Source organism: Pinus tabuliformis, chromosome 9, assembly GCF_031772625.1.
Source record: "Pinus tabuliformis cultivar Carrire ecotype Pingquan chromosome 9, CPIR1, whole genome shotgun sequence".
Lineage (NCBI taxonomy): Eukaryota > Viridiplantae > Streptophyta > Pinopsida > Pinales > Pinaceae > Pinus > Pinus tabuliformis.
The window spans coordinates 599,772,647-599,844,735 of record NC_142307.1 but is presented as its reverse complement, the minus strand read 5'-3'; positions in this window follow the sequence as shown (position 1 = coordinate 599,844,735).

Genomic DNA, 72,089 nt, shown 5'->3' with positions numbered 1-72,089 from the left:
TCGAGGGGTCACATTTCTATCATACTGAGCTTTCATTCGCTTCGCATGAGTCTCGATTGCCAATGCAGCATCACGTCGAGTCTCATCTAATTTAGCTAAGTATAATAAATGCTTCTCCTCTTCGGAAGTAGCTGGAAGTAATTCGACAACCATTTGAAGAGATGGGATTTCGCATTCAATGGGTAACAAGGCTTCCAAACCATAAACTAGCTGGAAAGGAGTGAACCCTGTAGAAGTTTTCATTGAAGTTCGATATGCCCATAGCGCTGAAAATAACATGTTGTGCCAATTTGACCGATGAATGCCAATGATTCGTCGGATCATGATAACGAGAACTTTGTTGATAGACTCAACCAAACCATTGGCTTTTGGATAATAAGGAGTAGAGCTATCGTGGCGCAAACCAAGCTGGCTTGTAAGCTCAGTCATCATGATGTTTCGAAAATGGCTCCCATGGTCAGTGATAATCGCTTGCGGGACACCGAACCTAGTTATAATGTGATTGAATACGAAAACTGCAGCTGTTTTGCCGCTTGCGTCGAATGTAGGCATCGCCTCGGCCCATTTAGTAAAATAATCAACCGCGAGGATGATATATGCATGCCCCCCGGCCGAGTGAGGGTTAAAAGTTATAAAATCGATACCCCATTTGGCGAAACGACCAACGGCAATTATAGGGTGGAGAGGAGCAGGTGGTGCGCGCATCTTGCGATCAAACACTTGACAGTTGTGGCATTTTCGGACCGCAATGATGCAATCTTTAAACATGGACGGCCAGAAATAGCCAGTGCGCAACACCTTCTGAGCTGTGGCATACCCAGACATATGACCGCCACATGCTCCAGAGTGACAATCATTCAAAACTCTCTCAGCCTCTTCGTGAGTTAAACAACATCGAAAAACCAAGTCTGCCCCCCGGCGATAAAGTGTATCTCCAATAATTTTGTATTGCTGGGATTGAAACTGAATTTTTCGTCGTTCCGACTTTGAAGCTTCAGGCCGAAAGGTTTGGGTTTGGAGATAGATGATTATATCCCCGTACCACGGATCTAAAGTACTGATAAGAAACAAATATTCGTCCGCAATGGACTCCTCTGCCACAGTTTCCGTGTCAGCATGCGGGAAATCACACATCAATTCCGCAAAAACTAAGGATTTCTTAGACTTGGACTTTTCAAACTCCAAATCGAACTCTTTCAGGATAACGATCCATTTAGAGTACTTGCCCCCTAGCAGTTGTTTAGTCAAAATATAAATCATAGGGTTGCAATCCGAAATAACTATAGTTTTATGGAGAAGAATGTAGTGACGAAAATGCTAGACAGCTTGAATGGTTGCCAGGGCCAATTTCTCCACATGCGAATATTTTAGCTCAGTGGGGTTTAATGTCCTACTAAGATAATATATCACATGTTCCGCTCCGAATTCATCTTCTTGAACTAACACCATTCCAATGGTGGAATGCGAAGCTGCGAGGTATAAGAAGTAGTGCTGGTTGTAGTTGGGAGGATGCAGCAACGGTGCATGGGTCAACGCGTGCTTAAGTGCATCAACAGATTGTTGGGCAATCTCGTCCCAAAAGAATTGAGCATTTTGTTTCAACAACCGTGTAAAACCCTTAGTGACCTCGGCGTAGTTTGGAATGAATCGGCGTAAAAAGTTTGCTTTCCCTTGCAAACTTTGGAGTCGGCGCAAGCTCGAAGGAGGAGGCAATTTGATGATAGCTTCGACCTTCGAGGGATCAACGCGAATTCCGGCTTTTGAAACAACAAATCCCAGCAATCGACCCGCCTCTATACAAAATACACACTTGTGCGGATTCAACCGAATACGATAATGCCTACACCTCATGAAGATTGCTCGTAAGTGGACAAGGTGATCAGCTCGATGTAAAGAATGAGCAGGCAAGTCATCGAGGTACGGTTGCACAATGTGTTTGATGTCATGAAATGCATAAGACATCGCTCGTTGAAAAGAGGCTCCGGCATTCTTAAGCCCAAAAGGTAATTTGCAATAAGAAAATGTTCCCCATGGACAAATGAATGTCGTTTTTGGTTGATCGGCAGGTAGAATATTGATTTGATTATAGCCCGAAAAACCATCCATAAAGGAAAACATTTCACTTCCGGCACAATCATCAATTATTTGATCGATATAGGGCGTAGGATAGTTGTCTTTTGGACAAGCTCGATTTATATCCCTATAGTCGATACAGATTCTTATTGTTCCTTGTTTCTTGTTAACCGGAACAATATTCGATACCCAATCCGTTAACGGGATCGGATAAATGAAACCTGCTTTCAACAGCTTTTCGACTTCTACTTTAATGGCAGCTGCTTTTCGAGGGTGAATCTGACGCAACCGTTGCCGAACGGGTTTAGCGTCCGGGTAGGTCTTGATTTCATGGACAACAATAGCGGGATCGATTCCTGGCAATTCCTCTTAGGACCAGGCAAGCACGTCGCGGAATTCTTGGAATAGGGCCTTGTAACTTTGAATTTCCTCATCTGTACACGAGGCACCTATATGAATGTTCTCCTCAATTCCGGGTTTCACTGAAATATCTATGGGAATAGTGCGAGAAATATTCCCTAAATTCAACTCTGAATCAGAATGTTTCGTTGGATTTTGAGCGTCTTTGACATATTCAGCGGTAAAGATAGATGAAAAATCATTTTCAAAAACATCATCCTTAGGTAAAAACGAAGATCTATGATGAATATCTTCCCATGGTAGATCGTCTACACTTAGGATTTCGCGAAGTTGCTCGTCAGATGACACGACTTCGGGAAACGCTATCCGTACTAAGGTTGATGTGAAAAGTGATTCTTCACTGACCACATCCATTTGGTCGATTTCGGTTGAACGTGAGTCGGTAAAAGACATGACAGCTTCATAAGCAATTTCATATGGACTCAAAGGCATAGCATCACCGAATGAGTCTATCTCAGATTCAGATGGGACAATCCAAGGATCGTCATAAATAATGTTGTCTGATGTAATCATATGAATTGATGCAAATGAAGGGTCTGCGTTGATTGAAGGAAAAGGAAAAGTTCCCAGTAAATCGGAATCTTTAACTAAACCTACGCCAACGTCCCTATAAGGGATTGTCGTTTTACCGACATGCTGGATACTCTCTGAAGAGGCTGGGTCGGATGAAAAGTATGTCACCTGATCAATTGTCACGATCTTGCCGTTATGTGGAAACTTGATTACTCTGAAGATAGATGACATGACCGCTGTCATAGCATATGACCAACTTCGACCCAAAAGAAGGTTGTAGTCTAGAGGGGCATCAACCACCTCCACATCTAGACTAACGGTTTTACCTTCTACCCCTATAGGCAATTCCTGTAGAATACCAAACGGACGGAACCCACGGCCATCAAAGGCCTTAAGGATGGTCGCGGATTGGTTCAGTGAAGGAGAACCAAGCGATCTCCAACACTGAATTGACATAATACACATAGAAGCTCCTTCATCAATCACAGTCCGATGAATAGGCCTGTTTTTGACTATCACTGGAATCTGGAAAGCCATCTGATGAGGGAGACGCGGTGTACTATTTTCTAGATCGAAGATTATCAGGTTCGGGTCCTGAATATCAACAGCTCCTATAGCCGACAAAAGTAATTTTCGTTGTGGTGTGCATGATTGCAGCACTTCTAAAGCCGACATTGCTGAGGGTGAAACAGCTAAGTCCTCAACAATGTTGTAATTCTGGGCTGCTCTCGCATGTGGATTGAAAGCAGACCTCCGAAGTACACCCTTGGCGGGCGGTTTGATTACTAAGTACGGGTTAGGTTTTTCGATTTGTAGTGGATCTGAACCAGGAGCTGAGGTTGTTGGATTAGAATGAGAAGATTCTGCTTCTTTACCATCAACAGGATTCTTACTACCATAATCTTGCGACCGAGTCGCAATCCTCACATGAGACACCATCAAAATGGGTTCTTCACTGGCAGTCGAGGAAGAACCTATCATCTTACTCTCCTGCTTCGGAAAAGGATCTTTCAACACAGCAGGAGTGGAAGAACCTTTGACTATTTTCGCAACCTCGGCCCGATGCGGGAAATCTCTTGTAAAATGATCTTCTTCACAAATAAGACAAGGATATCGAGGTTTGCGCTTTTCGTCATTGGTTTCCAACTTTTCTGTTTTCTCCTTTGGAGCCTTGTCAGCTTTAGCCTTCTTCTTTCCTTTCTTCTTTCCACCGTTTTTTGATTTGGCCGTAGATGACTCCACAGCATGAATATCGGCGGAAAGTTCAGGAGAAGACTCTCCTGTCGGGGAATTAGGCAAGGTGATTATAGGAGTAGTAGAATTCTTGGAAGACTTCTTCTTGCTCTTTTTGTTCACCGTACCAATCATACCATCAGCAGCATGAGATCCCGAAGGAGCAACAGCGATTTGATTTGATTTTGGAAGATCTGGAATCTTCTCGTGTAACGTACCCGACTGAGTATAAACTAAGTCAAGGTACTAGGCTTGAGAAATGACTTGATCCTCAGTAACTACTCCGGCCTTAGCTACATCTTCAGTAATCTTCGGTAATAATGATTTAACAAACCATTCAGCTAAGATTTGGTCCGGAATAAAAACTTTCACTAACCTTCTTCGACGCCTCCACTCATGAATGTGATCAGAAATATAGGTGGACGTCGATTGTTTTAGTGAAGTTAATAACTCCGTGCCGTTATCGTATCTGACTGGCAACTAAAAGTGAGTTAAGAACGAGGTAGCTAACTGGCTGAAATTGTAAAAAGAGGCCCGTGGTAACTCAATGTACCACTTGGCCGCGAGACCAATGAGCGTATGCTGGAAAAGACGTAAGCGGATTGAATCATCCGAGATATAATTTGAAGCACACCAGAGGTGGTAAGTCATCACGTGATTTGATGGATCCTCTCCAGACTTACCTTCGAACTTGGGTATATCGCTGGGCAACTTATTTGGCATTGGCGGCCAGAACGAAAGATAATTTATTGGATCATTCGTTAGGCGCGTCAAGTCGGATAAATCCAAAGTTGCAATAAACGGCAATTGCCGGTTAGGATCTCTAAAACTCTGGGTCACAAGACCAGCTCCAGGAGGAGGATATCGAGGATAACTTGGAACAGGAATCGCATTCGGGATATTATACCCTCCAGGAAAACCAGGATTAACCGGACCGTACTGGGGTTGCTGAGGTTGTTGATAAGTATACCCAGGATATGGTTGATACTGGTAAACCAGTTGTTGGACAGCAAGCCCGTATTGGTACTATCCCTGGTGCTGTTGATACGTATATTGTGGTTGAGTTGTTACAACAGTACTTAAACCAGGTTGCCCTATAGGCATCTGGACCGTGGTTTGAATCGTGGATCCAGACAACGGTACAGATGTCTGAGGGGTGGTTGCAGAGACAGTAGAAACCGGAGCTGTCGATACTCCAGAAGTAAGTGTGGTAGATGTTGCGGTAGTTGCAGCAGCCGTTTGAGATGGAGTACTAGGTGCGATTGGCGGCTGAGTAACTACCGAAGTTACAGAATTTTGAACACTTGACTGGACAGGTTGCGGTTGCTGGGGTGGACCAGAAACTACAGGTTGTCTAGTTTGAGGTAACGACTGTATACTTGGCTGCAACACCTGTTGACCTTGTGAGGAATTCCACACTATCATTCCAGGGTATTGACCCGTAACAGGTTGAGGATACTGAGATCCATAACCGGATTGAGGATAGGATTGATAATTGAAAGGTGCAGTTCCCATACCTTGAACATATGACTGACCTTGAGGCGGTTGATAACCTTGACTCGAGTATTGACCTTGAGGTTGATAACCTTGAGGTAAATACTGATACTGGGGTTGACCTTGACCTTGAGGTTGATACCCTTGAGGTTGATACCCTTGGGGTTGATACCCTTGAGGTAAATATTGATACTGAGGTTGACCCTGGGGTACATATTGAGGCTGGGGTTGGCCTTGAGGCATGTATTGCACCATAGGTACATACTGACCTTGAGGTTGCCCCCTAGACACAATTTGTGTACCATGAGGATGCCCCCCAGGCGTTAATTGAGGTTGCCCCCCAGGCGGAAATTGACCACCTGGAGGTTGGGAAACGGGAACTGAACCTGACATCATGTAAATGTCTCCTACACCCAATGGTATATTACCATTGTTTCCAGCTAATAACCCATGATCAACGGGTTGAGGAGATGCTCCCGCAAAGGTACCAGAAAGTGATTGATACCCAGTAGGAACAGAAGGACCACCATACAAGAAAGTTTCAGGAGATGGAGTAGACACGGACGACGAACTAGACATATTTACAGGAGTATAAATACCTCCGGGTGGATAAGGAGTACGAGGTGGAGAAAAACTTATCCCTGAGTTGTCAGGATAATTAGTTAACGAAAGATACCAAGTAGTACTCCTAGGTGGACTGTAAAAGATAGATTCACGCTCTCTTAAGTCAAGAGTAGGTTGATCTTCAAGAACAGGGCCTACTGCTTCTTCTGGAGTAAGTTCTTCAATAGCTATCAAACCAGAAGGAAGATTCTCGGTTATGACTCTTTCAATCCTAGGTGAATCAGGAACACTAGAAGTTGGAGTAACAGGCTCAGATATTTCAGGTTCTTTGCCTATATCACTGGTAGACGAAAAACTACCAACAAGCTCAGAAACTGCAACAGCTTCGGGATTGTAACCTGTCTCTAAACCTTGGTAATCTGGATGGACTACCAACGAAGACTCTCCTTCTTCAGGTGAACCTCCTCTACTGCCACTAGGAGGAGTTACAAGGACTTTCAAACCTTCTAAATTACTGGGGTCGTCTCGAGGAGGTTCACCCCGAAGTCTACGGGATCTTCTCAACAATTCGGCCACAGAAACAACTTCAGGAGACTGGCCCCGAAGTCTACGGGACTGTCTCGGTAATTCCGCCACAGCTAAAAACTTTTAACTACTACACATGAAAACAAAGTAAAATCTCAAATCAAACCACCTAAAGTCTCTAAAGAACCAAACAAATTTGAATCACACGCCTAAAGAATCTAGGGCGTCAAACCAAGCACAAACAGTAGCCTTCCAGACCGAAAATGCTAGTTGGAGATGAAACCCAACATCGCCGGATTCAGTACAGAAGTGGCGGGTGGAACAGTTACCCCAGAAACCTGCTTAATGAATAGATCGGCACAAGTTCCTCCACTTTAACCGTCTCGAGTGAAGTGAACCCCCCGGAAAATCCAAGTGAGTCTAGCCGACATCTGCTCCAGGTACAATGGGATCTTCCCTCCACCGTCACCTCGGTAGAATCCTAAAGATAATGGTCACTAAGGTTACCAACCGCAACAAATGCACCTGGGGGAACAGTCTACACTCCGACAGCACGCAAGGGCAGAGTATCAAGCTCAATCCCCTTGTCGGTTCTTTGACAACAATCCAAGGTTTACCGACAAGTGACCCCTGGCTCCTCGACAATGGTTAATCCGAGGTTTACCGTTTGTAATACGTGCGTGTCTGGCGTCGTTCCCAACGAGGGAGGATTGATCCCCTCACTGGTTCGGACACGAGCTCGTGCTTCTCCTTTAAGAGGAGCTTTCCCATAGTACAAATGAGACGATTGGATTTATTCTATCACAAGATAAGCTACTTGTTTGGTTTTGTTGTCTTGGAGAGTTAATTACTCTCCTACTCCAAGACACTAGCCTGATCTAAATTGGTGTTTCAGAGCCCTAGTAAATAAGAGTTACTACGTTGATTTTACTTTAAGCGTTAATTTTATGGTTTCCTTAAGACAAAAGGTAGCGGAAATGAAACCAATGGTGTGTAGACACGACTCAACCACTACAAAGATGCACTTAGGATGATTTAGACTATTTTTTCCTTTCGATGAAACTCCTAACTAAGAGAGTTGGAAAATGCAAATTTTATAGAAAACAACTTTCTTAGTAAAGACAATCAAAGAAACAATTCTCTTTATCTTTTCGAGCATACAAACATGACCACTCCTTACGTGCACGAAAAACTCTTTTTCTTTCAAAATCCCTCAAAGCTACTTGAAACAAAACTTTTCAAAGGAGATGTTTTTGTATTTTCTCTTATTTAATAAAGCATATAAATCTATTTTAAGGAAAATTAATCTCAAAAGTTATAAAATCTATGAAAACTTGACTCACAAGCAAATCAAAAAGAAATTTACTCTAAGCAAACCTAACGAGGCAAAAGCCTACAAAGATGATTCTAGGTTGTTTTACTTGACCACAATCAAGTCAAGGACCAGCTAATGCAGAATCAAAAGACCAGTCAAAACAAAACTCAAATCTTTTTGTTCTTTTTGTAAAATGGAATTCAATACTTAATCAACAAGCACTTCGAAATTTGCCAAAGAGACCACTCAAAGGTAAGTTTCTCTCACAGGTAGACTTTATGACAGGTCCGACTTCTAAGAAGGCTGACAAAACCGGAGAGATCTAAGGCTTGACAACTTCTACCACCAAAGTCACTACAAGACCTACTCAAAAATCAAACCCTAGGGCTTAAACTTCTATGAAATCCACTAAAACACTCAATGCTATCGAAACAAGTTCAGGTGAAGATCTTTGACAAGAGACTAATGGATATGGGCAGTAAAAACTAAGAAAAAGCAAAATCTAAGACAAAAAATGCAAAAGATGGAAATTTCTTAATTTTTAGCAGGGGACGCAGGCAACCTGTTAAGCCAGGTGCGGGACCGCTCTGTGCACACAGAAACAGTGCGTACAAGTACGCACTGTGCAATACTCAGAGGGTGCGTCCTACTGAAAAAACCAAGAAAAACTAAATTCAATCTAACCCTAAGCTAACCCACCCAAAAACAAAGTCACAGAGCCAAAAACCAGAAAATAAATGACTTTTCTTAGATCAAAGTTGCATACAAAGGAAAAGACTTTCACATCAATGGATTCCCCAGTGGAGTCGCCATTTTGTCAGGCGGAAAGAGTCAATAGTGCGGACACAAATCAACCTCCCTAGGAGCCTAAGACTCTCTAGTGACAAACAAGACAAACAAGAGCAATCCTTCTCTAAACATGCATTTACTATACAAGAAATCAAGTGTTTAGATCCTACCTGTAGTCCAACGCTGTTGTGGTAGTCCAGCCTCGCCGATCCGGATGAGCTCCTCCTTCACTTCGAAACCAGCATCCACTAATAATCAAACGATTAAATAGCACTTGATAATCTCATAAGATAAAACACATTTAACATATAGACCAAGGAGTATATGAAACAACTCATAAACAACAAGTTATTGAGAAGAATGGACTCATTTGCATTAATAGGATACAAAAGGAGCAATTACAACCTGAGCCTTGGTGTTGTGCAAGTCCCTCCCAGGGTCCATCAAGAGTTCTCCTTTACTTTGACAAAGCTCACCCACTTCCAAATAGAACAAGTAAAGATGGCAATCTCTCCTCACAAGCTTCTAAATGGGAGTCCTAATTCCTGCAGCATCTACCCTTAGAAATGTTTAGCTTTCAACCTCCCCTCCTTCTGGCCCAATGCCTGTATTTATAGTGTTCGAGAGGAAGTTAATCAGGTCCACCATCAATGGGATAATCCCCTCTTTGGATGGGATAGCTCCTCTCTTGATGGGATAAGTTCCTCTTTGGTAGGGATACATGAACCATCTGGAGACGCTCAAAACTCATCAAACAACCTTCTAGAATGCTCTAGAAATGACCACAAGTAACTTTTTAAAGATGAAACTTGCGCATTTTAACCTTTACAGGGGGACGCAACTGCCCCTTTATATACAGAGCATCCAAGCACGCGGTTATTGTGAACATTGGGTGCGTACCCGCAGGTAAGGTTGAGAGAACCTGCGTACCCAGAGATAAATACATTTTTAAAGACTTTCTCTCTCTTTTGGAGTTTGACATGGAGAGCAGAGGCTTAAGACTTGCCCAGGAAGATAGCATGACTGTTGATAGAGCCATAGTAACTGTACATAGCCATGGTGACATTTTTTAGTGTAATAGATTGCCCCCTAAAGTGCAAAGCCTGTAGTAGATTAGGGTTTTGTAAATCTAGGAAGGGTGAAGCACTTTATCATTTCAAGAATTATCTCGTGGAGAGCCTGGTCAGAACCTGCCATTTTCAACACAAAATACATGTATAAGATTATATCATCACTGAGGTAGGCATTCCCATACTCAGATCAAAACTTTAACTAACAGACTAACTACTCTGATATAGGAATGATCTTGCAGTACATCATAATCATAGACTTTTGTAGACACAGTATGGGCGCAGCCATCTATTTATGATTAGTCTACTTAGATAATGAATACAAAACTCCTCGCAGCCTGGATGGTGGAAACTAGATCCAGGGTCTTCATTTCTGCTTCCCGAATTGGTACGATTCTAGCCATGCGAATAAATGAGTTGATGTCGAACATGGTAGAAACCACTTGATTACCAGTCGATGATGTAAACTGTTAACAAGTGTGAGAGAGACCACCAGTAATGTCAATGGTTCTCAAAGTACCCAGTACAATCCATGAGATGTGAATGAATGAGTTGATGTCGAACATTTCACGGAATCCTTCGATCGAAAGTCAATGATGTAAACTGTCGTCAAAGGCGAAAAACCTGCCATTGATGCATGCAGACTTCAAGGTATTGATGATTTCTAAGTCATCTCTCTAGATAATGTGTTGATGTCAATAGAAAGCGACCCGTTGTAGGCAAGCCCACAACACGAAATCATAGTTTAAGTTGAAGAAATATTGTTGTAAGGACTGACTCAGGGATGGTCAAAATGGATGACAAGTATTTTGCAGATGAAAGTTTTGCTTGCAGACCTCTTGAACACATAACGACACAACAGATGGCTTGGTGATAAACGACTCAAAGTTAATCCCCGGAACCTGGCTGAAGACTTTCAAAGTGGTTTGATCAACTGTGAGGTAAAGGATTTCCCAACCCAGGTGAATGAAAAGTGTCGTGTCCAAGAGTGGTAATAAAGTTTCTTTTGGGACAAAGGATAACAAATAGGCTCATTCTTCTCTCTTTTACCCCACCATTTCTGGCAAGTACCTCTTTATTTTTAACAAGCTTGAGGAGGATAACATATGCTTGATTATAAGCTCATCCTTCGGATGAGTCCAACCTAGTTTTGATTCGAACCCTAGGAAGGAGTGGTTCGTTCCTGTTTGTAATTGAACAGGTCCTTCACTGTGAAATTTTAACGAGCCCAATATAGGAGAAACTCGGCGTTTTTCATTTTTAGAGAGTCTGAAAAACATAAGAAGACTCCAGGTTGAACTTTTTCGTAAATTTGTGTCCCTCAAGCCCGAAAAAGTATAAAATAATACCTGGGGGAACCGCTTGATCTTGCGACCAAGGAGTACTTTCATGATTAGTGTCACTGACCTGAAAAGTAAAAAGCGATCAAGGACACGTCGTATTATTTCCAGTATCGAGTTTGAAATGACAAAAACCCGGCAACCTTTTCCTGTTTTTACGGTCAGAAAAGGGCTATAAGGGGACCATCTTTAAATTCCGTTTTAACGAGTGTAAAAGAAACGCTCGGCAATCTTTTCATGTTTTCGGAGTCAGAAAAGAGCTTAAAAGATGACTCTCGCGTGAAAAATGATAATTTTCCCTCTAAATCCCTTTGTCCTGCACAAAACGACACATTACTCATACCTGTTTAAGATAGGCAAAAATACATTGAAAAATATCCTTCCATGGTGAAAAATAAACAAACCTAGCATTCATTCATCCAAAAAACCTATAAAAAGACTTTTTACCATGTCATTTTTACCATTTTACTGTTGAGGTTGAGAAAAGTGCTTTTGGCAAGAAACTTCTCGTGGTCGTTGCGGAGAATCCGACCGTCAGAATCGAACGCCGTCTCTTCCAGGTATTTCACAACATCCTTCTCTTCAATTTCATCCGATTAAAATTTTGTTTTAGGTTTTAGTTTTGGTTTTTGGGGGGTTTTAGGTTTTAAAAACCGCTCTGCAGGGTACGCAGGTGCCCCAAGGGTGACCTGCATCCCCCGACCTTTTCCTACACAGGAAAAAGGTCGGGGTACGCAGCCCACCTTCAGGCCAGCTGCGTCCCGACACTCTGTGTCCTAAACGCGGGGTGCGTCCCCCGCGAAGGGCGGAATTTGAAACCCCAAACCCCAAAAATAACCATTTGAATTTTCCCAAATTAATTCTAATCTTCATTTCTTGGTGTGTAGGGCACTCACCATGTTGGATTGGAGAGAAAGAGAGCACGAGGACGTTGATTTAGCCGCAATCAATCATCAACCTTCCATTGATGCCCTAAAAGCATGCAGACTATATAAATATTGGGCCATACCTGGCATGAGGGCTCAGGTGAGATTCTTGGAGTGGCTGGTTGAGAGATGGAACATTCATGAGCAATGTTTTTACATCGGAGGGCACCAGCTCGAGATAGAGCCCTCTGACATATACTTTCTCACTGGCTTGCCAAATAGGGGCGAGCAACTCAATCTAGCCGGGACTAGGCCGGGTGGCCAATCCCTTGCTAGTCTCCGGGCAGATTGGTGCATACCCAATCAAAACCATGCGAAAGGTGTAGAAATCAAATACATCTCTCGGTGTGAACTCAAGGTTATAGCTTTCACGGTTACCAGAATTTGCGGTGCAGCCGCTCTACATATTGCCACCGGGTCCCAAATGCGGATGGCGATTGACTGTTTCCGAGGCACCATCTTCAACTGGTGCGATGTTGTGTCGGCCAACATGAAGGCCCAACTGACTAGGGCAAAGAACGGAAAACTGAAAACCTTTGGATATGGGCCTCTAGTTGTGAGCTTTGCCTTAGAGAGAGTTCTGATGCTGATCCCTCAGCATCTCACTGTTGATATCTTGGGTCCTCGGGAGCCAAAGCTGATACGATGGGTTACGGTGATGGCCCGGCATCCTGACGAGGGCGCGGCAGTTGTTCGATTCCCTGCTGGTTATTTTCACTGGTTAGAGGACTAGGTCTTTGCTATTCAGGACTTTCCTTATGCCGGAGTGGATTTTCAGAATGATCCGGACATGGTTCTTCCACAGGGAGAACAATGGGACGACAGAGGTACTTTATTTTTCACAAGTTTTAAGTTATCTATTTTTTTTGTTTTTTATATATATCGCCTCAAACTGACAGTACAAATTTTCAAAATGCAGATGTAGGTCCACGGCGTCCAGCCAACCTCCGGGCTTTTGAGAGGAGAGCACCAGCTGTACCAGCACCAGCCCCACAGGATGCGGCCGCAGAGGCCTTAGTCGAGCTGGAACGGGATCTAGAGCGTTTGACGGCGGATATACCAGAGACCACCATAGATGACATTCCTATTCGACTTCAGCGCTATGTGGTTGCAGTCCCAGGACCTATCAGAGGGTTCCTGTGTAGGGTAGCGCGGGCAGTGGTCTCGTATAGAGAGCACCACCAGTGATTGGCTAGAAACTTTGTAGACACATATGTCATTTTTGGCTTTTTGTACTTATCATTTTGCCGATCATAAGGTGTTTTTCAACCTATGATCGAAGACGATGTATATTTTTTGACACACTCCTACTTATATATATATATATCATTATTACCGGCTTATCTTGTTTAACATATGTGATGAAATGTTTTTAAATTTACTTGTATGATTATCGCAAATGTCTGTCCAACATTCGAGAAGCAATTGCATCTGCTAATGTATTTAAAGACCTTGGAATATGCTGATATTCAATGTAATCAAATTCACGTTCCAAGAGACGCACTCTCAAAAACAACCTTAATAACACAGGATTTCTAATGGCATATACTCTATTAAGCTGTAATACAATGAGTTCAGAATCTAACCTCACTATCAAACGTTGAATTTCGAATGAAATAGATTCAGACAATAATTCAACCACTGCACTGTATTCTGAAATGTTGTTCGTTGTTTGACCGAGGCTCACCCCGTGCATAGAAACTAACTCGTCAGAGGGCGAATAGATAACCGAAGCTGCAGAAGAGATATTCCGTGTACTACGACAAGCACCATCAGCAAATCCAATGTATGTTTGGAGAGACGTCGACATCTGCAATATCAAGAGTAAAACCAAGATAAGCTAGAATAACGACAAAAACACACTGTCTAAGCTAAGCACACCATCTAAACTAACAAACATACTAGTTAGAAAGAAAACCTAACCTAACTAAAAATTCTCCATACCCACCATTTAAGCATAATACCTCTTTAGGTAAAGTCCATTTCTGGGTTTACCCAAAGAGTCCCCATCGAAATCTACTAGCTCATAGGCCCCTTTTGCTAGCTTTCGCTTTACAATGTAGGGTCCATGCCACATAAGAACGAATTTTCCAGCACCTAGCTTATCGTTAGCTTGATCATATAATAACACTAGGTCTCCCTCCGAAAAACTTCGAGGGGTCACATTTCTATCATACTGAGCTTTCATTCGCTTCGCGTGAATCTCGATTGCCAATGCAGCATCACGTCGAGTCTCATCTAATTTAGCTAAGTATAATAAACGCTTCTCCTCTTTGGAAGTAGCTGGAAGTAATTTGACAGCCATTTGAAGTGATGGGATTTCGCATTCAATGGGTAACACGGCTTCCAAACCATAAACTAGCTGGAAAGGAGTGAACCCTGTAGAAGTTTTCACTGAAGTTGGATATGCCCATAGCGCTGAAAATAACAGGTTGTGCCAATTCGACCGATGAATGCCAATGATTCGTCGGATCATGATAACGAGAACTTTGTTGATAGACTCAACCAAACCGTTGGCTTGTGGATACTAAGGAGTAGAGCTATCGTGGCGCAAACCAAGCTGGCTTGTAAGCTCAGTCATCATGATGTTTCGAAAATGGCTCCCATGGTCAGTGATAATCGCTTGCGGGACACCGAACCTAGTTATAATGTGATTGAATACGAAAACTGCAGCTGTTTTGCCGCTTGCGTCGAATGTAGGCATCGCCTCGGCCCATTTAGTAAAATAATCAACCGCGAGGATGATATACGCATGCCCCCGGGCCGAGTGAGGGTTACAAGTTATAAAATCGATACCCCATTCGGCGAAAGGACCAACGGCAATTATAGGGTGGAGAGGAGCAGGTGGTGCGCGCATCTTGCGATCAAACACTTGACAGTTGTGGCATTTTCGGACTGCAATGATGCAATGTTTAAACATGGACGGCCAGAAATAGCCAGCGCGCAACACCTTCTGAGCTGTGGCATACCCAGACATATGACCGCCACATGCTCCAGAGTGACAATCATTCAAAACTCTCTCAGCCTCTTCGTGAGTTAAACAACGTCGAAAAACCAAGTCTGCCCCCCGGCAATAAAGTGTATCTCCAATAATTTTGTATTGCTGGGATTGAAACCGAATTTTTCGTCGTTCCGACTTTGAAGCTTCAGGCCGAAAGGTTTGGGTTTGGAGATAGATGATTATATCCCCGTACCACGGATCTAAAGTACTGATAAGAAACAAAGATTCGTCCGCAATGGACTCCTCTGCCACAGTTTCCGTGTCAGCATGCGGGAAATCACACATCAATTCCGCAAAAACTAAGGATTTCTTAGACTTGGACTTTTCAAACTCCAAATCGAACTCTTGCAGAATAACGATCCATTTAGAGTACTTGCCCCCTAGCAGTGGTTTAGTCAAAATATAAATCATAGGGTTGCAATCCGAAATAACTATAGTTTTACGGAGAAGAATGTAGTGACGAAAACGCTGGACAGCTTGAACGGCTGCCAGGGCCAATTTCTCCACATGCGAATATTTTAGCTCAGTGGGGTTTAATGTCCTACTAAGATAATATATCACATGTTCCGCTCCGAATTCATCTTCTTGAACTAACACCATTCCAATGGTGGAATGCGAAGCTGCGAGGTATAAGAAGTAGTCCTGGTTGTAGTTGGGAGGATGCAGCAACGGTGCATGGGTCAACGCGTGCTTAAGTGCATCAAAAGATTGTTGGGCAATCTCGTCCCAAAAGAATTGAGAATTTTGTTTCAACAACCGTGTAAAACCCTTAGTGACCTCGGCGTAGTTTGGAATGAATCGGCGTAAAAAGTTTGCTTTCCCTTGCAAACTTTGGAGTTGGCGCAAGCTCGAAGGAGGAGGCAATTTGATGATAGCTTCGACCTTCGAGGGATCAACGCGAATGCCAGCTTTTGAAACAACAAATCCCAGCAATCGACCCGCCTCTATACAAAATACACACTTGTGCAGATTCAACCGAATACGATAATGCCTACACCTCATGAAGATTGCTCGTAAGTGGACAAGGTGATCAGCTCGATGTAAAGAATGAGTAGGCAAGTCATCGAGGTACGGTTGCACAATGTGTTTGATGTCATGAAATGCATAACACATCGCCCGTTGAAAAGTGGCTCCGGCATTCTTAAGCCCAAAAGGTAATTTGCAATAAGCAAATGTTCCCCATGGACAAATGAATGCCGTTTTTGGTTGATCGGCAGGTAGAATATTGATTTGATTATAGCCCGAAAAACCATCCATAAAGGAAAACATTTCACTTCCGGCACAATCATCAATTATTTGATCGATATAGGGTGTAGGATAGTTGTCTTTTGGACAAGCTCGATTTATATCCCTATAGTCGATACAGATTCTTATTGTTCCTTGTTTCTTGTTAACCGGAACAATATTCGATACCCAATCCGTTAACGGGATCAGATAAATGAAACCTGCTTTCAATAGCTTTTCGACTTCTGCTTTAATGACAGCTGCTTTTCGAGGGTGAATCTGACGCAACTGTTGCCGAACGGGTTTAGCGTCCAGGTAGGTCTTGATTTCATGGACAACAATAGCGGGATCGATTCCTGGCATTTCCTCGTAGGACCAGGCAAACACGTCGCGGAATTCTTGGAATAGGGCCTTGTAACTTTGAATTTCCTCATCTGTACACGAGGCACCTATATGAATGTTCTCCTCAATTCTGGGTTTCACTGAAATATCAATGGGAATAGTGCGAGAAATATTCCTTAAATTCAACTCTGAATCAGAATGTTTCGTTGGATTCTGAGCGTCTTTGACATATTCAGCAGTAAAGATAGATGAAAAATCATTTTCAAAAACATCATCCTTAGGTAAAAACGAAGATCTATGATGAAGATCTTCCCATGGTAGATCGTCTACACTTAGGATTTCGCGAAGTTGCTCGTCAGATGACACGACTTCAGGAAACGCTATCCGTACTAAGGTTGATGTGAAAAGTGATTCTTCACTAACCACATCCATTTGGTCGATTTCGGTTGAACGTGAGTCGGTAAAAGACATGACAGCTTCATAAGCAATTTCATATGGACTCAAAGGCATAGCATCACCGAATGAGTCTATCTCAGATTCAGATGGGACAATCCAAGGATCGTCATAAATAATGTTGTCTGATGTAATCATATGAATTGATGCAAATGAAGGGTCTGCGTTGATTGAAGGAAAAGGAAAAGTTCCCAGTAAACCGGAATCTTTAACTAAACCTACGCCAACGTCCCTATAAGGGATTGTCGTTTTACCGACATGCTGGATACTCTCTGAAGAGGCTGGGTCGGATGAAAAGTATGTCAGCTGATCAATTGTCACGATCTTGCCGTTATGTGGAAACTTGATTACTCTGAAGACCGATGACACGATCGCTGTCATAGCATATGACCAACTTCGACCCAAAAGAAGGTTGTAGTCTAGAGGGGCATCAACCACCTCCACATCTACACTAACGGTTTTACCTTCTACCCCTATAGGCAATTCCTGTAGAATACCAAACAGACGGAACCCACGGCCATCAAATGCCTTAAGGATGGTCGGGGATTGGTTCAGTGAAGGAGAACCAAGCGATCTCCAACACTGAATTGACATAATACACGTAGAAGCTCCTTCATCAATCACAGTCTGATGAATAGGCCTGTTTTTGACTATCACTGGAATCTGGAAAGCCATCTGATGAGGGAGACGCGGTGTACTATTTTCTAGATCGAAGATTATCAGGTTCGGGTCCTGAATATCAACAGCTCCTATAGCCGACAAAAGTAATTTTTGTTGTGCTGGGCATGATTGCACCACTTCTAAAGCCGACATTGCTGAGGGTGAAACAGCTAAGTCCTCAACAATGTTGTAATTCTGGGCTGCTCTCGCATGTGGATTGAAAGCAGACCTCCGAAGTACACCCTTGGCGGGTGGTTTGATTACTAAGTCCGGGTTAGGTTTTTCGATCTGTAGTGGATCTGAACCAGGAGCTGAGGTTGATGGATTAGAATGAGAAGATTCTGCTTCTTTACCATCAACAGGATTCTTACTACCATAATCTTGCGACCGAGTCGCAATCCTCACATGAGACACCATAAAAATGGGTTCTTCACTGGCAGTCGAGGAAGAACCTATCATCTTACTCTCCTGCTTCGGAAAAGGATCTTTCAACATAGCAGGAGTGGAAGAACCTTTGACTATTTTCGCAACCTCGGCCCGATGCGGGCAATCTCTTGTAAAATGATCTTCTTCACAAATAAGACAAGGATATCGAGGTTTGCGCTTTTCGTCATTGGTTTCCAACTTTTCTGTTTTATCCTTTGGAGCCTTGTCAGCTTTAGCCTTCTTCTTTCCTTTCTTCTTTCCACCATTTTTTGATTTGGCCGTAGTTGACTCCACAGCATGAATATCGGCGGAAAGTTCAGGAGAAGACTCTCCTGTCGGGGAATCAGGCAAGGTGATTATAGGAGTAGTAGAATTCTTGGAAGACTTCTTCTTGCTCTTTGTGTTCACCGTACCAATCATACCATCCGCAGCATGAGATCCCGAAGGAGAAGCAACGATTTGATTTGATTTTGGAAGATCTAGAATCTTCTCGTGTAATGTACCCGACTGAGTATAAACTAAGTCAAGGTACTGGGCTTGAGCAATGACTTGCTCTTCAGTAACTACTCTGGCCTTAGCTACATCTTCAATAATCTTCGGTAATAATGATTTAACAAACCATTCAGCTAAGATTTGGTCCGGAATAAAAACTTTCAGTAACCTTCTTCGACGCCTCCACTCATGAATGTGATCAGAAATATAGGTGGATGTCGATTGTTTTAGTGAAGTTAATAACTCCGTGCCGTTATCGTATCTGACCGACAACTGAAAGTGAGTTAAGAACGAGGTAGCTAACTGGCTGAAATTGTAAAAAGAGGCCCGTGGTAACTCAATGTACCACTTGGCCGCGAGACCAATGAGCGTACGCTGGAAAAGACGTAAGCGGATTGAATCATCCGAGATAGAATTTGAAGCACACCAAAGGTGGTAAGTCATCACGTGATTTGATGGATCCTCTCCAGACTTACCTTCAAACTTGGGTATATCGCTGGGCAACTTATTTGGCATTGGCGGCCAGAACGAAAGATAATTTATTGGATCATTCATTAGGCGTGTCAAGTCGGATAAATCCAAAGTTGCAATAAACGGCAATTGCCGATTAGGATCTCTAAAACTCTGGGTCACAAGACCAGCTCCAGGAGGAGGATATCGAGGATAACTTGGAACAGGAATCGCATTCGGGATATTATACCCTCCTGGAAAACCAGGATTAACCAGACCGTACTGGGGTTGCTGAGGTTGTTGATAAGTATACCCAGGATACGGTTGATACTGGTAAACCGGTTGTTGGATAGCAGGCCCGTATTGGTACTGTCCCTGGTGCTGTTGATACGTATATTGTGGTTGAGTTGTTACAACAGTACTTAAACCAGGTTGCCCTACAGGCATCTGGACCATGGTTTGTATCGTGGATCCAGACAACGGTACAGATGTCTGAGGGGTGGTTGCAGAGACAGTAGAAACCGGAGCTGTCGATACTCCAGAAGTAAGTGTGGTAGATGTTGCGGTAGTTGCAGCAACCGTTTGAGATGGAGTACTAGGTACGATTGGCGGCTGAGTAACTACCGAAGTTACAGAAGTTTGAACACTTGACTGGACATGTTGCGGTTGCTGGGGTGGACCAGAAACTACAGGTTGTCCAGTTTGAGGTAACGACTGTATACTTGGCTGCAACACCTGTTGACCTTGTGAGGAATTCCACACTATCATTCCAGGGTAGTGACCCGTAACAGGTTGAGGATACTGAGATCCATAACCGGATTGAGGATAGGATTGATAATTGAAAGGTGCAGTTCCCATACCTTAAACAGATGACTGACCTTGAGGCGGTTGATAACCTTGACTCGAGTATTGACCTTGAGGTTGATAACCTTGAGGTAAATACTGATACTGGGGTTGACCTTGACCTTGAGGTTGATACCCTTGAGGTTGATACCCTTGGGGTTGATACCCTTGAGGTAAATATTGATACTGAGGTTGAACCTAGGGTACATATTGAGGCTGGGGTTGGCCTTGAGGCATGTATTGCACCATAGGTACATACTGACCTTGAGGTTGCCCCCCAGACACAATTTGTGTACCTTGAGGTTGCCCCCCAGGCGTTAATTGAGGCTGCCCCCCAGGCGGAAATTGACCACCTTGAGGTTGGGAAACGGGAACTGAACCTGACATCATGTAAATGTCTCCTACACCCAATGGTATATTACCATTGTTTCCAGCTAATAACCCATGATCAATGGGTTGAGGAGATGCTCCCGCAAAGGTACCAGAAAGTGATTGATACCCAGTAGGAACAGAAGGACCACCATACAAGAAAGTTTCAGGAGATGGAGTAGACACGGACGACGAACTAGACATATTTACAGGAGTATAAATACCTCCGGGTGGATAAGGAGTACGAGGTGGAGAAAAACTTATCCCTGAGTTGTCAAGATAATTAGTTAACGAAAGATACCAAGTAGTACTCCTAGGTGGACTGTAAAAGATAGATTCACGCTCTCTTAAGTCAAGAGTAGGTTGATCTTCAAGAACAGGGCCTACTTCTTCTTCTGGAGTAAGTTCTTCAATAGCTATCAAACCAGAAGGAAGATTCTCGGTTATGACTCTTTCAATCCTAGGTGAATCAGGAACACTAGAAGTTGGAGTAACAGGCTCAGATATTTCAGGTTCTTCGCCTATATCACTGGTAGACGAAAAACTACCAACAAGCTCAGAAACTGCAACAGCTTCGGGATTGTAACCTGTCTCTAAACCTTGGTAATCTGGATGGACTACCAATGAAGACTCTCCTTCTTCAGGTGAACCTACTCTACTGCCACTAGGAGGAGTTACAAGGACTTTCAAACCTTCTAAATTACTGGGGTCGTCTCGAGGAGGTTCACCCCGAAGTCTACGGGATCTTCTCAACAATTCGGCCACAGAAACAACTTCAGGAGACTGGCCCCGAAGTCTACGGGACTGTCTCAGTAATTTCGCCACAGCTAAAAACTTTTAACTACTACACACGAAAACAATGTAAAATCTCAAATCAAACCACCTAAAGTCTCTAAAGAACCAAACAAATTTGAATCACACGCCTAAAGAATCTAGGGCATCAAACCAAGCACAAACAGTAGCCTTCCAGACCGAAAACACTAGTTGGAGATGAAACCCAACATCGCCGGATTCAGTACAGAAGTGGCGGGTGGAACAGTTACCCCGGAAACCTGCTTAATGAATAGACCGGCACAAGTTCCTCCACTTTAACCGTCTCGAGTGAAGTGAACCCCCCGGAAAATCCAAGTGAGTCTAGCCGACGTCTGCTCCAGGTACAGTGGGATCTTCCCTCCACCGTCGCCTCGGTAGAATCCTAAAGATAATGGTCACTAAGGTTACCAACCGCAACAAATGCACCTGGGGGAACAGTCTACACTCCGACAGCACGCAAGGGTAGAGTATCAAGCTCAATCCCCTTGCCAGTTCCTTGACAACAATCCAAGGTTTACCGACAAGTGACCCCTGGCTCCTCGACAATGGTTAATCCGAGGTTTACCGTTTGTAATACGTGTGTGTCTGGCGTCGTTCCCAACGAGGGAGGATTGATCCCCTCACTGGTTCAGACACGAGCTCGTGCTTCTCCTTTAAGAGGAGCTTTCCCAGAGTACAAATGAGACAATTGGATTTATTCTATCACAAGATAAGCTACTTGTTTGGTTTTGTTGTCTTGGAGAGTTAATTACTCTCCTACTCCAAGACACTAGCCTGATCTAAATTGGTGTTTCAGAGCCCTAGTAAATAAGAGTTACTACGTTGATTTTACTTTAAGCGTTAATTTTATGGTTTCCTTAAGACAAAAGGTAGCGGAAATGAAACCAATGGTGTGTAGACTCGACTCAACGACTACAAAGATGCACTTAGGATGATTTACACTATTTTTTCCTTTCGATGAAACTCCTAACTAAGAGAGTTGGAAAATGCAAATTTTATAGAAAACAACTTTCTTAGTAAAGACAATCAAAGAAACAATTCTCTTTATCTTTTCGAGCATACAAACATGACCACTCCTTACGTGCACGAAAAACTCTTTTTCTTTCAAAATCCCTCAAAGCTACTTGAAACAAAACTTTTCAAAGGAGATGTTTTTGTATTTTCTCTTATTTAATAAAGCATATAAATCTATTTTAACGAAAATTAATCTCAAAAGTTATAAAATCTATGAAAACTTCACTCACAAGCAAATCAAAAAGAAATTTACTCTAAGCAAACCTAACGAGGAAAAAGCCTACAAAGATGATTCTAGGTTGTTTTACTTGACCACAATCAAGTCAAGGACCAGCTAATGCAGAATCAAAAGACCAGTCAAAACAAAACTCAAATCTTTTTGTTCTTTTTGTAAAATGGAATTCAATACTTAATCAACAAGCACTTCGAAATTTGCCAAAGAGACCACTCAAAGGTAAGTTTCTCTCACAGGTAGACTTTATGATAGGTTCGACTTCTAAGAAGGCTGACAAAACCAGAGAGATCTAAGGCTTGACAACTTCTACCGCTAAAGTCACTACAAGACCTACTCAAAAATCAAACCCTAGGGCTTAAACTTCTATGAAATCCACTAAAACACTCAATGCTATCGAAACAAGTTCAGGTGAAGATCTTTGACAAGAGACTAATGGATCTGGGCAGTAAAAACTAAGAAAAAGCAAAATCTAAGAGAAAAAATGCAAAAGATGGAAATTTCTTAATTTTTAGCAGGGGACGCAGGCAACCTGTTAAGCCAGGTGTCGGCCTGCTCTGTGCACACAGAAACAGTGCGTACAAGTACGCACTGTGCAATACTCAGAGGGTGCGTCCTACTGAAAAAACCAAGAAAAACTAAATTCAATCTAACCCTAAGCTAACCCACCCAAAAACAAAGTCACAGAGCCAAAAACCAGAAAATAAATGACTTTTCTTAGATCAAAGTTGCATACAAAGGAAAAGACTTTCACATCAATGGATTCCCCAGTGGAGTCGCCATTTTGTCAGGCGGAAAGAGTCGATAGTGCGGACACAAATCAACCTCCCTAGGAGCCTAAGACTCTCTAGTGACAAACAAGACAAACAAGAGCAATCCTTCTCTAAACATGCATTTACTATACAAGAAATCAAGTGTTTAGATCCTACCTGTAGTCCAACGCTGTTGTGGTAGTCCAGCCTCGCCGATCCGAATGAGCTCCTCCTTCACTTCGAAACCTACATCCACTAACAATCAAACGATTAAATAGCACTTGCTAATCTCATAAGATAAAACACATTTAACATATAGACCAAGGAGTATATGAAACAACTCATAAACGACAAGTTATTGAGAAGAATGGACTCATTTGCATTAATAGGAAACAAAAGGAACAATTACAACCTGAGCCTTGGTGTTGTGAAAGTCCCTCCCAGGGTCCATCAAGAGTTCTCCTTTACTTTGACAAAGCTCACTCACTTCCAAATAGAACAAGTAAAGATGGCAATCTCTCCTCACAAGCTTCTAAATGGGAGTCCTAATTCCTGCAACATCTACCCTTAGAAATGTTTAGCTTTCAACCTCCCCTCCTTCTGGCCCAATGCCTGTATTTATAGTGTTCAAGAGGAAGTTAATCAGGTCCACCATCAATGGGATAATCCCCTCTTTGGATGGGATAGCTCCTCTCTTGATGGGATAAGTTCCTCTTTGGTAGGGATACATGAACCATCTGGAGGCGCTCAATACTCATCAAACAACCTTCTAGAATGCTCTAGAAATGACCACAAGTAACTTTTTAAAGATGAAACTTGCGCATTTTAAGCTTTACAGGGGGACGCACCTGCCCCTTTACATACAGAGCGTCCAAGCACGTGGTTATTGTGAACATTGGGTGCGTACCCGCAGGTAAGGTTGAGAGAACCTGCGTACCCAGAGATAAATACATTTTTAAAGACTTTCTCTCTCTTTTGGAGTTTGACATGGAGAGCAGAGGCTTAAGACTTGCCCAGGAGGATAGCATGACTGTTGATAGAGCCATACTAACTGTACATAGCCATGGTGACATTTTTTAGTGTAACAATACATTGAGTTGTTCTTTTAACTTCCCAATCTCCTTGTCACATTCCTCTTGACTCATTCTCTTTCCATTTACCTTGGCATCCTCCTTCTTCACTTTTCTTCTACTATGGTCTTGCTCAAAACCTCTATTATCTATGTTATGACTATTAGTAGTCATCTTCTTCTCTATCTTGATGAGTTCCTCACTCACATACTATGAGCTACATTAAAGCCTCTTCAACAGCAAGTCCTCCTTGCTACCACTTACCTCCCCAAGCTTTCCTCTATACTTGGTCTTTTGGCAAGCACTTGGTTCTCTATTCTCTAGAACCTCTTTGAGCACTTCTCTCCACTCCTTATAGGCTTCAACTCATCTGCACCTTTTAAGAACACAACTGTCCTCTTGTACTTCAATCACAAATGAAATACTAGGTTCTGAATACCTCTTCTTTCACTCAGAAACTCTTACCAGCTTTCTTCATCCCTTAGCAATTGTACCCACATCCTTTGTGGAATTTCCTTTGTGAGTTGCAACAATACGTCTGCAGTAACGAGTCTCCTTCTTGCTACATATGCCTCACTAAGCATCTCTCGTCTGAGCTTAGTCTTTTAGCATTTCTCTGGTTCTTTCCTCTGGAACCAATTGAGCACTCCTTACTCTAGGTTCCTGCAATCTTCTCACCTTCCTTTGTTGTCACCTGTGTATCAATATAAAGACCACAAACTCTCCAAACTTCAAATCAAATTAAAATAAAACATATCATCTCACCTTCAAGACCTCTGCATGATCTTGTTCTACCATTCACCTGCACTTTGAGTGGATTTTCCTCTGTTCCCTTGCATCTGCAATTCTCCTAATATTCTGCTATACTTTATCTCTGTGTGCTTACAATTTGTCATATTAGAATATGATCTCCTCTCTCCTGCTTTTATCACCATTTTCCTATATGCCCACCTTCAAAGCATAACCCTATTCTAAATTCTTTTCAAATAATTTTTCACACAGAATTTCTTTGTGTTACTTTAATATCAAATGTCTCAGCCACAATTCTGCTCTGATACCACTTTGACATAGGAAAAACCTGCAATACCGATAGGATGCATATAAAATGCATACTCTCCTCTATCCAAGGAATTTCATTGACCTACCTAGTCAAACCATCATAGATTAAGGTTTAAGGCCCCTTAATTAAACCTCATGCGGAATGATTCAATAGCTAACCCCAGTCTAATCCTTAGGTAATCCTTTAGTGCAGAAACTTATATCTCAACCCTTCGGCCTCATAACAAATCTGGTTAATTTTATAACCACACATGTTAAATAAGCCTTGCTCTACATGCGAGCTCGTCCTTTATTGTAATCACAGAGTTCAAAGGTCTCAATAAAATGTGTATTTTGAACTCCCGTCTTGCGATATGTGATTACCCTTTTCACCATTGATTTCGCCCACTAGATCAATGACTGTCGCAATACACATCACACCAACATGTGACTTCATCGCCTCTCGCATGTGATATGCGATAACACAACTGGACTTCAAATAGAATGAAACTGTGCCTATAACCTTTTCAGGTCCACTCTACCCAAGCCTTATCACTCAATCTCCACTGTTGATCTTACCTTCAATCCGACGATTGATGTCTTCCCCCGATCAACAAACTTGTTCGATGATCCTGTGCCATAGATCAAAACCCATTTGATCTGACATTCCATAATGATATCGCACAGACCACTTGCATGATGTTTAATTGCCTTACCAAGCTGATAATGATTATACAACCTTAATCTATAAATTTTCGCATCCACCCTTGAGGTTAAAGTTCGATCTCTTTACGACCCGATATTTGTTTGATGACAAAGGCCATCAAATCCTACGGTCTGTGGCCCTTCAACTAGCATGCGGGTTATCAACCAACGTAACCCCAAAGTTGACCCTAACATAAGCATTGACTATGCGATCAACGGTTAGAATTTACTACAGGACTTCAACCATGGTCAAGGGAATTTTTTCTCTCCTACCCCCGCTGCTCTTTTCTTTGGGTTTATGCAATTTCTTCAATATCTTTCTGTGGTTTTGGCTTCCTTCAGGATTCTGGTCCTTCGTTGTTCTACCACAACTCTCTCCTTAACTTAACTCCACTCACACCTTTATGCTCTTCCACCTTCACTGTAACACTAAAGGCTTCCTCCTGTACTATCGATGTGTACAAAGCTGTAACACCTCTCTGTTACTCTTCTCTATATTTCACATCTGATTCTGCACATGCAACTTCTGTTACATAGAACTTACTCTAGTTCACGCATCAATTATAACTAAATTACTCCATACACACACACTAAGAATTGAGTTGTTTTTATTAATAAACAAATATTTACACAGTGAATTCCTTCTCATCCTGATCTTCTATGTTAGTGGCCTTTATTCTCCTACCCGTAGGCTTACAATCTGACTGACTAACTACCTGACTCACTAACTACTCCTCTAACTACTGACTCTCTATGCCTTTTAGGCTTATATTTATACAAAAGGTTCTATTGAACTAATTCTGGTTAAGATCCTTAATCTACTGAGCTAAATCTTCATTATCCTCTAAGTCTACTTTTAACTCCACTTAATCCCTGAGAATCCTCTCGAGTTCCTTGAATCATGAGACCAATAAGAGTTACAATTGATTTCTAACTCTCTCAATTCCCACTAATCACTCATGTTCTCCTACATTCGAGACCATTTACAAATATCCTCACAATATCTAATTAATTCATATTCTAATCACTCAAAACATTAATGATTACATACATAGGAATCCAACTTCCTTGAAAACACAAGACCCCCTAAGTCAACTAAAACATAATGAAATTGCTGAGCTGTATGCTCCTACATCATTATTATATTTTACTCAGATGATAAAAAGGAATTTTTGAGCAAGTGTTTTTTTAGAACTATTACAATCATTTGAAACCCCATAACATGACCATGGTCTTGAAAATAACATAAGTGAGATGGATCAAGTATATAGTTAAATAATTCTTTAGAATTGCTAATTAGCTTTTAAATTTAATTTGGTTTGAGAGTGATATATATATATATATATATATATATATATATATATATATATATATATATATATATATATATATATATATATATATATATATATATATATATATATATATATATACACGATCTTCTATCTATAATAAAGAATATGCATCTCGTCAACTCCTCAAATCCATCCACATAAGTGATGCAACCAAAGCCACATTGTTCGCAACCATTAGATGTTCACCTAGTCTTCAAGGGCATTTAGGAGAGGTAAGTTGTATACCCTATACCATAGCTCATAATACATTGACATATAATTTATTATACATTATAATTGCATAGATTTTCAATGCATTGTGTCTTCTTCCATTTTGCATGGTGCTCTTCTATTCATCATTTCCATACTATTTTGCAGTTTTTTAACCCATTTTTTTATTATGTTGATATTAATATGCATATTATTGATTATGTTCTCAGTTTTGCAAAAGAAAAAAAGGCAAATTATCTTGGGATGGTGAAAAGAACGAAAATTACACCAAAAGACTTGAAATCGTGTTGGTTCAAGTCTAAAAAAAATACATAGAGCATAGATGCTCAACTAGTATTTCGCTTACTAAACTCACTAGGCTTAGCACTTTGAGAACTAAAACAACTCATCATGTTTAGGTAACTTTAACACATTTAGGGCTTTAATTGGTGTTTTGTATAAAAATAAGTTTATCCTTTTGTAGTGAATATTATATTTTTAAATGATAGAGTAACCTTTCTCTCGGTATAGAATGGTATATTAGAGAAGTGCCTTTCACATTTGAAATTCTATGTGCACTTTGTCTTATATGAATGTGTTGTACCCTACAACAACCCCCCATTCCATATCATTTTTATTCACAAATTATTAACATATGAAATGGGTCCCTTTTAAAATTTTATTGGCATTAATGCTTTGGTTAGACAAAGGCATGATAAACAAACGAATGTGTCAGTTGAAGCCTTTTAGAATAATTATTTCCCAATACTTAAACAATTTTCGGTTATTGCGATAAGCTCATCGCAGGATCGCATTTCGCAATGGCAAGAGGACCTAATTTAAGGGATACCTTGGTTTTTGCCGACGCGATATCGCTATCGGCAATCGGCGATATCCAATGTACATTCAAAAGAACGCATATCTTCCACCCCGATGCGACGCGATATCGGCCATCGGCTATCGGAGCTGCCCCTATGAAAGAGCGTTTCAACGTAAAAGCCCCGACCCGATGCGATATCGCTATCGGTCATCGGCGAAACCACATACACTCTCATAAGGCTCTCAGGTTTTTCCCGATGCGATATCGCAATCGGCGTTCGCTGTGATCGTTTTCAAACGGTAATATCATCCATGTTCCGATGCGATGCGACATCATTCTAAGATGATTAAGCACTTTAAAAAGGTGATTGATGTAAGTTTCGAAGTCATATTTAAATCAGATTGGTAAAAGCACAGATTTCGAAATGCCATTAAATGCGGGGATAAGGTAATGCATGCGCAATTAATATCTTTGCCCCTTCGATCAACGAATAATTGTGACCAAAATATTTTATAATCTGTTGCATGCGTTAGACGGCCATTCAACTGTTTAAACAGTGTTTAGATCATTTAATGAGTACCCGGCTTTTAAACACCATTAATGTATGTACGATCCCCTACCTGTGATCAAATCCGCAGCCACCTTTGAAAATTAATTTCACCATGCTTCAATTGATTTATATCTTTTCCATTTACGCTTCATTTTCATTATCTTGTGTGTTACGAATTCTCTGGCATTTGTGTAGAGTTCGTTTGCTGGTAAAGGCTTGAACATGATGGGGAAGAGACATAAGAAAAATACTGGTTCTACTGCAGCACCGGTTGCAGGCCAAGCTATTACAGCTTCTAAGAAGGGCCTAATCTCAGATACTACATGCGCTGGTCTTCCTCGGACTACATGGCAAGGTACATATAATCTCTTGGAGGCCGAGCGACCAACGAAGACAGTAACAGTAGTTACTGTCGATGTACAGAAGAAGACTGATTGTACTCTGAAAGAATTGGCCGACTCCTTCCTACACAGAATAGCGGCCAGAGAACAAGTCCTTCCTTATACAGATGTGGTGCGCTGGGCAATCGAAGAAATCCCCATCATTGACAGAACGTTTCATACAAGGGATGGAAGGATTTTTGGATCTTTCAAGCCGGACGACTTGAGGCAAATGTACCATTTGCCTGAACCAGAACTAGCCTATAACAAAGCCTTTGTGGAGAAATTCGCCAAGGAAAATGAATTGCCATCCGAACCCCTCCGAGATTGGAGGCAGAATCCAGCCAAACACAAGCATGAGAGTTCGGGTAAGTACTCCAACGCTTCTCTAGCTTCTCCCTATTGCTATGCGGGAATTATGATGTGTAGGTTGTGGGGATTACATGACTCCACTAATATTGAAACTGATATGATTCCCTTAATGGAAGCGGCTGTCAATGCTATAGTTATGGATTGGGCTACTATTCTTTCTGATAAGTTGGTCACAGCTATTCGTGAGTTTAGAACCAATGCCAAGGTTTCCGAAAGAAAAATCCCACCCTTCTATTATACTGCTTATATTATGGATACCCTGTGTTATAATTCTGAGTTTCCTGTCCTCGGTTGGAGATGGACCAACCAAGATCCAACACCCATTCATTTATATCATAGGCAATTGTGGAAGTCTGCTTACAAAGACCATTTGTACCAAATTTGCAATGGTTTTATGGTACCTATTCACTATTCTATCTATGATAGGCCTATTCCCAGAATTTCCTATGAAGCTTCTTTTGACATAACTGCCGTTGCAAGCTGGTTTGGGGAGGAGCATTTTACTTATATTAGGGTTTTCAGAAGTAAAGCCAGACCACATGTTCTCCCTCTGTATATCCCAGACAAACTGTTAGCCCGGGAAATCTGCTACCAAATCATGTCTGAAGGTGTCACTCAAATTCTGAAGGAAGAAAAGAAGCGAGGTTGGCCCTCTTTTCCTCTAAGAATTGGGGTTTTTACTTTGCTTAATTTCAAGCATGCAGAGAAGGAAGCGGCCAAATACCAAGCTTTATCCCTGGCCACCATCCCTAGTAGATTCTATGATCCATCAAAAAAGGCTTATAATGCCCTCGAACAGGCAAAGTTGACAAAAATTGAGCACCAAGAGGATATGTTTGATGACCTGTTCGTAGGGGCTAATACAATCGGCCATGTCAAAGAAATGGCTCGGATGAGGTATAATGATGAGACATTAGCTGAGTTTAATAAGCTTAGGGAGCAGATGTTGCAAACTCTGCCTCTAAATTTATTATCCACAACGGCAACGTCTTCCTCAAGTGAGCCTGGTCGGCAACAGATACCTCCACCTCCTGTGACGACTAAGGAACAAAGTCAACAACAGGAGGAAAGGCAGAAGCAACTACAGGCAGAAAAGCAAAAGACAAAGCAGATAGAAAGGCAGCAAAAGGCAAAGAAGGAAGAAGAGCAGAGGAAGAAGAAGGAAGAAGAGAAACTAAAGAAAGAACTGGCAGATAGGCAGAAAAAGGAATTAGAGGAGCAACAGCGGAAAGCGCAAGAGGAGCAGCAGCGGGAAGCACTTGAAGAACAGCAGAAGTTAGAACAAGAAAAAGAACGCAGCAAAGCCACTACAGAGCAACAAAAGCAGACTCCTACCAATCCAGAATTTATTAAACAATGGAATCAGTTCGATTCCATTATCAGTGGTAGGGAAGGCTCTTTAAATACAGATACCTCTAAAATGAGCACTACACCTGATACGACTTCCTCTCAGGTTCTAGAAGGAACCAGCGGCCCACCCATTTCACAGGATGTTGAAGTTATTGATAAGGAACCTTCCGATCAAGTTGTTCTCCAGGTCGAAGAAATTCCTCCCCTGGATATTTTCTACAGCCCAAAGCATAGAGCCGTCATCAGCAGCTCTAAGAAAAGACGAAGGCTTGATCAACCTTCTATCTTTCCTGAGCAAACAGTCACGGGCAGAATGGTCTGGAAGGAGCAATTAAGTCCCTCTGATGATTTAACAAAGCTGTCGCAATTCGCGGGAGCTTATTCTGCAGCAACCATTGAAAAAGCATCAGAGGTAAATCTTCTGCTAAAGGATAAGGATCATGAGATATATGCATTGCAGGCAGAATTGATCGAGGCAAAGAATAAGGCGACACAAGTGGAAGAACAGTTGCTGGCGAAACAGCAAGAAAATGATTCGCTAACCCAACAACTGCAACTAGAAAAACAAAGGATAGACAGTGGTGCAATTCAAAAGGAAAAAGAATTGTCAGAAGCATTAGTACAGCTGAAAGTATCAAATGAGCTACTGATGAAGTCCAAAGATGAGCGGATAGCTCAACTATCGGCACAGCTCGAGAGTATCCAGAGTGCAAATAAGGTCAAAGATTTCAAGGCAGAAGCAACTCAAATAAACAGCGCATTACTATCCCAGATTAGACTTCTATGTCGGCAACTCGCTAAAGCTGAGCCACTATGCGATATAGCTGCCACAGTATGTAAGCGAATAGAAAAGGCCAGGACTGAGATTGATGAAGCCGAAGAAGTCATATCTGATTATGTTGAGTGGCAAGATACTGATGAAGGAAAGGCGGCAAATTTATCCCGAATTCATGAAACCTACAAAGATATACTTTTCACAGAATGGAACATGCAAGTAATGAAGGCAGAAAGGGCGGCTTCCAGGTGTAAAATAATTGCCAGCAATATGATTGACTTAGTCAATGATACACTGTACTTAGCAAGTATGATCTCACAGTGCACACCCGGAAGCATAACAACAGCCGATATGATTGAACAGACATCTTATCTTGAGTTAGAAGACCAGAGGAAGTTAATTACCGGGATAAATACTTTGACACCTGATGCATATTGGCATTTTCTGATTAAGCCGCATACTCAAAGATCTGCATTGAAATGCTTAACGGATGCTCTCGCATGCCTGATTCCCGACATAGAAGATGCCACATATGATGCCAGCTCACATCGCGCCTCAATACTCCACCAGAAGTAGAGCCAATGCTGGCGATAAGTCAGCTAAGAAGTAAAGGGAAAGAAGCCACCGAGTGAAGCAATGCCGCCGACTGCTAGATCGCCAAGGAAAAGGGGAAAAACAGTTATTAATGCCAATTTCATAGCTTTTCAGTTTCTTAGATATTTAGATTAATATAGTATTTATAGACCCTTTCATTGTTTTGGAAAGGGTCGTAAAATTTTGTAATAAGACTTAAAGGCTGAAGTTTGCACTATTGTGCTTCAGTCTATATTCTTTTTGTGAAACTCGACCAACGGTTCTTAATTTTGATTAGAAGGCCATTTTATGCAATTGCACACTACTGTCTGTTGTTTGGAATGCTCTCTGGTTAGAAGGAAGAACTGCGACATAGTGATTGATGTATTGGATTGATCAAACGGCTTACATGGTACTACTATCTGTATCTATTTCCTTTCTGATTATATGAATTGCTGTGTTATTATCTTTGCTATTGTTGAATGTATATGTGCGATATAACGGCAAATCTGTATTTCACTTCACTATTGAATGTTATGTGATTTGTTATCTCTTTCACTCATATATGCATCAATGATATAAATGACTAAGTGTAGTAATTCGCTTTTATCGCTCTGCATAACTAATTATGGAGAGCAATGTTTAAATGGTTTAAACGTCTATGCTTGAAGTGTTAGAGTCATCTATATGCCTGCCTTAAAGCTCAGACCATCAAACGCTACGCTTTGCCAAGTGATAAGTCTCGGGATCCAATTATAGTTGTTATATTTTGTTTGTAGTTAGCTGTCCGCTTATTACCATCTTATGTCATAAGTCATTCATCCATCCCATTCACTTATAGTTCTTGGGAAACTGGTCCCATTATCCCCAGTCGGAACCACTATTCCAAACGGAAAAGGAGCTGCACTAAGGTCCAGACCGGGTGGTTTCCCCTTTGTTGTGGCAGCGATTTTCGAGGCCTCAACAAAATTGGCGCTAGAAGGAGGGCATCGACTGTGAATGGCAAGCAAACCCAAATCTGTAAGTCATTCTAAGAGTAATTCTCCCTCCAAATCTCCTCGTCCTTCTCAATTACATGCTGGTTCGCCAGCCTATAACCAAGAAGAAGAGGAATCTACCACCATTGCTCAATCCCATCATATCCCAGAATAGCTAAGTCTTGAATCTCCTGAAGTCCAGTCTCTAATCCATAAACTTCAGAGTTTCTCGATCTCACCACAGAAATCTGAGATATCAGAAAGTAGTGCGACTTCGCAGTTCAACCTCACTCATCCTCTTCCCAGACTTCAGAGTGAAAAACTTGGTATTGAACCTACTGAGTTTCCTTTACCCAAAAGGAAAAAGCCAAAAAAAAAATACTGAAGGATCTGATAGTGGGGATTTTTCCTCCACATCCTCCATTTCATCTCCTCATCTACAAAGTCAATCACCCACTCCTCCATTACAAATTGTCATTCATCAGGGATCAGCCCCTTCAATATCCCAACCTATTAACTCCTCATCTTTGATACCGTCCCAAACATCTGGAATCCCAACAGTAGTGACAACCATTGTCGCTAGCACAATGGCAGATCCATGGACTAGGCTCGGTGCAGTCAACATGCCAGGACCATTACACGATCTACCAGATGCTCCCAAAAAATGGCTGCCTAAATTTAATCCAGATAACGGAACCCAAGTTGAAGAACATATTAACAATTTTATGTTGGCAGTTAACTTAAAAGGAGTGACAGAGCAAGATGTTGTTGTAAGACTCTTTCCCTATACCTTACAAGGATCAGCAGGATCATGGTATTTTTCCTTACCTGCTAGTTCAATTACCAGTTGGAACACATGCCAAGAGCAATTTCTTACCAAGTATGGAGATGATAGGTCCTTAGCTACTTTAATAAACGATCTCTCCAATCTAAGGATAGAGCACAGGGAACCAATAAAGGAGTTTAATGCCAGATTTAATAAACTCCTGAATAAAATCCCTACTGATTCTAAACCAAGTGAACAAATCCGAAGCGAATGGTATATTACCGCCCTACCTGCCAACATAGCTATTTTTGTAGATAGGGCTGGGAAACCTACCTTAGCTGAAAACATGAAAGAAGCACTTGCTGTTGAAAAACGCATTAATGCTCTTGAGAAGAAAGCTGCTCTAGAAGACCGAAAAGCTAAAAAAGTCTCGTTTAAAGAAGATTCTAAGAAGAAAACCCCAAAGGACCCCTATGACATGGAAGGTTTACAAAAGGTCCTTAAAACATTGTCTAACGAAATGGTTGACATCAAGAAGCAGGTGGCCGAAACCTCAAATAAGAGACCATTTAGAACTTACAAGAAAACTGAATCAAAGCCACCCAATGTTATATCCAATGCAGACTCAGACCAAGAAGAAGAGGAAGAGGAGACAACTCTACAAACCGATGATGAAGAAGAAGTAGTTGAATGCCATGGAATGTGGGATTTTATACTCCCAAACTCTGATACTGAGAATGAAGAAGAAGCCTTTCCGGTAACTACTAGAAGAAAAAGTACTTCCGAACCTGCTCCGGCAACATCGAAGAAAAGAAGTGCAGGTGCTTCTACAGCAAAAGAAAAAGTGCCTCCTAAGAAATCGCCTGTAGTAGCTCCCCAAAATCAGCCTTCAACTTCTAATCCTCCTTCAACATCCAAGACATTAGTAATATCTGATTCAATGGAATATAACATTGTTGATGACATGAAGAAAACTAAGGCAAATATAACTATGTTTGAGCTTAGCAAATTAAAACATCAACAAAAGTTACTTCTCAAAGAATTAAATGTTGTTCCCTCTACTCCCCTTCCCAGTACGAGAGCTGCCAACGATCAAGGCCAGCCTCCCGCAGGTATGGTTGAAATTACCGATTCAGTTTTAATCGGAGATAAGTCAAATTCTCACACTCCACCCTTCCTGCTCACTTATGAGATTTATAATAGAAACTTACACAATTGTTTAATAGATTCAGGGGCTTCATCGAATATAATGCCTGCTTCAGTGTGCTCTAAGCTGAACATTGAACCCCAGAAATCTGCCATTCACATTGTGCAGTTAGACAGAACCAAAGTGCAAGTCGTAGGTGAAATTAATTCTGTAACCATCAGGTTGTCTGCCGACCCCAGGGTTGTACAGAGAATTGACATTTTAATTGCTGACATACCTGAATTCTATGGTTTAATATTGAGCAGAGATTGGTCCGAAAAACTGCACGGATATATTTCTACAGATTGGTCACATATGTGGCTTCCCCAGAAAGGCAAGCCTAATCAAATCAGGATCGATCGTGAGAAACATATGACCCACATAGTAACTGAATTCGAACAAGAAAATCAGCCTGTTGCATTCAACAACAACATTCTAGGGAATTATTCGTCAGAATCATTTTTCGGCAACTTTGTTGCCCAACCATCTCCTTTTTCAGTCAATCATTGTACATCCCAGATTGAAAATTTTTCGCAAACAGATACGTCTAGATGTTTTAATATAGATAAAAAGGGTGTAAATATGTCTGTTAATACTCCTTTATTTTGGCCTTTATATTTTGATGGCTCTAAGTCCAGCGAGGGTTCAGGAGCTGGGTGTATATTGGTTAGTCCGCAAGGAGAAAAGACAATGTTGTCTTGTAGGTTAGAGTTTGAGTGCACTAACAATACTGCCGAATACGAAGCTTTAATCCAAGGATTATACAAAGCAATCGGCTTGGAGGTGCGATATCTAAAGGTATTCGGCGATTCGGAAATCATTGTCAAACAGGTTAGAAATGCAATTCATTGCCTTTCGACTCACCTTAAACATTACCAATCGCTCGTCCAAGAGCTTACCTCACACTTTTTTGCATTCAACATTTCTTCTATACCTCGATCTCAAAATTCAGCCGCAGACTTACTAGCCAATGTAGCTTCAAAGCTTCTACCTTCTTAAGACTACAGCCTTGATAGATTTTCTGTAGAATTACTTTTCAGACCCTCAATTCCTGACAATGTCACTAATTGGAGAGTATTTAATCATGATGAGGATATTTTGCAATTTTTAACTTCTGAGAATTCTTATGATAAGCAAGTCATTGACGAAGACGATCATGATTCCCAGATGAAAGAAGTGCTCAAAGAAAATTCGATCCCCAAACCAGTGGTAAAATTAGAAGATCTTTATGATATTAAAGACAGGTTTAAACCTGTAATTAACACAAAGCTTCAAAGTTCTACCCTTAGGTTTGAATTGATAAATCTAGGAACTAAAGAGTCTCCTCAAAACATCAATTTAGGAACAGGACTATCTCAGAATGAAAAGGAAGCATTTATTAAATTGTTGAGAAAGAACAAACAGGTTTTTGCATGGAAATATGATGACTTAAAGACATATGACACATCTATTATCCAGCATACCATTCCTATGCTTCCTGATAAAAAACCAATTCAGCATAAATTAAGAAAAATACACCCAAATTTGGAGAGCCAGATTAAGTCGGAACTGAATAAACTTTTGAAAGCCAAAATTATTTTTCCAGTCCGACATTCAAACTGGGTCTCTAACATGGTGCCAGTCAGGAAGAAAAATGGCGACATTCGAATTTGTATTGATTTTAGGAATTTAAACAAAGCGAGCTTAAAAGACAACTTCCCATTACCCACTATGGAGCAAATTCTCCAATCGGTGGCAGGTTCTGAATTGATATCTTTTCTAGATGGCTTTTCAGGGTACAATCAAGTTCTGGTACAACCCGATGACCAGCTTAAAACTACATTCAGAACAAAATGGGGAACCTATGCATATCAGAAAATGCCTTTTGGTCTTATAAACGCCGGAGAGACATTCCAGAGAGCTATGGACATGGCCTTCAGAGGGTTAATTAATCGATCAGTAGTCGTCTATCTAGACAATATTACTGTGTATTCTAAGAAGAGAGATAATCATTTGCACGATTTAAATCAGATCTTTCAGAGATGCAAAAGATATGGTATTTCTCTAAACCCAAAAAAGTCCTTCTTTGCTCTAGACCAAGGAAAACTCTTAGGATTTATAGTATCCAAAGATGGTATTTATATTGACCCTGATCGGATTAATGAAATTTCTGAAATCCCTTTCCCATACAACAAAAAAGCGATGCAGTCATTTTTGGGTCAGATTAATTTCGTCAAGCGATTTGTTCCAGATTTTTCACAGATTGTATTACCACTTCAGACAATGATCAAGAAGAGTTCAGTCTTCAAATGGGGATCAGAAGAAAAACAAGCCTTTGATGTTATCAAACAGTCAATAATTAACGCCCCAGCCTTGAATACTCCAAATTTTTCTAATCATTTTAACCTATATACTATCGCGTCCAACACTTCATATGCCGCAGTACTCACACAACTGAATGATAACAACTTAGAAGCACCCATATCATTTTTCAGTTCAAATCTTCAAGGTGCCAAATTGAATTATTCGGATGTGGAGAAACAAGCCTTTGATGTGTTCAAAGCAGTCAAACATTATAGACCCTTCCTTTTGAAAACCCATACGAAAGTTATAGTTCCTTTCCCAGCGGTAAGACAACTATTAATTCAGAAAGAATTGGGTGAAAAAAGAGCCAATTGGGTTACAGCGCTTCAAGAATATGACTTAGAAATAAAACCAGCAAAGATTGTTAGGGGCCAAGATTTTTGCAGGATATTGGCAGGAGCTTCAAACATTCACGAATCAAGCGATGAAGATCGGATTAAATCCATCAATTAGATAAGCGTCACTGATTCTGAATCTCAATATGCTGATTTGATATTTTATCTGAAGAACGGTTATGCTCCTCTAAATTTATCTTACAAAAATAAGAGGGCCATTAGGTTGAAAGCTAAGAATTTCACTCTTATTGATGATGTATTGTTTAAACAAAATTATGATTCTATCCTGTTAAGATGTCTTGAGAAACCTGAAGCCCAAAAGGTTTTGCAGGAGCTACATGATGGACCAGCTGGGGGACATTTTGGAGCTGACACAACAGCTCATAAGATTATTCATGTTGGATATTATTGGCCTACTCTATTCAGAGATTGCCACGAGCACGTAAGAAAATGCCTTAATTGCCAAACATCTGGTGGAAGACAACAAAAATCAGCTTTCCCTCTTCAACCTGTCAACATTGAACAGCCATTCGAACAATGGGGGTTAGATATCATCGGGGAAATTACTCCACCATCTTCCAAACAACATAGGTATATCCTTACCGCTACTGATTATTTTACTAAATGGGTAGAGGCTATTCCTTTGAAGGCGACAAACGCAGAGGCAATCATTGAGTTCATTGACCAATTCATCATTACCAGGTTTGGTGTTCCAAACGCTCTTGTTTTTGATAATGCTTCTTACTTCTCAGGAAACGCTATATATGATTTTGCTATTAAAAGAGGTTTTAAACTGAAATATTCTTCCAATTATTATCCACAAGGGAACGGTTTAGCCGAATCTACTAATAAGAATCTCATCAAAATCATTAAACGAACTGTTGAACAGAATCATAGAAACTGGCATAAATCTTTGGTCTTTGCATTATGGGCTGATAGAATAATAAAAAAGGCTTCTATAGGGACCTCTCCTTTCAATTTGGTATATGGAAAAGAAGCCGTGTTGCCTACAAATCTTGTGCTTCCATCTTTAGCCCTAGTGCAGTTCATTCAAGAGACTCCGTCTTCTTCTATCCAACTTAGACATGACCAAATTCTCAAATTAGAAGAAGAAAGGGAAAAGGCCAGAATCACTCATGTCAAACATCAACAAATCATCAAAGCATCTTTTGACTCAGCATCATCCGGTTCCAAACAACTTCAAGTTGGTGACTTGGTTCTCAAATGGGACAAGGCCCATGAAGATAAAGGTAAGCATACCAAATTTCAGAAAATGTGGCTTGGACCATTTCAGATCTGTGAAAAGATAGGCCATTCAACTTTTATATTGCAAGATTTATCAGGGCGGAGAGATTCTCTCCCCATCAATGGCCTGATCCTGAAGGAATTCTTTAATTGAGAAGGTAGCCCCTTCTCCTTTTGTAGATTTGTGTAGTTTGTAGGATTGGTAGGAAATAAAGATGCAGAGTATCTCCATTGACCTTTTGTTGTGTTTGACGAAGCTGTCTCACAAGATAATATAAATACTTGTTTTTTAGATAATAGAACCCTCAATCAAAAGAAATAGTTTCTAGGAAATTAGATATCCTTGTGTTTTGAAACTATAATCTAAATTTTGAAGACTCCTTTCAAGAGGTAAAAGTTCCGAATCATTCTCTGTTTCCAAAACTAGTCTCCAAAGGTTATCTATTAAAAGATAGAAGCTAATCCATTTTCAGTATCTTCAACTCTTCACCTGTCATCCACCTACTCTTAAGGAGAAAATTGTTCGCCCCATTCACTAAAGGTTATGATTACTCAGAGTGTAATTCTAAAATATAAAAGATTAAAGATAAGAGGTCTTATCATAAGCCTGCTTACCATGTTCATAGGGAAATAGGTTAACTGACATTACCAATACTGCCTACCAAAACAGGGTAATGGCTTGAAATTTCAAGACAAGGGGTCTCATCACGAGCCAGCTTGATCAGTTAAATTATTACCAGTGAATGGCATTGTCATAAACTGGCTACCAAACCAGGACAGTGGCTTTTTATCTTATTTATTACAAAGAAAAACAGATGAAAAATAAAATATGAAAACATTTTATGGATGCATTCTGTTAATCACACTCTTATGTGAATGGAAAAGTGGACAATACTATGGTTAAAAAAGTATCCCTGTCGAGACTATAAATGTCTGCTGGCAACAAATGCTCTACCGATGACAAAGGAGTCAATTATAAAAGCTGATGTGGGAAAGTTTTCTATTTTATTATTATGAACCAATAAAGACTTGTTTTTGAAACTTATTATGTATTTGGTTTCTTGAAACTAAATGGGGCGAAGTTAACAAAATGGAGTTCACTTTAGTCAGAACACATGAATATCTAGTTATATTAGAAATTTCTCCTTCTGATTGAGTTTCTATCTATGAAAAGCTTGAATGTTTATGTAATTTCAGAGATAACTGGTTCTACCAACGAATCGCCAATTGTTGTACCCTACAACAACCCCCCATTCCATATCATTTTTATTCACAAATTATTAACATATGAAATGGGTCCCTTTTAAAATTTTATTGGCATTAATGCTTTGGTTAGACAAAGGCATGATAAACAAACGAATGTGTCAGTTGAAGCCTTTTAGAATAATTATTTCCCAATACTTAAACAATTTTCGGTTATTGCGATAAGCTCATCGCAGGATCGCATTTCGCAATGGCAAGAGGACCTAATTTAAGGGATACCTTGGTTTTTGCCGACGCGATATCGCTATCGGCAATCGGCGGTATCCAATGTACATTCAAAAGAACGCATATCTTCCACCCCGATGCGACGCGATATCGGCCATCGGCTATCGGAGCTGCCCCTATGAAAGAGCGTTTCAACGTAAAAGCCCCGACCCGATGCGATATCGCTATCGGTCGTCGGCGAAACCACATACACTCTCATAAGGCTCTCAGGTTTTTCCCGATGCGATATCGCAATCGGCGTTCGCTGTGATCGTTTTCAAACGGTAATATCATCCATGTTCCGATGCGATGCGACATCATTCTAAGATGATTAAGCACTTTAAAAAGGTGATTGCTGTAAGTTTCGAAGTCATATTTAAATCAGATTGGTAAAAGCACAGATTTCGAAATGCCGTTAAATGCGGGGATAAGGTAATGCATGCGCAATTAATATCTTTGCCCCTTCGATCAACGAATAATTGCGACCAAAATATTTTATAATCTGTTGCATGCGTTAGACGGCCATTCAACTGTTTAAATAGTGTTTAGATCATTTAATGAGTACTCGGCTTTTAAACACCATTAATGTATGTACGATCCCCTACCTGTGATCAAATCCGCAGCCACCTTTGAAAATTAATTTCACCATGCTTCAATTGATTTATATCTTTTCCATTTACGCTTCATTTTCATTATCTTTTGTGTTACGAATTCTCTGGCATTTGTGTAGAGTTCGTTTGCTGGTAAAGGCTTGAACATGATGGGGAAGAGACATAAGAAAAATACTGGTTCTACTGCAGCACCGGTTGCAGGCCAAGCTGTTACAGCTTCTAAGAAGGGCCTAATCTCAGATACTACATGCGCTGGTCTTCCTCGGACTACATGGCAAGGTACATATAATCTCTTGGAGGCCGAGCGACCAACGAAGACAGTAACAGTGGTTACTGTCGATGTACAAAAGAAGACCGATTGTACTCTCAAAGAATTGGCCGACTCCTTCCTACACAGAATAGCGGCCAGAGAACAAGTCCTTCCTTATACAGATGTGGTGCGCTGGGCAATCGAAGAAATCCCCATCATTGACAGAACGTTTCATACAAGGGATGGAAGGATTTTTGGATCTTTCAAGCCAGACGACTTGAGGCAAATGTACCATTTGCCTGAACCAGAACTAGCTTATAACAAAGCCTTTGTGGAGAAATTCGCCAAGGAAAATGAATTGCCATCCGAACCCCTCCGAGATTGGAGGCAGAATCCAGCCAAACACAAGCATGAGAGTTCGGGTAAGTACTCCAACGCTTCTCTAGCTTCTCCCTATTGCTATGCGGGAATTATGATGTGTAGGTTGTGGGGATTACATGACTCCACTAATATTGAAACTGATATGATTCCCTTAATGGAAGCGGCTGTCAATGCTATAGTTATGGATTGGGCTACTATTCTTTCTGATAATTTGGTCACAGCTATTCGTGAGTTTAGAACCAATGCCAAGGTTTCCGAAAGAAAAATCCCACCCTTCTATTATACTGCTTATATTATGGATACCCTGTGTTATAATTCTGAGTTTCCTGTCCTCGGTTGGAGATGGACCACCCAAGATCCAACACCCATTCATTTATATCATAGGCAATTGTGGAAGTCTGCTTACAAAGACCATTTGTACCAAATTTGCAATGGTTTTATGGTACCTATTCACTATTCTATCTATGATAGGCCTATTCCCAGAATTTCCTATGAAGCTTCTTTTGACATAACTGCCGTTGCAAGCTGGTTTGGGGAGGAGCATTTTACTTATATTAGGGTTTTCGGAAGTAAAGCCAGACCACATGTTCTCCCTCTGTATATCCCAGACAAACTGTTAGCCCGGGAAATCTGCTACCAAATCATGTCTGAAGGTGTCACTCAAATTCTGAAGGAAGAAAAGAAGCGAGGTTGGCCCTCTTTTCCTCTAAGAATTGGGGTTTTTACTTTGCTTAATTTCAAGCATGCAGAGAAGGAAGCGTCCAAATACCAAGCTTTATCCCTGGCCACCATCCCTAGTAGATTCTATGATCCATCAAAAAAGGCTTATAATGCCCTCGAACAGGCAAAGTTGACAAAAATTGAGCACCAAGAGGATATGTTTGATGACCTGTTCGTAGGGGCTAATACAATCGGCCATGTCAAAGAAATGGCTCGGATGAGGTATAATGATGAGACATTAGCTGAGTTTAATAAGCTTAGGGAGCAGAGGTTGCAAACTCTGCCTCTAAATTTATTATCCACAACGGCAGCGTCTTCCTCAAGCGAGCCTGGTCGGCAACAGATACCTCCACCTCCTGTGATGACTAAGGAACAAAGTCAACAACAGGAGGAAAGGCAGAAGCAACTACAGGTAGAAAAGCAAAAGACAAAGCATATAGAAAGGCAGCAAAAGGCAAAGAAGGAAGAAGAGCAGAGGAAGAAGAAGGAAGAAGAGAAACTAAAGAAAGAACTGGCAGATAGGCAGAAAAAGGAATTAGAGGAGCAACAACGGAAAGTGCAAGAGGAGCAGCAGCGGGAAGCACTTGAAGAACAGCAGAAGTTAGAACAAGAAAAAGAACGCAGCAAAGCCACTACAGAGCAACAAAAACAGACTCCTACCAATCCAGAATTTATTAAACAATGGAATCAGTTCGATTCCATTATCAGTGGTAGGGAAGGCTCTTTAAATACAGATACCTCTAAAATGAGCACTACACCTGATACGACTTCCTCTCAGGTTCTAGAAGGAACCAGCGGCCCACCCATTTCACAGGATGTTGAAGTTATTGATAAGGAACCTTCCGATCAGGTTGTTCTCCAGGTCGAAGAAATTCCTCCCCTGGATATTTTCTACAGCCCAAAGCATAGAGCCGTCATCAGCCGCTCTAAGAAAAGACGAAGGCTTGATCAACCTTCTATCTTTCCTGAGCAAACGGTCACGGGCAGAATGGTCTGGAAGGAGCAATTAAGTCCCTCTGATGATTTAACAAAGCTGTCGCAATTCGCGGGAGCTTATTCTGCAGCAACCATTGAAAAAGCATCAGAGGTTAATCTTCTGCTAAAGGATAAGGATCATGAGATATATGCATTGCAGGCAGAATTGATCGAGGCAAAGAATAAGGCGACACAAGTGGAAGAACAGTTGCTGGCGAAACAGCAAGAAAATGATTCGCTAACCCAACAACTGCAACTAGAAAAACAAAGGATAGACAGTGGTGCAATTCAAAAGGAAAAAGAATTGTCAGAAGCATTAGTACAGCTGAAAGTATCAAATGAGCTACTGATGAAGTCCAAAGATGAGCAGATAGCTCAACTATCGGCACAGCTTGAGAGTATCCAGAGTGCAAATAAGGTCAAAGATTTCAAGGCAGAAGCAACTCAAATAAACAGCGCATTACTATCCCAGATTAGACTTCTATGTCGGCAACTCGCTAAAGCTGAGCCACTATGCGATATAGCTGCCACAGTATGTAAGCGAATAGAAAAGGCCAGGACTGAGATTGATGAAGCCGAAGAAGTCATATCTGATTATGTTGAGTGGCAAGATACTGATGAAGGAAAGGCGGCAAATTTATCTCGAATTCATGAAACCTACAAAGATATACTTTTCACAGAATGGAACATGCAAGTAATGAAGGCAGAAAGGGCGGCTTCCAGGTGTAAAATAATTGCCAGCAATATGATTGACTTAGTCAATGATACACTGTACTTAGCAAGTATGATCTCACAGTGCACACCCGGAAGCATAAAACAGCCGATATGATTGAACAGACATCTTATCTTGAGTTAGAAGACCAGAGGAAGTTAATTACCGGGATAAATACTTTGACACCTGATGCATATTGGCATTTTCTGATTAAGCCGCATACTCAAAGATCTGCATTGAAATGCTTAACGGATGCTCTCGCATGCCTGATTCCCGACATAGAAGATGCCACATATGATGCCCAGCTCACATCGCGCCTCAATACTCCACTAGAAGTAGAGCCAATGCTGGCGATAAGTCAGCTAAGAAGTAAAGGGAAAGAAGCCACCGAGTGAAGCAATGCCGCCGACTGCCAGATCGCCAAGGAAAAGGGGAAAAACAGTTATTAATGCCAATTTCATAGCTTTTCAGTTTCTTAGATATTTAGATTAATATAGTATTTATAGACCCTTTCATTGTTTTGGAAAGGGTCGTAAAATTTTGTAATAAGACTTAAAGGCTGAAGTTTGCACTATTGTGCTTCAGTCTATATTCTTTTTGTGAAACTCGACCAACGGTTCTTAATTTTGATTAGAAGGCTGTTTTATGCAATTGCACACTACTGTCTGTTGTTTGGAATGCTCTCTGGTTAGAAGGAAGAACTGCGACATAGTGATTGATGTATTGGATTGATCAAACGGCTTACATGGTACTACTATCTGTATCTGTTTCCTTTCTGATTATATGAATTGCTGTGTTATTATCTTTGCTATTGTTGAATGTATATGTGCGATATAACGGCAAATCTGTATTTCACTTCACTATTGAATGTTATGTGATTTGTTATCTCTTTCACTCATATATGCATCAATGATATAAATGACTAAGTGTAGTAATTCGCTTTTATCGCTCTGCATAACTAATTATGCAGAGCAATGTTTAAATGGTTTAAACGTCTATGCTTGAAGTGTTAGAGTCATCTATATGCCTGCCTTAAAGCTCAGACCATCAAACGCTACGCTTTGCCAAGTGATAAGTCCCGGGATCCAATTATAGTTATTATATTTTGTTTGTAGTTAGCTGTCCGCTTATTACCATCTTATGTCATAAGTCATTCATCCATCCCATTCACTTATAGTTCTTGGGAAACTGGTCCCATTATCCCCAGTCGGAACCACTATTCCAAACGGAAAAGGAGCTGCACTAAGGTCCGGACCGGGTGGTTTCCCCTTTGTTGTGGCAGCGATTTTCGAGGCCTCAACAGAATGATACACTTTAAAATGATTGCATACCAACTCTACTTGTGATATAATTTTTGGAATTTTCCTAAAGTCTATGACATAAATGTTCATGATCAAAATACCTAAATGACGTAAATGGCCATGGTTTTTTCTTTGATTACATGCTTGTTAGTAGCTTGATGATGTTCTTCATGTAATACTCTCACAAGATAGTGAGAACAAGTCCTGAATATATACACTTAAATTTAGATACACTTAGAGAGTGAGAAGTTTTGTATTTTAAATTCTATTTCTTCTCATATAAACCATTTCTCAAAATTCTTCCTACAATATTCTAAAAGGCCAAAAAGAGAAACTAAAGAAAAGAGAATCAATTTTATGTTTTATTTTTATTTTTTAATGTCAACACACTCTCTTTTATTAAAGGATACATAAATATCATTTACAAATTAGTTTTACAAAGCCAGATATCCATCAAAATGGGCTTATCCAAAAATATAACAAGTGATAGATTTGTATTTATTTTTTCATAAATATTTATAATTACTTAAATTTAAGCACTTACATTATTTAAGTCTATTATAATAAATTTATATACATTATTATTTTAATGGATATATTTATTTTGGAATATAATTTTCAAAATTTTAATTTAGATATCAATAATTATAAAGTAGAAGATAAATATTTAACCTCTACAAAATATGTTAGAATATTCATAAATCAAAAGTTGATATTTATCTTCAAATTAGTTATGCATTTTTTTGTTCTTTTAATTAAATTAATAAATTTAAAAAAATGGTCATACCCTGATATTGGTCCATAATATTGTAATAAAATCTATTTATAAATTAAGATTCTCCATGGTAAAGTGATGTTGAATCTCCACACAAAGTGGCATTGAACTGCATGGTTAATAATCTTGTTACACGTTCTACTAAATATATAATTCATATATTAATTCTTTTAATAATAATAATAATAAAATTAATTTTTAGGTTTTTCTTTTAAATTTTAGCATGTGAAATGGATTTTGAGGTAAGTCTTTGATATCTATCAACTTTTGTTAACAATTTAATTTATATAGTCATTCTAGTTTATACATAAGCATATGCCCTATTATCATTCAAAACTGAGATTTCTCCCAAAGCCTTTAGCACTCATTTTGGTCAACTAGCCTTCATCTTTATATTATTCAATTAAATCAAAAGAATTCAAAACTGAGATTTCTCCCAAAGCCTTTAGCACTCATTTTGGTCAACTAGCCTTCATCTTTATATTATTCAATTAAATCAAGAGAATTCACTTTATAAAGTTATAATAGTAATCAAGCTATAACATAATTTTTTATGAGATATAATTTAAATCTATTATTAAATTTTTTTAATAAAGCATAGTTTATTGTAATAAATAAAATGGTAATTTAAATTGTGATTTTTTTATTATTAGGATTAAGATGGAATATTATTATAAAGTATAGCATGTCATGAATTTATAAATGCTATTTAAATTGAAAATATTTTTTTATTTTATTAAATTTAAAATTATTTTAATAATAAAAATAATAATTTAATTTTAAAGTTATGGTTGTTTGTGATGTAAGAGATTTTATCTACATAACAATTTGATTAAGAAAACGAGTTTATAAAGGTTTGCATATTGTACTTTATCTAGATTTGAACTATGATATTTTAAGAGAAATTTTGCATTACTTTTAAATGTAATTTTTTTATTACATGTAAACCCAAATCACAATAAAATCACAAATCTCTAATGTATCAAAAGTCAACAAAGTGTTATCTTTTATACGCACCTTCACTTTCTAATCTTAAAAATATGTGGTTGAAATTTTCACTTTCCTATAAACATTATTTATTATTTTGACATACAAATTGTTTATTACTTTCAAATTCCAATCACAATAAAATCAGAATAGTCCACGAAACTTTAACTGTAAGATCCCCTTTTTCACCCTGTTGTAAATATCGTTTTGTACATAATTATGTAAAGTGATGTAAATTAATAAGAACATTCAAATCATAATAGTCCATGAATGTTTAATTGTAACATCCCCTTTTTCACCCTCTTACAAATATTGTTTTGTACATAGTCATGTAAATTGATGTAAATTAATAAGAATTGTAAAATATAATTGGAATGAGAGTGGACATGGATTCAAAGTCCAACTATTAAGGGAGAGGTTTCTCTCGTCAACATGCCACATAACGACATGCTAGAAAAGTTGTATGTGTTGGAAACAAAGGGGATATAGATAGATAGGGAATGGTGTAGGAAGGAGAAATACAAGCAATAAGGGTGCATCAGAGGTTGGAAGAGAAGAAACAACAGGTGGAATGGAGCATTATGGATCATTGTGTTCTCACTTTGGTGGAGGAGGGAAAAGTGACATGACATGCCAAAAGTGTGACACATGGAGGAATGGTGTCATGGTGACATGGATAGAGTGATGGTGGGGGTTTCAAGTGATGTTGCAACACCACATAGGCTAGTCAAGGGTTTCATAGGGAAACTCCTTGCTGGTGTGGCAAGGGTTTAATGGAAAAACTTTAAGTGTGCATAATTGTTTATCGAGATATTAGATTTAGACAAATTTTGTATTATTGGAAAACTCTCAACAAGCTGAATATGATGGCATAGCCCAAAGTTAATTTTGTTGACCTTGGGAGAAGAAGAAATTATGTAACCCCATATGCATGATGAGACCATGGAGGTTGGGTTAGGGAATGGTAACACCCATTCAATGTGTGTTATCCAAGGGAGTGGGAGAGAGTGTTACAGGGTGGTATCAAAGCCTCTGAGTTAAAAACTTGGACTAGATAGGCCCAAGATAGAGGAAATGGAGAGCCATATAAAGAGGAAACGAAAGTTGCTCATATACAAAAGATATAAATATATGGAGGTTTCCATATATTAATATCACAAAATTTCTGTACTACTTCTGTATATGTGTATATACGAAAGTTGCATATATATGGAAGATATGTGCATACATAAGATATGAGTTGCATATGCACATATTTTGTATATGTGCATGTCTTCTATATATGCACAATTTCCATATAATATGCACATGTATTCTCTATATGTGTTTCTTCTGTATATGCACACATCTTCTATATATATGTTTTTTCCGTATAAGTGCATATACAAAATATATGTGCATATACATAGGTTGTGCATATATGGAAGATATGTGATACAAAATATACACATATATAAAGTTGTGGGATTTTCGTATATGCACAAAAGTTGTGCATATATAAAAGATATGCATATATACAAAAATTGTGCATATATAAAAGATATGCATATATACAAAAGTTGTGCAAATATAAAAGATATGCATATTATACAAAAGTTGTGCATATACAAAATGTATGCGCATTTACATAAGATAAGCGTATATACCTAAGATACTTGCATATAAGAAAGCTATGCAGAACTCAAACCTCTATATGCACATGGTTCATATATGCACATGTATTCCATATATCCACAACTTCCATATATGTGCATGTCTTCCATATATGCACAACCTTCGTATATGTGCATTTCTTAAATATATGTGTTTCTTCGGTATTTTCACTTCTTCAGTATAGGAACTGAAGAAACTCACATATGGAGTTTTTTGTGTATGCATATATGGAATATATGTGTATATACAGAAGCTGCACATGCACAGGGTATATGCACATATACAGAAGATATGTGCATGTCCATACATGCAAAAATTCCATATAGGTGCATATTTTTTGTATATGCACAACTTCCATATATGTGCATATCTTCCATATATGTGTTTCTTCCATATATATTCTTATATTTTGTGTATGTGCATATACAGAAGTTGCGCATGTATGGAGGATATCCACATATATGGAAGATATATCCATATACAGAAGATATGCATTGCATATGCACGTCTTTCGTATATGTGCATGTCTTCTATAAATGCACAATTTCCATATAATATATGCATGTCTTTCGTATATGTGTTTACTTTGTATATGCACATATTTTCCATATAGGTACATATACAGAAGCTTTGCATATGTGGAAGATATGTGATACAAAATATGCACATATATAAAAGTTGTGCAACTTTCATATATGTACATCTTTAATACATGCACAATCTCTGTATATGACCATATCTTTTGTATTTGTGCATAAATTTACAAGATAGATGCAAGAAGGTCAAGATCAAGAGGGAATTGACATTTCCGTATAATCCTCAAAAGATAAGTATTTTATTCCTCTCTTCCTTGATTATTATTGTTGTTTCTTTTTTTTAACTATTAGTTAGCCTCTTGTCTTTGTTTCTTTTGTTGGGTTGTAATTGTTCTTCCATGGCCTCCTAATGAGGATTGCAAGTACATCGTCGAATATGCCAAGATTCTAGTAGTACGTGGAAGCATCAAGAAAAATGAAGAAACATTTATGGAAAGAGGATTCTCTTAGAAAGAGTAATTTGTGTTCAAGAGGGAGAAATAATACCATGCCAAATGACCGAAAGAGCTTCTAGTTAGAGAGAGGAGTCTGTCAAGCCAACAAGTTTGGAAGAGAGATGCATGTCAAAATTGTGTCGAGACTTAAATGGAATTCAATGGCTACCACCAAATGGATGTATGAGATCTAGTGTGTAGCATATGGTAGTGTAGAAAAGTACAAACTAAGATTTGAGACTAAAATGTTCTCCCAAAAAGAGTGAGAAGATCATGAAAATATATTTTCTTCCGTTACCATGTTCACTTCTATTAGAATTAATATAAATGGGCTTTTAACACCTACACATTATTTTAGTCAATTTTCTAAAAATCATTGTGATACCCCCTTATGGAAACTCTATTCATTGGAAAGCATGTGTCGACCTTACTTCTTTTTTGCGGACTCCCTTTTCCAAGTCAAACCAACCCACCAACTCATCGCATGTGCCTAGAATGTGACACCAAACATGCAGAAATGCAAGTCAATATATGGGAGATGACTTCCACATATTGTGTGACTACATGTTCCCCTATGTTGTTGAAATGAGTATGTGGTGTTTGAGTGTTGATGCAAATGCAAGAATAGAAGTGAGTTTGCTTTTAATCACATAACAAAAAAATTAAAAAAATTGTTAATTTTAATCTCGTGATGAATTTTTGCATAAGTATGACTTCTGTATCTGCATGTTTCCATATCTATGTGCATACATAGAAATTGCACATATATAAAATCCATCTTCGGTATATGCACATAAATCTACAACTTTCATATATACATATATATGTGCATATGTGTGCATATATATATATATATATATATATATATATATATATATATATATATATATATATATATATATATATATATATATATATATATATATATATATATATATTGTGCATATACGGAAGCCATCTTTCATATGTGCACATATACAAAAGGTGTATTTCTTATATATGTTTCCCATATAAAAAAGACATATTTTATATATGCATGTATATGGAGTCCATCTTTCGTGTAAGTACATATTTAAGAAAGCCATCTTCCATATATTCTTATACACATGGACGATGGCTTTGATATATGTACATATGAAGGGAAATTTCTTATATATGTGCATATATATAAAATATTGTTGAGAAATGGCAACAAGAAATTCCAGTTTAAATTTTTCCTTGAATTTAAACTGTGAATTAGAATCAAAATCTATTCTCATAGCAACTTGTAAATAGTTAATTAAGTCTAATTAACTTAATTAGCTTAGGAATGCTAAGTTGGAAGTCTTTCTGAAGTCATGTATATATTCTCCCTAAGTTTTAGGGGTACAGGATGAGTTTAATTGTGAGTTGTAATTAGATAACTCAGTTTACTAAGCTATGTTCAGTTAAATTAGTTCCAAACTGTTTGCGGAACTAATAGAGAGTTAACAATCAATTGGTGCACTAGTGCATCCACTAGTGTCACTCTAGTTAACTGAAGATCCCCTCATCAGAAACTCGTGCATGTTGATTCTGAGAAAAACCCAGATGAGACTAGAGTGCAAGGACAATGTACTATTGGTTATATGATTTACTAAGTTGTATAGATCATGCATGCAATCGAGAAGTCAACCTAGATTGGATTACGTAGTTTTGGTAGCACTGGATTCCCATTAATATGAGATATTTAGCCATAGGAATTATGCAAGGAAATAAGGGCTTGGAGGGTATCAAAATTGTCTAAGTGTTGGCCAAGATCTTGCTTGTGAGTTGAGAGAGTTGAGCATACTTGTGTGGAATTGTTCTAGTGAGAACAAGTTATGTATCTTCACTCATATTTTTGATATATGCAATAAAAATAGCGGTATTTTGAGGAGTGGCTTTCCCTATATACATCTTACATTATGTCCTATTGATTTATCTTCTTATTGTTAATATTAGTTTCATCGATCTATTGGCTTCCGCTGGTTGAAAGTAGAAGTAGATTCTTGTCTTGTAATTTAGTACATTACATGAGCTTCTGAATCTACAAGCTTTTCTACATGGTATTAGAGCTGAGAACAATATACTAGAGGAGATTTCAAAGTTTTGATTTTCGGGTTATGGTGAAATTTGAAATTGTAATACATATTTCAATATCGGCAGATGGCGTTCTACGATTTGCGACTTGAGTATGCCTTGGAAGGGAGCTCAAATTTTATAGCCTAGATGGATAGAATGGAGGTTGTGCTAGAGGATAATGGCTTGAAGGAATTCGTTGATCAAGAAATTCCTAAGTCAAAATCATCATATGCACAAAATTTGGCCGAATAGAAGAAGTGTGTGGAGAAGTCGAGGTGGATAATCCTTGAGGGAGTTCAAGAACACATTGCCTAGAATCTCCATGGAAAGGAGACTCTATATGCTATGTGGAAAACATTGAGAGACTTGTATCAGAACAACAGTGACTAAAGGAAATTGGAACTGAAGGATAAACTTCAAAAAATAAAAATGGAGAAAGGTGAGATGATTCCAGAATACTTGACCAAGTTCACTCAGTGTCATGATGAAATTGGAAGTATTGGAATCACAGTTGCCGAGGATGATATGGTGAGTATTTCTTTTCTAGGACTCCCAAAGAGTTGGCATAGTTATCAGGACTCTGTCAATGGTTGGGATAAGTTGCCAGATTGGGAATGATAGTGGTTGGATTTGATGCTGGAGGAGATCAGGAGGAACATCAAGGATGACTCTCCATCAAAGACTGATGATGAAGAGAACCATGCCTTAGCAATTAAGGTGAAGAAGGGGAAAGGGAAAGCTTCCCATTACAAAACATATTCTTATCATGGAGTTAAGAAGAAAGATATGACGAAATTTAACTGCTTTCATTGTCATGAGCTGGGCCATCTTGCTACAAATTGTACACTCAAGAAGTCCAAGAAGAAGCGTTCAGGAGGAGCAGCGGGTGAGGCTTTTGCCTCTTAATTAGAATTGGAATTTCCCATCATTGCATGCTTGGTGTCATCAATGATGGGAAATTTATGGTACTTGGATAGTGGATCCTCATTCCACATGAATAGCGATAAAGAGTTATTCAGTGACTTGGAGGAGAAATATCTCCAGATGCATATCAAGATGGGTGACGATAGAAAGTATAGTGTTACTCGATCAGGAACGATTTCTTTTCAGAGGGAGCATGGGGTTCTAATAACCTTGAAGAATGTTATGTATCTGCTTGGGTTTAAGAATAACTTGGTATATTTTTCTATGCTTGAGGATAGAAGCTATGATGTGATCTTCTTGAAAGGAAATATGTTCCTCTGACACATAGCCACAGGTCAAGTAAAGAAGATAGGAATTCAAGTTAAGAATCTCTATAAGTTGGAGGTAGAGGAGTGTGCTGCTTTGAGCACAAAAGAAGAAATGGTATAGAGCCAAGACATTGTTGAGTTGTGGCACAAGCAGTTGGGCCACTTGCATCATGGGGCTTTGAAGATATTGCAGCAGATCTCTACTAGTCTTCCCAAAGGTATGCTTAAGCAAGTTGATGCATGCAAGGGGTGTACTTTGGGAAAATAAACCAAGCATTTCTTTCACGACAATGATAGTAGAGTAGAGTCTATTGTAGAGCGAGTTGATTCAGATGTGTGTGGACCATTTTCGACAACATCCACAACCATACATAGTTATTATGTTATATTTGTTGATGACTTTTCTCGAAAATGTTGGATATTTTTCATGCAGAAAAAGGATCAAACCTTCACAAAGTTTTGTGAGTTTAAATAATTGGAGGAGAAAGAGTCGAGCTAGAAGGTTAAATCTCTATGGAGTGATAATGGTGTTGAGTATGTCTCGAATGAGTTTATAACTTCTCTGAGAAGAAAGGGATTAAACGAGAGTTGATGGTACCCCATAACCCTCAGGAGAATGGGGTGGCCAAGAGAAATAACAAAATCATAGTAGGGGCAGCAAGGGTGATGTTGCATGATCAGGGCCTACCACTACAGTTGTGTGATGAGGCATGCAACACAATATTTTATGTTCAGAATTGTAGCCCACATCGGATACTTGAGATGAAGACAACAGAGGAGGATTATTCCAGTAAGAGGCTAGATGTTAGTCACTTCAAGATTTTTGGGTCATCGATATATTTCCACATGACTGAGGATGCACGAAAGAAGCTTAATCTAATAACATAGTTCAGGATATTTGTGCGGTACAATGATACACCTCACAATGATCAGGTGTACTTTCCGAACAATAGGATTAAAGTGGTTTGCAGGGATGTCAGATTCGATGAGGAGAAGGCCATGTGAGTTTCCATTTAGAGGGAGCTTGAGCTACATGCGGATGAGAAGCTTCTAGCTCCTAAGTTTGAGGAGCCTCATATTGATGTGTAGCAACCACATGTAGAGGATTCAGGAGTGGATACATCCACTCAGGAAAATTCTTCCAGAGAGGGAAGAAAGCATACCAAAGAGGTTGAAAGATTGTTGGATGATGCATGGGAGGATGTGGGAGCACCCACTTCTCAGCATAGGCAAAGGAGGTCACCTGAGAGGTACACTGGATACATGGCTCTTATGGGTGAATTTGTTGTGATAGAGCCATCTTCCTTTAAGGAAGTAATGCAACAGCCAATTTGGGTTGATGTCGTTCTGGAGGAGTATGACTCCATATTTTGTAATAGTCTTTGGGATATCATCTCGAGACCTGAGGACGAGCTAGTTGTGAGATGTTTTTGGCTTTAAAAGGGAAAAAGAAAGTTGTATATGGTAGTGTGGAGAAGCATAAGGCTAGATTTGTGGCCCGTGGCTTTTCACAAGTAGAGGGAATTGACTATGATGAGACCTTTCTCCTGTTGCAAGGTACTCATCAATTAGATCTATATTGGCATTATCAGCACAGATGGGTTGGAAGATACATCAAACATATGTAAAGATAACCTTCCTTAATGGCATGATTAAGGAAGAGTTGTACATAGAGAAACATGAAGGTTTTGAGACCTTCAACTGTGAGTCGCATTTGTGTCAGCTCAAGAGAGCGTTGTTTACAGGCAGCTTATGGGTTAACTCATGTACTTGGTGAACACATGACTAAATATGTTCTAAGCATTTAACGAACTTAGTCAAGCGATGGTTAGGCCTACCAAGTTGTATTGGAAGGCGACAAAGCATGTGTTGAGATACCTCAAGGGAAATTCTCAGTATCGATTATGGTATAGACGGATAGAGGGAGTGAAGCTTCAAGGCTTCACTGATGTAGATTAGGCAAGGATTCCATTCGACCAGAAGAGCACATGAGGAGGGATCTTTAGTATTGGGTCAATAGAAGTTGCTTGGTAGAGAAGGAAACAGAGATCGGTTGCACTCAATTCATTAGAGGCAGGGCACATGGTTGTGAGTAAGGCAACATGTGAGACCATCTGGATGAGGAAGATTCTGGTTGGTTTGTTTGGTCAATAGATGGATCCAATAGTGATTTACTGTGATAATCAGAGTTGTATTAGACTCTCTGAAAATCAAATTTTTCATGATTGATCCAAGCATATTGATATCTGATATCATCATCTCATGTATTGTGTATTGAGGTGGATTATGTTGTTACTGTACATTCCCACGGAGGATCAATATGCTAACATTTTGACAAAAGGATTGTCAAGATGTAAATTTGAGTTTCACAAAGACATGATCGGGGTAGTTGTTAATCCCTTTGTCATTGAGAGTGAGTGTTGAGAAATGGGAACAAGAAATTCTAGTTTAAATCTGTCCTTGAATTTAAACTGTGAATTAAAATCGAATTCTATTATCATAACAACTTGTAAATAGTTAATTAAGTTTAATTAACTTAATTATCCTAGGAATTTCAAGTCGGAAGTTTTTTTGAATTCTTGAATATGTTCTCCCTAAGTTTTAGGGGTCCAGGATGAGTTTAATTGTGAGTTGTAATTAGATAGCTTAGTTTATGGAGTTATTTTTAGTTAAATTAGTTCCAAACTATTTGAGGAACTAATATAGCGTTAATAGTTAGTTGGTGCACTAGTGCATCCAGAAGTGTCACTCTAGTTAACTGAAGATTCCCACATCAGAAATTTATGCATGTTAATTCCGAGAAAGACCCAGTTGAGACTAGAGTATAGGGACAATGTAATATTAATTGTATAAATCATGCATTCAGTAAAGAAGTCAACCTAGATTGGATTGTGTAGTTTTGGAAGCACTAGATTCCCATTAATATGGGATATTCAACCATAGTAATTAAGCAAGGAAATAGAGGCTTGGAGGGAAACATAATTAGCTAAGTGTTTTCCAAGAGCTTTCTTGTGAGTTGATAAAGTTTAGCATACTTGTGAGAAATTGTTCTAGTGAGAACAAGCTTTGTATCTTCACTCATATTTTTTATTGAGCAGTGTTTTTCCCTAGATACATCTTGTGTTATGTTCCATTGATTTATATTTTTCTTGTTCATATTGTGTTCATCGATCTATTGGCTTCCACTGGTTGAAAGTAGAAGTAGATTCTTGTTCTGTGCTTTAGTACATTGCATGAGCTTATGAATCTATAGGATTTTCTACAAATATGGCTTTTGTATATGCACATATATAAAATATGGCTTATGTATATGTGTCTTGAACAAATAAAAAAGTCATCTTCTACATATATATACACATATATGGAATCCATCTTTCGTATATGCACACATATACAGAAGTTGCGGATATACAAAAAATGTCTTCCGTATATGCACATATATAAGGAATTTGTGCATATACAGAAGCCAATTTTCATATATGAACATATATATGGAAGTTACACATATAAAAAATACATTTATATATGCACATATATGCAAGTTGCACACATATGGAAGTTTTGCAAATACAGAAGCCATCTTCCATATTTTCACATAGATATGGAAGCATGCCTACATAGAAGTCACGCATATGCACAAAGGAATTCAGGATTAAAGTTAAACATGTTTATACCTTGTTTTATATGTTATTAAAAACAAACTCATTTTTCTACTTGGATTCGTATCCACACTTAAAAACTTCACACTCACTTGGGAATCATAGGGGAACACATAGTCACACATATGTGGAATTCATATTTCATATATTCAATTTTCGTATATGTGTGTTGTGCATATACAAAACTCATCTTCCATATATGCACATAGATATGGAAGCCATCTTCCATATATGCACATATATATGGAAGATGTCTTTTGTGGATCCACATATATATGGAAGTTTCATATACATGTGCTTGTATACGGAAAATGATCTCCATAGATGTTTGTTGAGCATATATGGAAGCCATCTTTTGTATATGCACACATATATGGAAGCTATATTTCGTATATGAAAATATATGTTTTGCATATCTGTGCATATATACATAAATTGCACATATAAGTGCATATAAAAGGAAGTTGCACATATACAAAAATCATCTTATGTATATGCACATATATGAAAGCACATAATTGCACACATAGGTTGCGCATATATGGAATATAAATTATATCTATATCTTCTATGGAAGACATCTTCTAAATATGCACATATAAATGGAATTTGCACATATATGTGCATATATACAAAAGTCATATTTTTTATATGCACATATGTATTTGTATATGCACATCTATAAAGAGATTGCACATGTATGTCAATATATACAAAATATGGCTTCTGTATATGTGTTTCGTGCATATACGAAAGCCATATTATATATATGCACATATATACAAAAGATGCACATATATGGAAGCCATCTCTAGACATATATGGACTTCAAATACATGTTTCAATAGTTGTAGAGCCAAAATTGTGCGCATGACGGTGACAGTAAACATGCCTACCATATATAGGATTAGTTACTCTACATGCTAAATAAGTTGTGTGTTCCTAAACTTGAGCGATTATAGATTATTAGGGAGGCTCATGCATGTAAGGTTGTAGAGCACAATGGTGTAAGGAAGACAATGGGAAACTTGTAGAGGTACATGTATTGGGAGAAGATGTAAGAACAAGTAGACAAGATAACATTGTCTCTAATATTCGCAAAAAAGAGACTCCTTATGCAATGTGGCAGGCACTGACTTATCTATTTCGGAGTAGAAGCGACAATCAGAAACTGAAACTCAAGGATAAACTTCAAAATATGAAGATGCAAAAGAATGATTATTCAATAGTATCTCAGAAGGTTCGCACAATGTCATGATGAACTTGTAGGAATTGGTGTTACAGTCTCAGATGATGATGTGGTAAGCATAACCCTTCTAGGCCTTCCTAAGAGCTAGAATAACTACCAAGATTTAGTGGGTGGGAGGGAGAAACTATCAAATTGGGAACACTTATGGTATAATTTTGTACAAGAGGAAATAAGGCAGAATACTAGAGATAGGACTTCATCCAAGGGAGAGCATGAAGAAAATTGTGCATTGGTTGGAAAGGGAAAGAAGGGAAAAGGGAAGAAATCTCAATTGAAACCAAAATCTAGCCAAGGGGGCAAGAACAAAGACTTGTCAAAATTTAAATGCTTCAATTTTGATGAATTCAGGAACTATTCCATGAAGTGTCCACACAAAAATTAAAGAAATAAGACTTGAGGAGAAGTGACAAGTGAACCTTTGGCTTCACCCTTTGAGCTTGAATTCACACTTATCGCATGCATGGTAAGAACAGTGATGGGGAGAGTGTGGTATTTGGATAGTGGTGCCTCATTCCACATGATGGGGAATAGAGATTTTTTTAGTGACCTGGAGGAGAAATATCTCTATATGCACATTGAGATGGGAGATGATGGAAGGTATAGCATGACCATGATTAGTACAGTCACCTTTTAGAGGGAGTTGGGTTCCCCGCTCAGACTCAAGGATGTCATGTTTTTTCCAGGCCTAATGAAAAATCTCACCTCTGTTGCATTCGTGAGACACATAGCCATTGGATAGGTGAAGCAGATCGAGGTTCATGTAAAGAACCTATATAAGATGGATGTGGAATATTGTTTTGCATTAAGAATGAGGACGAAGAAGGTGCAGATCCACGATGTCAGTGAACTTTGGCATAGAAGAATTTTCCATTTTCATCATGACACTGTGAATATTATGCGGTAGATAACCACAGGCCTACCCAAAGGGCACCTGAGCAGGAGGATACATGCAAAGGGTTTACCTTGGGGAAGTACACAAAAGCCACATTCCATGATTGGGACAACAAAGAATATGCAGTCCTTCAAAGGAACCACTCTGATGTTTGTGGACCTTTCTCAATAGCCTTCATTTCTAGACATAAGTATTATGTTATCTTTGTAGATCATTTCTCACAGAAGTGTTGAACCTTATTCTCGCAGAAGAAAGATGAGACATTCTCCAAGTTCATTGAAATCAATGCATTGGTTGAGAAATAAATCGATAAGAAGGTGAAGGATCTAAGGAGTGATAATGGAGGGGAGTATGTGTCGAATGAGTTTAAAAATTTCTGTGAAAAACAAGGCATTCGACAAGAGTTGACAACACCCAACAACCCACAATAGAATGGGGTGGTTGAGAGGAAGAATTGTAGCATTGTGGGAGTAGTAAGGGATATGCTACATGACCAAGGCCTACCTCTGCATTTGTGGGTTGAAGCACGAAACACATTGCTCAATTTGCAGAACAAGAGTCCTCATCGAATACTTGGCATGAGTACACTAGAGGATCCTTTCTCGAGGAGGAATCTAGATGTGTCACACTTCAGGATTTTTGGAGCCTCTATTTACTGCTATGTCTCCAAAGAATCAAGGAAGAAGCTTAAGCTGAAAGCAGATTTGGGGGTATTTTTGGGTTACAAAGAAACTCCTCACAACTACCGTGTGTACTTTCCATCCCTTGAAATGACATTTGTGTGAAGGGATGTAAAGTTTGGTGAGGAGAAATCAATTAGATTCTCTCTTGAGAGGGAGCTTCATTTGAAAATAGAGCAGGAGATTTTAGCTCCAATGAAGAACCTCATGAAGTTGTGGAGTAGCCACAAATTGAGGAATAAGTAGTGGAAACATCCACTTAGGCGTAACCATCTGTGAAAGGTAGAAAAGGAACGAGGGAAACTGAGATAATATTACATGATACTAGAGAGAATGTGGGAGCACCCACTTCATAGTGTAGGTAGAGAAGGTCAGATGATTGGTACATTGGATACATGGCTCTAATGACTGATATTGTAGGGATTGAGCCATCCTCTTTTGAGGAAGAAGTAGAGAAAATTATATTGGTTGATGCAATGGTGGAGGAATACGAGTCCATTGTAACAAAAAATGTTTTGGAAGTGGTCCCAAGACCATCAGATAATAAAGATGGATCTTCAAGGTAAAGTATGACATAGACAAAAGCATATAGAAGTTTAAGGCCAAATTTGTGGCCAAGGTATTCTCTCAGGTTGAGGGAATTGACTATGAGGAGACCCTTGCTCCAGTAGCAAGGTACTCATCCATTAGATCAATTCATGCACTGGTTATGCAGATGGGGTGGAAGATACACTAGATGGATGCAAAAACAACATTCCCCAATGGAGTTATTAAGGTGGAGGCGTGCATCGAAAAACACCTTTGATCTAGATTTGCATGTGTGCATACTTAATTGAGAATTGTATGGTTCAAGCAAGCACCCTGTGCTTGGTACACTAGAATCAACAACTATCTCACTGGGTTGGGCTTCACCAAAAGTGAAGAAAACGAAAACCTTTATCATATTGGGGTAGAAGGTCAATTGTTGATTATTATCTTATATGCTAATGATTTGGTTTTAATGCATGATCAGAAGTTGATCAGATCTTGCAAGGAGGAACTTGCAAGAGAATTTGAAATGTAGGACATGGGACTCATGCACTATTTTGTCAGTCACTACTTTATAAGTTATCAGTTGCCCAGAATGCATAAGGACGATGAAGTTTGAAGCCATTTTCCAAGCCACAGAAGCTCTTAGAGATTAATCACACCCTCTCCATTTCATAGTGCTCATGATAAGATTTCCAAAAGTATACGGAAGTACAAGAATGGACTTCTGGATCAGAAGGTAGAAAATATTGAAGCTTCCCCTTGAAAAGCTAGAAAGCAAAGAGAAAAGAACAAAGTAAAAGGCTCACTGCAAATTGCAATCAAAGCTTCTAGCAGCAGCAAAGGAGGGAGGTAAGATCAGTGACCAGCCAATCGCCGATATCACTGATCAAATATCAGCGGGTCCAAGGCAGAGCACTTATATCACATATCGGCTGTGGGTAGATCTCATAGTCTTGCATCCCACATATCGGCCATATCACAATTCTGCATATCAGCCATATCACAATCTCACATATCGGCCATATCTCAATCCTACATATTCGCCATATCCCACATATCGGGCATATTGCAATCCCGCATATTGGCCATATTGCATTCCCACATCCTGTATCATCGCAGTCCCACATCTCACATCATCACAATCTCACATATTGCAATATCATAAAATCAGCTATCGGCAAGGTCTTGGGCATAGGCTTCTAGTTTATCAATGGTTTATGATGCTAAATGCCAATATCTCAAATCAACGATCACAGATGCAAAGGGGTGCATGCAAGCATAGGGCCAGAATCATCATCGAACGTCGATATCGTGGGAATCACCGAAATCTGGTCATATAGTGTTAAATCACTAGGGAAGGCAGAAAATATTTAACAAACGAAATTGAAAGCAAAACAGGGATGGGTGGAGCTTTTTCTCTCTCCTCCAGGGGGCCATGTGGTAGACTACCATTGGTCCTTATAAATGACATGGAAGCTGATGTCATCATGACGTGGCACTACAAAGATGACATGGTGGTACAAAGGACACATGCAATGCAGAATCAACATTTTCAGGGTCCTAATGGGGCATTTATGGGTGACATGTGGTAGTGATGATGTCACCCATTGTAATCACATATGGATGATTGCACAAGTCAAGTCCCTCCTCCACCATAGTCCCTCTAGGCTTGTGATTGTGATATGCAGGGGGATCCTCTCGGATGCGATATTATAAGGATTTCATATCCAAAGAAGTCAGATAGCACTATGAAAGAAGGTAAAGAGGCTTCCTCTCCTGATTGCGATATACGATGCCTTCGATGGGCCTGACCCCGTAGATCGACAATTGCAGGGGTGAAGAGGAAATATCAATGGACAACATCAGAAATTGCTGAAGTGCGAGATTTCATGTATAAAAGGAAAAAGGTCCTCTAACAAGCCTTTAAAGTCTCTAGTGCCTTCAGTCTAAGCACCTACTTCAAGCCTCTAGTCATATGAAGAAAATTACAGAAAGGGGTTGAAGTAAAGGAGCTAAAGTGGATCGGAAGGTGTCGCTCTATAAACATTATTTAAGAGGAAAAGTCTCATTGTCGTAAGGCTCCGAGCACATGGTACAAGGCATTGAAGGTGGATGGGTGAGAATCTGAAGCGTTGAATGAAGTATGGCGTAGTGGTAAACAAGTAAAGGAGGCTTAGGAAGTCTTAATGGCACGACATTGTGCTCCACTCCTATACACAACAAAGAACTTTCGGGAGGTGATCCATTTCCACTGTGTGACATATATTCACAGTTGACCCACTCCTTACTTTAGAAAACGAGCTATTCAAGAAATTTAGGTAGAAGTGACAGGACCCGACCGAGCAGTAAGAGAAGCATATTAGAGCTGAGACGTGGCTTGACTAGAGGCGACTCATATGATCAACAATGGGGACACTCCCTCCATTATCTTTACATTTTCCTCTTTCTTTTCATTATTTTGCAATTTACATTTATTTCCAAGGAGGGATCAAATCCTGATTGTAATCATTTTGGGCAATAGAGCCTTGCACGGCGAGACAGCTAGTTTAGTAGACAGCTGGAACTATGGGGAAGATATTTTGTAACTGTAATCCAAGCTCCCCCTCCTATGATAAATAGGGGGAATAAACACTTATGAAAGGTTCCATAATTATACACCTAAGGGTCAGGATTTCTGTGATTCCACTTTGGCTCTACTTGCTTGTCCATGAGGGACTTGAGTGATATCTTGGTTGAATGTAAATGGACTAGTAATTTGGACTCATATTGGATTAATGAAACTCCCTGGTGATTCAAAACAAATCAATGCACGGTATGTTTTCCCTTCCGTAATCTCATTTCATATAATTTTTCCTTCTCTAAAAATAGTGTGATGAATCTTTCTGTTTCCCTCTAATTCATGGATTTCTCTATGCTACTAAATAAACGAACAATACCCGTGCTTAAGACAGATTTACTTATGTTAACCTATAACCTACACTACCTATGTACAAGACATATTTACTCATGTTATTTGATTAAACTGCATTACCTGTGTGAGCCCAAATTTACTTTTGTTGTTTAGCGTTATGGTACCCATGTTATATCTAGTATGGAACCTAAATGAGCACTCTATTTTTTATATCCTTCCACCTTCTCTCTCTTCCATATTTCTGTTGGAACATTGTTGCTTATGATTCTTTCCTGTTTACATCCCTCTGCATCGAATTCCCTCCTTCCTTTTCTCCACTTCATTTTACTACAACTTCAATATAAAGCTTCTCGTTGTTGTGTGTTAGCCACCAGAACTTGAAATTTCTCTTTGAGGTTGGCCCAATTTATCCCCTGAGCATTTGGATCCATGTATAGGCTTAAGTTTATCTGCATGAAAGACTATTGAACCAAGCCCCCTTTATAATATTTTTAACTACGTGACAAATTGGAGTGGAATGAAAACCTCACTCATAATCTTCCATGCGCTCCTCTCTTTAAGATGTCCTAGACATTGGTCTACAATCAACCCAGAGGCTATCTCTAGGAAGATTTATATTTCCCCCGAATCATTCATGCTGAAGGTGCACCTAAAAGCTCCAACACACTACTTCCTTGGTTTGGAAGTATGGCAAGGAGATGGGGAACTATTTGTCTCTCACGAAAAGTATGCAAATTAGATACTAAAGAAGTTCCTCATGGAGAGTAGAAAACCCATGGAGAATCCTCTAGCAACCTTTTGGAGGAAAGAGGATGCCACTTCAGGTGAGGAAGTGGAGGCTACCATATATCAACAACTTGTGGGTTCACTAATGAATCTTGTGAACACACGACTAGACATGTGCTATGCACTCAACCAACTGAGTCAAGCTATGGTAAAGGCCAACCAAATTTTTTTGGAAGGAAACTAAGAATATTTTATGGTACCTAAGAGGCGCTACCCAGTTTGGACTAGGGTATTGTTGTGCTCTACAACAACCCCCCATTTCATATCATTATTATTCACAAAACTATCATATGAAATGGGTCCCTTTAGATTTTGATTGGTATCAATATTTTATTATTCAAAAAGGTCCGAAAACCAAATGAAAACATTATAAAAAAAAACCTTTTTGAAAAACCCATTTTGATCAAATAAATCAATCTTTTATCATTGCGATAAAGGGATCGCAAGATCGCATATCGCAATGACATAAGGAACATAAGTAAATGGCACATTGGTTTCTACTGATGAGATATCGCTATCGGCTATCGACAATGCTCTATGCACATTCTTAAAGCGCCCCAGGCTATTCCCCCGATGTGATGCGATGTCGCTATCGGCAATCGGCGATATGCTATCCATGTCTCATGTAATGCCAATACTCCCGATGCGATGCGATATCACTATCAGCGATCGGGGTTTCAAAAGGTGTCAATATAAGAGGTTAAGCTTTCCCCGATGGCTGATTGCGATAAAGCGCAAATTTCAAAAAAGTCATTTAAATGGAGGGATATTATGATCAATTCATATTAAAAGCTTGATCTGTCCAACAATGATTCACCTGCGCTCAACTGCCAAAACATCTATAGCACGCTTAAACGAATCGTTCGGCCGATTAATGATATAATGGGCATCTAAGGATTGGCAGGTTTTAAACAGCCATTTAATGTAATTCTAAGTCCTAAAATCTTCCCATGGATTGTATCCGCGGCCATTTTAAAAGTTAATCTGTCACCACGCATTGATCAATATATATCATCACATTGGAGTTTTCATTGCCAATTCTTTGTGTTACGTTTGTTTTTGCTTCTGTGTAGAATTCATCCAAAGAAGAAAACTCAAGCAAAATGGGGAAGAAATCTAAGAAAGCCACAATCGCTTCCGTTGCTCCAGCCACAGGACAAGTTGTCGCTGATCCCTCAAACAAAAAGAAAGGATTGATTTCGGATACTACATGTTCTGGTCTCGGCAGAACTACTTGGCAAAGTACCTACAACTTGAATGAAGTCGAAGAACCTAAAGTGACAACAGTACAAGCTACTGCAGATTCAACTCGGAAATCTGATGGCACTCTAAAGGATTTAGCTAACTCCTTCCTTCATCGGATAGCAGCTAGGGAACAAATTCTTCCATATACAGATGTAGTGCGGTGGGCAATTGAGGAAATCCCAATCATGGATAGAACCTTCAGCACCAGAGACGGGAGAATTTTCGGGTCATTCAAGGCTGATGATCTAAGGCAAATGTATCATTTTCCTGAGCCGGAGAAGACATACAATAAGGCGTTCCTGGAAAAATTCTGAAACGAGAACGAAGTTGAATCCGAACCCATCCGGGATTGGAGACAAAATCCGGCAAAGCACAAACATGAATCTTCCGGTAAGTACTCGGTTGATTCCTTGGCTTCTCCTTATTGCTACGCTGGACTAATGATGTGTAGATTGTGGGGACTGCACGACTCTTCTAATTTCACTATAGAAATGGTTCCCTTAATGGAAGCGGCATGTAACAGTATAATAATGGATTGGGCCACTATCCTCTCAGATAAACTAGCCACAGTTGTTCTTGAGTTTACGAATAAGACCCGCATTTCTGAAAGGATAATTCCCCCATTCTATTACAGTGCCTATATTTTAGATACCTTGTGCTTTAATTCTGAATTTCCCGTGCTCGGCTGGAGGTGGACGCCACAAGACCCCATGCCTGTTCACATATACCATCAGAAATTATGGAAATCCTCTTATAAGCACCATTTGTACCAAGTCTGCAATGGCTTTATGTTGCCTATTTATTATTCTATTTTTGATAAACCCATTCCCAAGATTTCCTACCAAGCTGGGATTGATTTAATAGCATTAGGGAGATGGTTTGGGGAGGAGAAGTTCACTTATATAAGAGTTTTCGGTAGCCAAGCCGAGCCTCATGTCCTCCCTTTATACATACCTGATAAACTGCTGGCAAGGGAAATCGCTTACCAGATCATTGCTGAGAGTGTTACACAGACTCTCAAGAAAAATAAGAAGCAGGGCTGGCCCTCTTTTCCTTTGAGATGCAGTGTCTATACCTTGCATGATCTCAAACATGCAGAAAAAGAAGCTACAAAGATTAAATCATTAACTCTAGCAACTCTCCCTAATAGGCAATTTGATCCAAGCAAAGTTGCCTATAATGCGCTAGAGCAGGCCAAATTGTCAAGCTTTGATCATAAAGAAGATATGTTTGATGACCTGTTCTCCTCCACTGAGTCAATAATGCAGGTTAAGGCATTTGCTAGAATGAAATATCAAGATGAAGGGTTGGTTGAATTTAATAGACTTAGAGAACAGAGGTTGCAAACTCTGCCTCTAGATCTATTAGCAACAACCCCAACAACATCAACAAGCAAGCCTGAACGGCAACAGTCAAAGGAACCTCCAGTTACAACAAAAGAACAAGAGAAGCCATAGGAGGAAAATCAGAAGAAAGAGCATGAGAATCAGCAGAAGAAAGAGCAAGAAAAAGTGTGGGAGGAGACCCAAACTGAAAAGGAAAAACAGACCACCACTGAAGTAAACGTGGATACTCATATTGACACAAAATTGCTCCAGGAATGGCGGCAATTTGATTCCATTATCAGTGGTCTGGAATGTTCAAAGGATACTGAAACTTCAAAGGCAGCAGACACACAGGAAACACTTCACCACAGGTTCTAAGAGGAACCAGTGGCCCACCCATTTCAAAAGAGGTAGAGATAATACCAAAGGACCCCTCCGATCAAATCATTTTGCAGGTAGAAGAGATTCCTCCCTTGGATGTCTTCTACAGCCCAAGACATAAAGCTGTAGTAAAACGACAAAGGAAGAGAAGAAGGCCCGATCAACCTTCCCTTTTCCCAGAACATACGGTCACGGGCAATGTGGTTTGGAAGGAGGAATTTGACCCCTCCGATGACCTGACAAAACTGTCACAATATGCTGGAGCCTATTCGGCAGAAACAATAGATAAGGCATCGGAGGTGAGTCTTTTACTGAAAACAAAGGATCAAGAATTTTTCTTATTACAGGCACAGCTGACTGACGCAAAGCAGAAAGCGGAGCAGGCAGAGCAGCAATTGTTGAGGCAACAACAATTAAACAGTCAACTAACTCAACAATTGCAGGCAGAAAAACAAAGGATTGACCGCAGCGCAATCCAAAAGCAGAAAGAATTGTCAGAGGCCTTAGCGCAATTGAAGGCATCAAATGAGAAAATGCTGAAATCAAAAGATGAGCAAATCGCTCAACTATCAGCAAAGATTGAAAAGACAAAGGGCGTTCCACAAGTAGCTGAATTCAGAGCAGAAGAACTACAGATAAATACTGCATTGATAGCCCAAATTAAGCTACTATGTCAACAAATCGCCCAGGCAGAGCCACTATGTGAATTAACGGCATCCATAAGTAATAAAGTAGACAAGGCTAGGACTGAATTGGATCAAGCTGAAGAAACGATAGCTACATTTGTCGACTGGCAAGATACTGATCAAGGACAAGCAACGAATTTACCAAGGATCTTAGATTCACATAAAGATATACTCTTTACAGAATGGCAGTCCTAGCTAATGAAAGCAGAGAGGGCAGTTTCAAGATGCAAATCAACTTCAAGCAATTTAGTTGAATTAGTCAATAACACTCTCTACTTATCAAACATGATTTCCCAATGCACACCAGGAAAATTGACAACAATAAAAACATTGGAGCAATCATGTTATCCAGATTTAGAGGAAAAGGGGAGATTAATTGCTGGGATTAACAATTTAACCTGGGACACCTATTAGTTCTTCTTGGTAAAACTACACACACAGAGAGCCGCCCTCAAGTGCCTTACGGATGCAATCGGGTATATTATCCCCGATATTCAGGATGCCACATATGCCACCCAGCTCGGCTCTCGCCTCAACAGACCACCCAAAGTGGAGCCGATGCTTGCGGTAAGTCAGCTCAGATTTAAAGGCAAACAACCTGCTTGATGATTCATGCCGCCGACTGCCAGATTGCTGAAGAAAATAGGATCAAAATCAATTGATACCAATTAAGTAGGATTTCTGTTTTATAGATAGTTAGATTAATTAAATATTTATAGACCCTTTCATTGTTTTGGAAAGGGTCGTAATGTTTTGTACTTGACTTAAAGACTGAAGTTGCACTATTGTGCTTCAGCCATATTCTTTTATGAAACTGGACCATTTATTCTAAATTTGACAAGGAAGCTTTTATGCAATTGCGCACTATTGTCTTTGTTTGAAAGTGTTTCTGCGTTGAAGGAAGAATCTCAAGTAGCGATTGATATTGCGAGTGTCTAGCAGCTCATATGGTACTGTTATCTATTTCTGAATTCATTCTTTTCATATGAATTGTTATTTGATTATCTTTGCTATTATCGAATATATGTATGTATTTTAATAGCAGTTCTGTATTCCTTCCACTATTGGATGTTTATGGTGTGCTTTTCTTTTAATCATATATGTGTCGATGATATAAATGACAAAGTGTAGTAATATTGCTTTAATCGCTTTGCTTAACTATTTAAGCAAAGTAATCCTTGAATGAATTAATGTCCATGTCTGTTAGATGGAGTCATCTATATGCCTGTCCATAGACATAGATCATCAAGCGCTACACTTCAAAGTACAATAGTTCCCGGGATAAGTAATAGCTCTTTTATTTTGCTGATAGATTTAGTTATTCGCCTCTCATCAGATTAGTCAATAAATTATCCATTCATCACATTTATTCATTGCTGGGAAACTGGTCCCATTATCCCCAGTCAGAGCCACCATTCCAAACGGAAAAGGAGTTGTACTAAGTTCCGGACCGGGTGGTTATCCCCCAATGTTGTTGCAGCGATTTTCGAGGCATCAACAGGTACATAAAGATAGAGGGAGTGAAGTTATATGGCTTCGCATATGTAGATTGGGTGGGGATTCCATCAGACTGAAAGAGTACATCAGGTGAAATTTTTAGTTTTGGGGCCAAAATTGTTTCCTGCTATAGCAAGAAGCAAATATCTGTGGTGCTCAACTTAGCAGAAGAAAAATACATGGCTGCAAGTCACGTAGCATGTGTGGCGATCTGGATGAGAAAGATACTTATGGGACTACTTGGTTAGATGATGGATTCAACTATGATATCTTGTGATAATCGAAGTTGTATCAAGCACTCTGAAAATCCTGTATTTCATGATTGATCCAAGCACATAGATATATGTTATCACCATTTACAGGACTATGTGCAGAGGCAAATAATGTTACTAGATTACATTTTGACAGAGGAACAAGATGCTCACATTTTGAAAAAGGCCTTGTCAAGAGGGAAGTTTGAGTTCCAGAGGGGTAGGATAGAGGTGGTTGATAATTCCTTTCATGCGGATAGGGAGTGTTGAAAATGCAGCAATAAAATCTCATTTTGACTTTGCCTTGGTCAAACTAGAGAAAATTCAAATTTCCACATCAACAGAAATCTTGGAAGTAGTTAACGAATGTGACATGACACTTTTCATTTAGTTAAATCAGTTAATTCAAGTTGGGGAAGCTAGAGTTCAGTTTAGCATGATTGATTTCTAATTTGTAGCAATCTAATTCAGTTATATTAAGTTTTGTTAAGTTAAACTAATTCTAACAATTCATGGAACTAGTGGAAGGTTAGTTAAGTAGTGCGACTTCATCCAAAATCAATGATCATCTAGTTAACTAATAAATTAGCACAAACTAGCTAATGCATGTCGATAATTCAAGTTAGCCAATTGATATGGAGATTCCAAGGTAGTGTATTATCAGGTTTAGACTATTCCAATGTGTACATGTGGTGCATGCAATCAGAGATCCAACCTTATTGGTTGCACAATAAATTGAGGAAAAAATACCTAAATAATAAGGGTTAATTCCTCATGGAACCACGCAAGAAGATAGGGGCTTGGAGGGCTTGAAAATTGTCTAAGTGTTGGGCAAAGTCAGTCAGGAAGGAAGAGAGATAGACTATACACTTGCAAGTTGTGCTTAGACATGAGAAAGCATGTGTATTACATCACTATTATTTGATTAATGTGATAAATATAGGATGGGTTTTCAGCAGTTGCTTTCCCTTAGATAAATATTTGTGTATGCCTTTTATTTCTTATTGTATGTTTATGATTTGTGTTCTAGATTATGAATTGAATTCCACAAAAAAGTAGAGTATGTTTGAGTGTTGTGATTTAGTAAATTTCATGAGAAATATCAAATCTACACCATAATTTCTACACATCCATGTATACACCTTTGCATTTCTATCCTTATGTTACGTAAATTTGCATTTGATCACTAGGAGAAATTTCTGAATTGGATATTTGATGCCTAATTTCTACTAAAATTCCATTCATATTTGTGGCCACATTCAAAAAATTGTTGTGAGTTGCTGCTTTGAGATAGGAAGGGGGATCTTCCCCACCTTTCGATTATTCCATATATTAGTGATTAGACTTAGAAGCAAAGAGGATCAATGAGAATTTTGCGCAGATTAAACCCTAGGTAGTTGTCTTTTACCAAGTTCATATGTCCTAGGGTTTTCTTGAGTTTTAACAACCATGCTCATGGAATCCTAGTTACCCATCTCCATTTGACAAACCTAAAAGAAGAATCAATTAAGATATATTTTCCCATCCATCAACTAACAATTTTGTTGACTTTTAGGTTTTGGGAGTTAGAGTGACATAAAATATTATTTATGGTGTTTCTGCTCAATACTAGTGGATCCTAAAATTCCATGAATTGTTAGAAGACTCCCATCAATCAATTTATCAAATATTGATTTTCAAGACTAGGTGTATTGAGTTTTTGTTATTTAGTGAGGGTGAAAATGCACTTAATCTTAACGGGAAGTAAAAAGGAGTCAAATGTTGGAGGCTTTTATGTCCTATTCCATAAGATTGTAATGCTATAGGATATTTATTTTTTGGTACTTGGAGAGTACCAGGTGATTTATGAATAACAAATCTATGCAGACCCTTCATACAGCATACAAACATGCAAAATTAAAAAACAAATTGAATGAAAAAGAATATTTGTTTTATGTTATATACACCTTAAATTTTGTCATCACTACATTATTTCATTGTGGAAATTATCAAGCTAAAATCAAAATAATAATAAAATAAGGCATCAAATACAGCCTAATAAACCTTGAACTAAGCCATTTAACCAAGAAAATAATAAAAAATTAAATAACGGCTCTATTATTTATTAAACAATATATATAAATGGGGGTTGTTGTACGAATCACAACATGATGATAAGAAGACATGTTATAGACAACATGAATAAACATATTTTTTTTTAATATTTGAATGTTGAGAGTTAACCACTAGCTTAGTTAGCGTTTTTATATGGATTTGAAATCTCAAAGAATATTCCCAAAAAGTATTGTAAAATGATGACTATTTCTATAAGAAGGCCATGAGTACCTTTATAGCCAAAGTTTCAAGCTTGAATGATATTGATTAAAAAAAAGTAAAATCTTCCAAAAAGGTTTGAATTAAAAAAATAGAAGCATCTTTTCAAAGGGAATTAAATGTCCTGAAGAAATGGTTTAAAAAT